This window comes from Melitaea cinxia, chromosome 13 (genome assembly GCF_905220565.1).
Source record: "Melitaea cinxia chromosome 13, ilMelCinx1.1, whole genome shotgun sequence".
NCBI lineage: Eukaryota > Metazoa > Arthropoda > Insecta > Lepidoptera > Nymphalidae > Melitaea > Melitaea cinxia.
The window spans coordinates 17,021,638-17,093,726 of record NC_059406.1 but is presented as its reverse complement, the minus strand read 5'-3'; the positions used below and the strand labels follow the sequence as shown (position 1 = coordinate 17,093,726).

Here is a 72,089-nt window from a genome sequence, read left to right as displayed (position 1 = left end):
AGACTTTGGACTCAGGCGAGCTTTTACGTGGCGTTTTGTTATAGCTGACGTCACTAAACCTATTATAGGCATAGACTTTTTATCGCATTATAATTTGCTTGTGGATGCTAGACATCATCGCTTAATAGACAATGTTACGTCGCTAAGTACTTTTGCTAAACCCGCATCGTATGCCTTGTGCCAAATAAAATCTTTTACAGGTACTTCACCATTCCATGACCTGCTATCACAGTTTCCGGATCTCACTCGTCCAGCTGGAGACCTTTCCTCACGGGTGATAAAGCACAACACCCTCCACTACATACGCACGACTTCAGGACCTCCTGTGCACTGTCGTCCTCGTCGGTTAGCACCAGATCGACTTCGCATCGCTATCAGGGAGTTTGAGGATATGGTAAGAGCAGGTATTGCTAGAAGGTCAAATAGCCCGTGGTCGTCCCCGTTACATCTAGTACCTAAGAAAAATAATGAGTGGCGGCCATGCGGCGACTACCGTGCACTTAACGCACGCACTATACCTGACCGATACCCGGTTCGCCATATCGGTGATTTTGCTCATAATTTATTTGGCTGTACAATTTTTAGTAAAATAGATTTGATCCGGGCGTATAATCAAATCCCGGTAAATCCAGATGATATACCTAAGACCGCAATTACGACTCCATTCGGAATGTTTGAGTTTCCATTCATGAGCTTCGGTCTTCGTAACGCCGCTCAAACATTCCAGCTCTTCATGGACGAGATACTCAGAGACTTAGAATTCTGCTATCCTTATATTGACGATATCCTTGTGGCTTCCCAGGACGAGACACAGCACCGAATACACCTAGAACAAATCTTTCAGCGCCTGCAGGACCACGGTGTTGTCATCAACGCGTCTAAGTGCGTATTTGGAGAGTCACAAGTGGAATTCCTGGGTTACGTCGTGTCAGCAGCAGGCACCAGACCACTTCCACACAAGGTTGAGGCTATACAGAACTTTCCTCAGCCGAAGACCATCAGGGAACTTCGAAGGTTCCTCGGTATAACTAATTTTTACCGTCGTTTCGTTCCGAACGCAGCAAAAATCCAGGCTCTATTGCATCAGCTCTTATCGGGTAAGGCTGTCAAATCTAGTACACCTGTTACCTGGTCGACCGAGCTTCAGAAGGCTTTCGACGTGTGCAAGACAAGTCTAGCTCAAGCCACTCTTTTAGCACATCCGCATCCAACAGCTGATTTAACGCTGTGGACGGACGCTTCGGATAACGCAATTGGTGCTGTATTACAACAGAGGATAGACTATAAGTGGCAGCCTCTTGCTTTCTTCTCTAAAAAACTTAATACCGCACAACGAAAATACAGCCCGTTTGACAGAGAGCTATTAGCAATCTACGAAGGTGTGAAACACTTCCGGCATATGGTTGAAGGTAAGGATTTCACCATATATACTGATCACAAGCCTATTGTTTCGGCTTTCAGAAAGGTCTCAGAAAATTGTTCACCACGTCAATTTCGGTATTTCGATTTCGTGTCACAGTTCACGACTAATATTAAGCACGTCGCAGGTGAAGACAATGTAGTCGCTGACGCTCTCTCACGTACCGATGAAATTTCTACCGCGATAGACTTAAACGCACTGGCTTTATCGCAGTTGACAGACGACGAGCTGCAGAAACTTTTATATCACAATAATTCTTCACTGGACCTCCAGAAGATAGATATCTCTGGCTCTGGTAAGAAACTTTACTGTGATTTTTCCTGCTCATCGCCGAGACCCTACCTGACTCCAGAGTTCCGTCGACAAGCGTTCGACTGCATTCACGGTTTGAGTCACCCCGGTGTCAAGGCAACAACAAGATTGGTTACACAAAGGTACGTGTGGCCTAATATAAAGAAGGATTGCGCTGCGTGGACTCGCACCTGTCTTTCATGCCAGCGTTCGAAAGTTTCACGACATACTCGATCCCCTGTACATACATTTGTTCCTCCGTCGAACAGATTCAGTCATGTGCACATAGACCTCATCGGACCTTTGCCCGTGTCACAGGACTATAGATATTGTCTTACAGCCGTAGACAGATTTACACGTTGGCCAGAGGTAATACCGCTCCAGGATATCAAAGCTGACACAATGGCGAATGCTTTTGTCACTGGCTGGATATCACGTTTTGGCTGTCCGGAGAAGATCACAACAGATCGTGGTAAGCAGTTCGAGGCATTTTTATTTAAGGAACTGTCACGTATAATAGGTGTAAACCACTTAAAGACCACAGCGTACCACCCAGCTGCAAACGGAATGGTGGAGAGATTCCACCGGCAGCTAAAGGCGGCGATCATGTGCCACGCCAAGGATGATTGGATCGAAGTGCTTCCATTAGTACTCCTAGGAATACGTTCGGCTTGGAAAGAAGACATAAGCTCATCATCAGCCGAGCTCGTCTACGGAGAGACCCTACGTTTACCTGGTGCATTTTTCGATCTCGACAGCTCTTCCGTAGAAGTGACGGACTACACCGATTTTCTTTCCCGGTTGAGACACAACATACGGAAGCTGAAGCCCACGCAAGTAGTTCACCATGGAACAGCACCTGTGTTCATCAGCAAAGACCTGAAATCTGCATCACAGGTTTTCTTACGGCAAGATTTCATTCGAAAACCCTTACAAGCACCGTACGCTGGACCTTTTGTCGTCGTTGAACGTGGAGAAAAATTCTTCACTATAGATATTCGAGGGAAACCTACCACCGTCTCAATTGACAGGCTGAAACCAGCATTTCTGCTGAGTGACCTAACTCCGTCTAAGGAGGAAGCCCCGAATGTAAAGGAAAGATACCCTAGTAATATCGAAGATCGTCGAACTCGATCAGGAAGACGAGTACGATTCCCAGATTTTTTTTCGACCTTAATGGTCTCCGGGGGGGCTGATGTGGCGCGCGAGTAAATACACTACCACCCATCATCAGCGTCGGTTAAAGCACCGTTAGGCGGCCGACGCTGCACTCGGGCGCGCCTCGCGATTCATCGTACGAGATCGGTTTTCCCTCGCCCGGCAGTCTATTACGGATCACCACGCCGGAAGGCTGCGCGCGCGCTCCACTTTAAGGTATCCCTGCGTAACTACATTACCAAACTAAAATTATAACGTGTTAATGACCTTCAAATAAAACGTAATCTTCGCCAACTTACGTACCAAAATATATTATAAATTATTTTTGTTTCTCAGTCAGAGTGATTTGTAAATCTTATGAGAAAATAAAAGTTCTTTAATTAATTTATCGTTTGAATTCGTGTAACAAAGTCTGGATATCTTTATAACATCGATAACTAATATACGGTGATGATTACCTGCTGGTATGTAAATGTATACAGCGCGCCGTTGTCTTGCTGCAGTTTTGCTAGCGCGACAGAATCGTTTTCGATAAAATTGAATGTTCTAGACAATCTCCACGAGTTCCGCGATAAGACGTTATTTGAGAACATAGTTTTTTTTTCGTAATACCTTTAAACGTACATTGAAACCTGCATGGACATATACTGAAACAGTTTTGAATTAAATTTGTACATGATATTCGTAGTAAGAATTGACAACATTTAGCTGATAAAGTAAGAAGATAACTCGGTATAGTAATCCTGTTCTAATATACTTTTCGATACCAATTAATTTAAAAACAATATATATATATATATATATATATATAATTATATAGCAATTCAAATGATTGTTTTAGTGAGAACAATAAAAATTACCATTTCAAGCGTTGTTTGGGCTTTTAAAACAAAAAGTTACAACTCACGATATTTCCGACAACAGTTCGAAGGACGAACCGTCGCAACCAGGCGCGCTCATTGCTCACATAACACAAATAGCAACATCGAACAAAGAACGAAAGCATGTGGAATTTTAAACGTTTCGTTTTAATTGAACTCAAAGCACTTTTACAATTCTTTTACAAGGGACTGCGAGCAGGATGGCGACAGGTCGTCAACTAAGTCGTTTGCATTCTTGACTTCAATAACAGTGCGATCGTGACGCTAATTGTTTTCTGTCGTGTGCGGTGCTCGGGCCGCGGGAAGTAATCTGATTGTTTCATTTACCTCGCTGTGTGGACTTTACACAACCTCTCAATCAAGTTTACACTTAAGGCTGTTGTGAATTTCAACAACAATGCAGTTTTATGCCTTTAATATCCCACTGCTGTATAGGCCTCTTTTACCGTGTAGGAGAAGGATCAGAGCTTAATTCACCATGCTTCCCCACTGCGCGTTGACGGGTATATTCCCTACGATTAGTAACGATCACTATCAGGTACATATAATAACAATCCGAATCTAACTTTCTTGTTTCATATCAAAATCGATTCTACAGTTTCAGGAACATTTAAGATTACAAGAAAATCATTCCTATATACGATATTAATGTAGACTTATATAACCTTTTTTTATTCATGTGAATACAGTAAAAAGAAAATTTCTTAACATTTTAAGTAAAAGAAAACACCACGATTTATTTTTCGATATGGCTCATATTGCTATTTTACTGTGACCCTTTCGGATCTTTGTATTCGCCCTTTTCCCTCGTCCCTTCCTAAATCCCTTCGAAAAGCTATTCCGGAAGATCAATGGTTTCAGATTTAAGGTGCCCCGGTCTCTTAATTCCGGATGTGCTGTTTCAAGGAGTTTTGTTTATCGTCGAGTTAGTTTGAGGGCTAAAAGTTTCGGTGACACTTTGATTTGGATCAATTTGACAACATTTGTTTACTTGTAAGGCTAATCGCATTGATTATATGAATTTAAAGATAATAGTGCTTTAAAACTTGTATCACGTTTGTTAAACCGAGTAGTTCTCGTCCTAATATCGAAGAGTCTAACAAAGAGGCGAACAAACTCTGCTCACTGCGGGCAAATATTGTTTCCTCGCATTACACGCTTCCCCTCGCAAGTGTAGCGAGCGACGCGATGCTTATTGTTAGTGTCATAACATTCTCGTAATATTCTATTCACATATATTCTTTATAAAATTGATAAAACGTCAACAAGCACCAAGGTTCTATTATTATTTTCATTAATGTAACGGAGAACTTGTTTTGTTTCTCCATCCTGTATTTATCTGAGGCGAAGTAAAACTGTTACAGCATAAAAGATGTTCATGGGAACAGGCTTACGAGAAAAGATCATGGAAAATAAACAAGAAGTTACTTGTACGAGCCTTAGTTAAGTTTAACACATTTATAGCTGTTCAGTCAACGTTTGGATTTGTTGGCGTTAGGACATTAGTTTTCCTCTACGAGTAGTAATCGCCTATTATTTGGATTTATTATATTATTCCAATAAAATCATTGATACAATTTTAAAAGTGAAACAAAGCTATTAAAACTAAAACAAACCTAAACCTTTGAACAAATTCTTTTAACACATACATCTTCAGACAGTTAAGACTGCAATAAGTCTCCGGGATGTAACAAATTTACGACATAATAACAATAATCCTCGCAACAAAATATGATACGCCTGAACAAAGAGACGAGAGTCGTAATATTTTTCGGCGCACATCACTTCTTATGAACCGCGTACAAATGCCCGGCATAAGTATTCTAAATAGCGTCGTCATGTCGGACAAGTCTCACATTATTCACGACTAACAGCGGCGATGTGTCGCTTAAGTTCGCGCGGGTCTCAGCACCTGCGGACTTGCCACCGTGAACAAAGCCAGGCGATTGGCAATTCCAGTTCACGCGGAAAATCAAAGCATCGATTGGATGACACGCAGTAAACAACACTCGCTCTACATTACACGTAGCTATGAACGTTCGCCGAGCGATTGAACGCGCGTCGCTCTTAATTTATTTCGTCGTCGGAGGTTAAGTGAAATATTCGAAGCGCTCGAGCGGCAGCGGTGATGTGACTCGCGCCGTCGGGACTAAGCGATGGTGTTCCTACTCTGTGATTTGTAGGATCGTAGCGAGAGAGGCCAGGTACAGCCACACTCGTATTTGAATTTAATTTAACGCACAGCTGACTACAATGTATGTTCATATCGATAGCTGTTGTGGCGGATAATGTTGAATGACGAGTCGACAACACGCTGGCGATTGGTTGATCGATTGTTGTGGTATGGCCGTGGCTTAGATCTCTAATGGTCAGTTTCAATATTCTATCAATCTCTGAACTTGCGTACTAAAAATACAATTTTGACGTAAGATCCAAACAAATTGTGTCGAAAATCTATCGATAGTAGGCAAAATATGTTTCCATTTTTTATCCTATATCTCCGTCTTTAAACTGATAAATCTTAAATAACAAAAATATTGACGCTTAACATATTCAGAGATATAAATTGTCAATCGCCATACGCTTATGTGCGTCATATAATTTCATACTTTACATTCAAAGATCTTGACATTTTGCGTATAATTTTGTATATGTACATGAATCAATAATCAACATCCATTTGTCTGCAAACGAATCAAATAAGTACTTTCATCACCATCATCATCATTTCAGTCTTGCTGTCCACTGCTGGACATAGGCCTCCACATGTTCGCGCCAAATATGGCGCAGACTCATGTGTGTTGCCCATAGTCACCACACTGGGCAGGCGGGTCGGTAACAGCAGGGTTGGCTTTGTCGCGTCTTCGGCCTGTGTGTTTCAAAGCCAGCAGTTAGTAAAAAATAAGTACTAAGTCTAATAAGTAGTAGTAGTTAAATAAGTACAAAATTGATGATATCAAAATATAATTGATTGGTGATGTGTATTAAGCATTAATAAAAGATATATTTTGTCATAAATATTAATTAGGCACTTTTTCGTCATGTCATATTGAAACATGGACTTCAGGAAACATATATACCATATGAATATGTATGTATGAATACATATTTAATACGGGTCTAATAAAATACAAAAAAATAACAAGCAAATATAACAGTAATAGGGAGTAACATGAAAAGGCAGATATTTCATTTCGTGAGGGAAACGCAACGGTTATATTAATTCTGCGCCCTCCGCGACCCGAGCTCTCTTTGATTGAAGGCAGTATCAATAAAGCTCCGCAGAAAATTGTTTTCAAAACACTAGCCGCTTCGCCGAGGAACAGGAATATTAAGAGAATGCGACACATACAAACATACACCAAATATCAATAATAGCTTATGACATACGGTCGTCTGTTCCTACAGCAAGCGACTTTTATTGCTTGTGTTATAGATAACAGCCGACTGATGTAGCTCAGTATTTAGTTCTTCGATAAATATAGAAATATTATGTATATAAATAAATGTATGCAATGCACACTGACTTAGGCAGGAATCCAACTCACAGGCCTCAGAGCAGAAAGCAGGGCCGCTGCAAGCGCAGTTTGGGCCAACGGGCTAGTCAAATGTCGCGGTAATTATATTAAAATTGTACATATGTACGTTAATAGATTAACAGACATTGCTTATACGAATGTTAAGTTACAGCGACTGTGTACAATAGAAAAATTTAGTTCATTTTTTAAGGCGTGATATAATATTTAGTTTCGGAAAGTATCAAAGTAATTTATAAATGAAAACACTTTCTTTGTTTCCGTAAATTGTACGAATTTACGCTTATTTTATTTGAACAATAATTGTTTTTTTATAAAAATACCCCAAGATGTTGATAGAGCGACCTTTGCTATTTTGAATCTAGTTGTTTTGTTGTATTAAGTCTGTGATGAACTTTTGAATTAAATTTGAAATAAAAGCCCGTTATTTCTTTTGATGTCAGCTTTGTGTTTTTTCCTATTTATTCAAATTTCGATAGCAATTATGTTTATTTTTTAATTTCTTTTTGATGAAAATTAAATTGTAAAAATTTAAAGGTTAATCTGACTATCGCGGGGTCACACTGAGCGCAAGCAGGCTTCGAGTTGTTGACATTTGTTTGTTACAGAACAATTATACAGATACTAGTTGTACCTTCGCGCGTTGCTACGCTTTTTTTTGTCGTACCAACAGAAACCTTTGTGGGCTCATGCACAACACTTTGTTTAAATATCATGACATGATCAAATGCATAGTTTACAATTCTATAAAGGACACACAGACAAACATTCATTTTTATATTTATATAGCTAGAAGACAAAGAGGTCATTATATTATATACGTATGTTGCGTATGCGTGCGTGCGTGCTTTAATACTGTGCACTGAATTGTTTATCAATTGTCGGTATTTCGACGGTCCTCGTCCGAGCAGCACGTGGTATACTTTAGTTAGGAGGGTACAGTCTATCAAATAGTTTTATACATATAATTGTGACATATATATCGTATTATTTTAAATAAAAATAGAAATGGTCGCAACGCGCCTGTAATTCTTCTTGGTTTCTATAAGCTATGGAGTCCGCTTAACATCAGCTGGACCATACTTTTATATATAAAAAATACGGAACACGTATTTCTAACAACTGCTTTGGTGTAGTCGTGCCGATGGTTTTCAGGTTCGATTCCCGCTCGGGATTGATATTTGTGTTTGTTGTTGTGTGGTTTGGATGTTAGTCCTTGTACGAGTATACCAAACCGTGCCTTGGAAAGTACGTGCCTTAGCAAGCGAGCCATCGGTCTCGGTTGCTATCATAAATACCTGATAGCAATCGTTACTCATAGTGGGGACCATATCTGCCAACCCGCAGTGGAGCAGCATGGTGGATTAAGCTTCAATCCTTTTCCTACACAGAGAAAGAGGCCCATGGCCAAAAGTGGGAAGTTACAAGCTTAATCGTATTTCTAAAAAATGCCAACTCGACTATCCTTTTGTCACTTGATCAACATTTAGATGCCTATATAATCAAAACGTAACTAACATTTGGAACTCGAAAAATTCGTTTTTGTCGTTCGTCGATATTAATGTCATCGAATGAAATAGTATCGAGTTGTTTAAATTGATTTATAATAACATTTGATTTCCGCTCATTCGAAGTACCGTCATTGTGTTCACACGAATATAATTGTCGTGGTGCCGTTGTTATTATAATACCATCATGTAACGTTAATATTTATGAGTGGGTGCTTTTACACAGACCGATCTCTGACATGTACATTAATATTTTTTTACGTATAATCAATCTTTATATTACCAACAACTTTTCATTTATTTCAATAATATAAGGTATAATTGTTTTTGATCGTAAACGAAAAAAAAAACTGACTTCAATTATATCGTCAAGTATTTATTACTTGACGATGTAATTGAAGAACGTAGGTAGACAAAAAAATAGTCAAGTAAATACGTGACATCAAAGTATACTCAAAAAGTAGTCTCCAGGTCATACAAAGACCACAAGACAAGCATCAACTTTCAATTAAAAAATAATCATTAAAAGCGGTACATTCAGTAAAAAGTTATAGGGAAGAATTAAAAAAAAGCAACCTCGAATTTAATATCGTTAAGAGACCTCGTTAAATAATTTCTACATGAGATCAAAGAACTTGATAAGTAACTCAATTACTAGACGAAATAATATAGTCCTAAATTAAAGAAGAATTTTATCTTCAACGCTGATCTATCTCGGATTGACAGACCATCTCGGAACACGTTCAATTTCTCATGAATACTAAATCAATTTCCTTTCATTTTAATATTGATCGCAAATCGTCTATACACGAGTTCATTATACGTTATTAATTGTATTGTCGACGGTAATTGTTTCGTTCAATAGCGTTATAGAGCCACGATTGATCTGTCGTATAATTGAACGACGCGTTGGCGCAACGGTCACAGCACTGGTTTGTGGCTGTTGCGGGTTCGATCCCCGCACATGACAAACATTTGTATCGGCCATACAGATGTTTGCCGTGATCTGGGTGTTTGTGCAGTCCTTGCGGGTCTCCCACCGTGCCTCAAAAAACAAGTTAAGCCGTCGGTCCCGGTTGTTATCATGTACACCTGATGGCGATCGTTAATCATAGTAGGAAATATATCCGTCAGGCGCCAACCCACATTTCAGGAGCGTGGTGGATTAAGCTTTGATTCTTCTCGTACATGGGGAAAGAGGCCATGCCCAACAGTGGGATATTACAAGCTGAAGCGTAGCGTATCTACTTTAAAGGACCTGCAACTCCCTTGGGTTATATTGCCCGCGGGCGACGGTACCCAATTAAAATCAGCAAGATACGTTTTTTATATAAAATACGTTATTAGCATTATTACGCCCCACCAGCTTAATGTGTCTGGTTATTATAATGTTAATGGGTGATACTTGACAATAATTTGGAGCCATCGTTTATGTGTTATCATAAAGAAAGTCCTTAACAAGAATATACCGCGTTCATAATCTGTGGTATTTTAAATGCTGCGTAATTAAATGAGCGAGTTAATCAAAGTTGGCCTTTTGTTTAAATATACGTACGATAATATTAAATGTCAAAACACGAACTATCTCTGGAAAAGACCTGAAGCAGTGTACCGCACGTGTGCTCTCGAGAAAGATAAACAATTTATTGTCCTATTTATCAACTAAACGGTAAATGCGCTAAACGTATTGTTGCAGAAAAACGTCGAGAGTTTTAAAACTAAGTAAACATTAGCAATGGCTAGTGGAGGTGTAATAAAAGTGTTCGGATCTCTCGCTCGCTCGCTCCTCGTCTCGCTCGCTCTCGGGGCTCGGTCGCACAATTACACTCGAGACGGACAGACGAATTGTTTGCTTAGCGCATTAGTTACGGCTCTCGTGTCTAATGACAATTACGAGGGACAAAGAAAATAGAGCGCGAAGCTCGCAGGAAATTGCCTTCTTTCACGCTCCGCGCTGGCTCATCTCGAGCGACCTCTAGATGTGGCCGAGTGTTATTGGGGCGTTATCGGAGCGAAGTGGCGGTTCTCTGGAAGCTTGAAACTTTGTCTTATTAAAGTTCAGACTTTTATCATAACGTTATTAATTTATACTTTTTTTTTTAAATAAAAATTACGTTTTATAGTTAGGAATTAGTTAGAAAATAGATATGTGCCTTGATTAGGTAAGAGTTTAAAGGTTTCACTACGACTTAATTTTGGATTTAAAGATTAAAATAGCACAAATTAGTAACGAAATTATATGTCAAATTTATTAGGATACAGATAGCATTACACAGGATATCGTAGATATATTCTTCAAATAAGGTACAAGAAAAAGTTGCAACAAAGAAATAAAAACGAGTTTCATTAGAGCCGAGGTGAGCACGCCCCTGTATATTCTTTAACACTTCAATAACGATGTCCAGAGCTGTCTTCAGTTGCAAAGATGTCACCGCTTTCGTGCAGCAGCGCACGGAGCAGCGTTATAGCGAGCGCGGGGAATTACTCGCCGGAGCTCTGACAACGGGCGAGAAGAAATAGAAACATCGACAATCATGTCGACAGCGGTAACGTCCGGCTAGTTCACGGAAATTAAGGTTGTGGCAATTTTGTTTGTAATTTATTGGCGCCTTTAACCGTGGCTGTAAATTTTTCGTTTTAAGAAAGATACGTTAAATGAAAGACTATTTCACGTGGTTTTCCCAGCTTAATTTTACTGGTCACAGGAAACTGAACTAGATCAAATCGTATAAGAATCTTTGCTGACCAAATATCTCTTTTCAAAACGCGTGGTCGTAGAAGATAATAATCTAAAAAACGTCATACTCAAATATGCGAAAAACTCGTGAAACATAACGAGAGATGTATAGTTGCATAACAAAATGAAATGAACAAGTTAGCAAAACAGCGCTTAAAGTCGGCAGTTAAATTTAAAACGGTGAATGACAAAGACGTAAATGTTTTTCAGTGAGAATGAATTGAATCTAAGAGTTAATCTCGCGGCGCTGTATCGAGTGCGGCAGTTTAATCTACTGATACGACCGCGGCGGGATTGGATCGAGAGCGCGGGCGTTACGCCGACACCTACGAGCACACGGGGCCGTTTGCGTTGTTACGAACCACCATTTTTGTAAATTGCTTATTAAGTTTATCGCGATCCGATCAAAATTCCATTCCAGTGTTTACGTTGCTTGACATTTTCATGCATGTGCATTGATTTTCTGAAGATTTTTGGATGACATATTTTTTTTACGAATCGGTTTTCGAAATAAGTTTTTAAATTTTTACGGTCACTATGAACACTTTTTATTCTACGGGAGTTACCTCACTTATGAGACTTGAGTCGTCCGCGACCATAGTGACTGCAACGTCTCAGAATTAACGGAAGTTTCAAAATAATAATCGCAGTAAGTCCCGTAGAATCAAGAAGTGTTTTTTTTTCGAATTTAAATACGAAACAAATTTAAATTTCAGCTTTGCTGGAACCATTTAAAAAAGAGAGTAAAAAGAATTTGCACTTATTTATCTTAAATTTCTCAAAAAAAAATATAAATAGAATGGAGTTAGCTTCTAACTATTATTTGATGAAACTAAAAAGATCCCGTGAAAATAGAGATTTCACAGCTTGTACGGTTATACAGATACTTAAAACCTTTGATATTTAACACTGGAAGAAAAATGTCGAGTTGTAAGAAACGCGTAAAAATCACAAAGATAAAGATGGAAAGAACAATACAGAGCTAGTTAGGAGCTAAAGGCGGTCGCCGGCGGCGTAGGAGTCACGCTCAGAATATGAGGTTCTAGTTAGTACGAGTATAAGTCCGGGTTTAATATCATTGTGAGGTGAAGATAAAAGTCAAAAAATGTACATGGCAGATTGTGAAGTCTGAAAATTAACGTTAAATTACAGAAGAGCAAATTTTGATCAAAATTCTTATTAGATACGTAGTAATAGCTGCAGAATTTAGTTGTAAGATTGTCTGAGATAATTTTATAAGTTAGTAAAAAGAAATAAGAAATAATATTGTTTACTCAGAATATCAAAAGTCTAAAGCAAAGGTAAAATTACAAAGAAAGGTGCACAAAGGCGGTTATCGTTGGAAGAGCGATCTCCTCCAGACAACCTCTGAGAAGGAGGTTTAAGTATTAAGAATAAATTTATCCTCGTCATATTTAATATGAAAAATTAGATATTCTGAAAAGTACTTAGATGAAATTAACACTAAGATGTCTGTCTGTTACTGTAAATTAACTGCCAGTGCTATTTATTGGATCAATTTAGTTGTAATTGCGTACAAATGTATCGTGTATGATGCCTTCTGACCCGCTGAACTGACGACGGTAGGATGAGGATTTCGGACAACCGGATGTTTGGCGAGAGCTTGAGAAGGCCTATGTCCAGCAATAGACTGCGACAGACTGAATTTGCAAAAAAAGCGTGTCAATTTAATATTCAGTTTACAAAATTTACGTACAGTATATTATTAATAAAAAGTAATTTTGTGTATCCATCATCAGAGGTCACGTTTTGTTTGTAAATTTCAAAAATAAAACAAAATTTCAAGCACTTTGTGATGTCGACACAAATCTTATAAGGTTGAGGTTTTCTTTTGTTTCAGCGCACTTACCTCGGGACCAAGTGTTCCAATTTGAGCAATTATTTTCTTTAAAAGCCTGACCGAGGAAAGTAGACTTTTTTAATTTCTGTGGGACCTTTATTATTGAATAATAATGTAAGGGTTTTAAGTATATCTTTATATTACTTTTTTATATAAATAATTTAGTAATCTAAAGTAATTTAAAACCTTTTTTAACACTGCCTACAAACAGTATTATTTTGCTGTGATCTTCTGTAAGGTCGACGTACTTCTTCCAGTCGGGCTCCCTATTTTGAAAAGGAAACTTTTTGCTGTGCCCTACCTCAGTTAAAATATATTAATAGTAACTTGGCCAAATTGTTTTAGAGCAAGTCAGATTAATCAAAAACAGATATAATTTAAACATATTCCTACATAACAACTATATATTTATGCTGTGTCTAAACAAATTTGACAAAGTTGTAATAAAAGCGAACATTACCCGTCAACTACTGTGGACGATTTGTCCTTAAATTTGTAAAAATAAATAAAATATAATTGTGTTTGCTCGCAAACGAAAAAAAACTGACTTCAATTACATCGACGAGTAATACAACGTAGATCGACGAAAAAATAGTCAAGTAACTACGCGTTATCAAAGATTACTCAAAAAGTAGTTATCAGATCTCAATAAAATTTATATGTGACCACATGACAAACATCAGCTTTCGATGAAATTAAAAATTATCAAAATCGATACACCCAGTAAAAAGTTATTGCGGATTTTCGAGAGTTTCTCTCGATTTCTCTGGGATTCCATCATCAGATCCTGGTTTCCTTATCATGGTACTAAACTAGGGATATCCCCTTTCTAACAAAACAAGAATTATCAAAATCGGTACATCCAGTAGAAAGTTATGCGGTATAATACAACGTAGGTGGACGAAAAAAGCGTCAAGTAAAAACGCATTATTAGATATAACTCGAAAAGTAGTTGTTAGATCTCAAATAAATTTAAATGGGACCAACTGACACACCACCTTTCGATTAAAAAAAAATTGTCGAAATCGGTCCATACGGTCAAAAGTTCTGATGTAACATACATAAAAAAAAATACAGTCGAATTGAGAACCTACTTCTTTTTTGGAAGTCGGTTAAAAATGACACAGACATTGTTTGATTAAAAATGCAATTTAAATTTTTTCGCTTTGCTTCCTCGTTGATTCAGCGCTGATTCTTTGTTTTAAATGTGTGTAACTAATAACTAATACAATTATTATAAATATTTTTAATGCTAAAAATAATGTTTTCCACCGTACAAATTGACAACAAGTAAATAAATATAAATAGCCTTGACATACACACACGGTCGTCTGTTCTCAAAATAAGCAACGTGTTATTATTGTAACGTTAATATGATACTCTCAAGTAGGACCAAGATACAGCGCCTTACTAACACACACAAGCAGTCTTCGATTTGCCATTACATTGAGCTGTGAGCGTCTGCTCTGTCTCCGCTCCGCCGGGAGCTTGGCACGTCGTAGATGTTCTCGATAGCGGGTCGGAGGTCTTAATTCACATCGGATGTTACTGTTATTGCTCCCGCTCTACCACCAACGTTCGGTCGACCATCTGATGCGGTACTTGAAAATTTAAATCATTAGATTTAGGTTGCTTATAGATAGATATTCATGTTGTGTTTGTTTTGCGAATTAATTCTATATTTAAAATGTACGTGTTGTTTATTTATTATTTATGTTACGTATATCGTAATTTTGTTCGCTTCGAGATTATTTGTTATCTAACTTCACAAATCGCTTTTGTCAAGCAAATAAATACGAGAAAATCAATTAAAAGTTTATGATATCGCTAATTTTTTTTAACTATATTTATATATTTTATTTTATTAAACGACTTCCAAAAAAGGAGGAGGTTCTCAATTCGACTGTATTTTTTTTATGTATGTTACTTCAGAACTTTTGACCGCGTGGGCCGATTTCGACAAAAAAATTTTTAATCGAACGGTGGTGTGTGCCAATTGGTCCCATTTAAATTTATTTGAGATCTAACAACTACTTTTCGAATTATATCTAATAATGCGTTTTTACTTGACGCTTTTTTCGTCGACTTACGTTGTATTATTATATTAAATTTCAACATTATAAAACTACAAGGTTATTTCGATACTTAACTTCAGTTAATAGGACCAAAACAACTACAAAAAAAAACGAGTGTGCTTTAGACCACACGATTGAATTAAAAGTTCTTTACCAATAGGCCTGCACAATAGGCCTGCACTGTGTCTTAGATATATGAAACGCAACTGGCTATGAGAGAAAGAGAGAAAGAAAATGTGTGTTCGCACCTCTCTCTTGCTTTGTTCGCCTCACCCGATCGCACTTTTCGTAACGCCACACATTCATCGGACACGTCACATATGGAACTTCAGCATCACACTATATTGTCATGTGCACTAGTCCTTACGTCTGCAGCATTGCTTTCAGCGCACCTCACCGCGAGCGTCGTCGTGTGGTTGTCATCAACTGTATGCATTCTTGAACTTCGGAACACAATATAAGACAATACACAATGCTTTCATTTCACTTGCTTTGTGACATACTTTAAAAAAATCTTTTCATCTCAGCGTTCTTGTAACATTTTTAATTAATATCTTTTTGTTGTAATGGATATTTTGACAGTTTTTTTTATACAAATTTCTTTTTCTTCGTATATCGTGATAGCACACCAGTTAAAAAATAATCTGTCTGTACACAGTGATAATCGTGAACTATGAGCTTTATTTATGAATTTGATCCGGGCGAAGTCGCGGTAAGTACGTAGTGATCAATATTATGCCCATTCATTCATGAATTACAGCCTATACAGTCCACTGCTGGATATAGGCCTCACGCCAAAAATAACGTGAATTCATGTGTTTTGCCCATAGTCACCACGCTGGGCAGGCGGGTTGGTGACTGTAGGGCTGGCTTTGTCGCACCTAAGACGCTGCTGCCCGTCTTCGGCCTGTGTATTTCAAAGCCAGCGGTTAGATAGTTATCCCGCCATCGGTCGGCTTCTTAAGTTCCAAGGTGGTAGTGGAACCTTGTTATCCCTTAATCGCCTCTTACGACACCCACGGGAAGAGAGGGGTGGCTATATTCTTTGGTGCCGTAGCCACACAGCACATGTAATGGTGATTCATGAAGTTCTTGCCGATTCTTCTCTGCAGAATCTAAATTTCAAATCGGTGGTAGCTTTACTTTTACAAAAATAATAATCATTTTTAAAGTTTTAATTTGTAAAATGACGATTCGAAAGTGCTCTTGGAGCCTATTTGAATACGGTCGTTTTTGATTTGATTTGATTTGATATTTCAATAGGTTTTTGATCTAGCAAACAATTATACCAATAACCTAATTCTCGAACTATTATTATCGTTAACAGATTTTAATTCATCTGTATCCATCATACTACCCAGTATATACATACATATGCACACATCTGTCAGACGAGGCCGCAACAAATCTCCATATCGTCGACAGCGTATCTATAAATCCAATAATGTAAAACGTACGTTATTTACCGGATTAAAGTTTGGAATGCCGGCGTGCATTGAGCACTGCGTCGTCAGAAGCACGCGCGCCGTGTTACCGCGCGTTACGTCCTTTTACTGAGCGCTACGACCGGTGCTGTACGTTACAATAACCACGTTACAAACTGTTACCGCTCCTTTTGTCCGCGCTTCGAATCATACCAAAACGACCACGTTACGCCTTGCTTAGTGCGGTACGTGTAATGCCATGTTCCCGCGTCCCCAGTCGTCGCTCGTAAAAGCCGCCATTACATCGAACGCGATCGCTGACCGATGTAACGCATTGCAATTCGTTCCCGCATTACATTTTTATTTCCCGCGGATGTCGTTCACCTGTGCACGCCGCTGTAAATTACACGAATAACACACGCGTCGATTCCGCGATTGGGCGCTAACTACGCCTACAATAAATCCGCGTTTATTGCATTCTGTAATTTATTTTATGGTTCAAACGCAACATTCTATGGCATCACTGTAAGAGTTATGGTAGATATTGTTGATCATCTCGTTGATATAATAATGTGGAGAAATAGTCTGTATAAATAATAACTGTATAAATAATAACTGTTAGCACAAACTGTTTACAGTAGTTTTCTTACTAGAAACATAAAAACTCCTAGATAATGTATTTCGTTTACAGTAAAACTTTAGTTATTTACGAGTCTTTTCCTTAAGCGTAAAATGAAAAATATGAAAGTAATAAAAGTGTAAAGTGGAAAAAATAATTACCAAGTCACCCACACGAGGCGGCTTTACGACGCGCGACGAGCCCCAGAAAGCTTTAAATAGACACTTGTGCGGCTCTTTATGACGGCCGCGATAGACTCCGGGTTGAGCGCGATGATGAAGCATTAAACAGGCAAACATAATGGGGCTGAAGAAAATTGATGTGTTACATAATTTTGGTTTACGACTCTGACGCGAGCCAAATTGCTTTTCCGACGGGACGGTGTCATGCAGCGGCGACGTCGCGGGCCCTTAACTAGATACCCGACATCAAAGGACCTGATTACGAGCGATTGCTCCATTTTCAATGCAGTAACTACCAAATTTGAAATTGAAGTGAACTAAATCTTTGATATTCGACATTTCGACCTCAGATTTAACACTGAGAACTTCGTCTAGCTCGAAGCTCAGACTTAAAACACTAACTTTGTTCAGTAAATGTAGTCAATTGATCTCGAAATAGTTTCTCGATATCTGTTAGTAACGAAAGTTATAACGAATACATTTTTGCACAAATGCAAACTACAGATAAATTTTAAGCATCATGATCGCTGTGTAATATTTTATACCACTTTATAAAATATAATAAAACATCTTAATACATTAATTCATATTGTTTTTTGTATAACTATAATGTTGAGCTAAAAAATAAACAAAACGTGATTCGATTAGTAAGCGTCTTGCTCAAATGAAGCTGGACTTTAGGAGCAAAACGTTGAAGAGACGCGCGGGGAAAAGAGACACAGCGCAGTTGTTGTATCGCTTATTGTCTGAAATTCGAAGCACGTACTCTCGCAGATTCATTTCGACGACCTTTTTATAATTTAATCTCATGCCTTGTTACAGTGAACCTGATAAAACAGCGGCGGGTATCAGCGAGCGCACGCGTGCCGCTACGAGCGCTTTTAATCCCACTCGAAGTGAGAGCGCTGTCACGAGTTTAAGTAACGAGAAAACAGACGTACGTTTAGCATAAAAATAATTAAACTTCGTATAATAAATGTTCATATTTTTTTTATTTAATTCGTGAAGTACGGTCGGAAACAAGATCCTCGTGTAAATCCACGAGTTTTATGAAATTCGAGTGAAATATTTGCGTCATTTACAATTTAATGAAAAAAATTAGAATAAATGTAGTGGTTAGAAAGTTGTGACGTTTTGATTGGGAGATCTTAAGTAGTCGTAAAACAAATACGCACCACAGAACAGTACACGTAACCTAAGTTCGCACGAAGGTAGAGGAGGTCAATCTAATTACTGTCTTCAGTAACGCAGCCGGGGGCGCTGCGGCCGCCTCGTGCACGATTGTGGAACTGTAACTACATTACATCTACTACGGTTAACTGGGGATTACGTGTGCGAGAAGTTAGCCTTGTTCGGGAATCTCGGCTCCAGGAGACCATCGTACAAATAATAAATAACTTAAGCACAGCGGAGTGATGTGAGGCGCTCGGTAAACTTCAGCATAATAGCACTGGGACAATGGGAAAATAAATTTTGATATTTAAAAGTTAAGCTTACTTAATTGTTCTCTTTGAGTGGGGTGTTTAAATAGGTAATAGGAGTATTAGTGTAGTTTCTTAGTTTATTTCAATTTTCATGTTATTATCTTCATAATCAAAGTCAGTCGACTGTATCGTTTTTTTAATAATGATTCGCCCACTCGACCGTGCGTTGGCGGACGTCACAGGATGAGCTCGTAAAACATATAACAGCAACAGGAAATGAACTGTTTTGTTATTTTCCTGTTATTAGATATATATTAAGCTCTTCAACTACACAATATTGTTTGAAAGTAATATTCAATATTTATGTGTAATTACAGTCGCTACAAAAATCCTATTAAGAGATGGATTATCGTGGCGTAATTTTATCATGATAGTAATAAAATGTATTCCATATTTGATTACAGCGCAGTCCTGAACATTAGTAATATCGTAAAACGATAATATATTAGAGTAATGCCGATTGAAAACGAAATAGGTCACGTTGCGGGAACATTACGTATGGAAAGGAACCTACACAGAAGGGTGGATCTTTAAACCGAAGCCATTAAAAATATTAAACGTAGCTTGTTTATAACTAATTATCCTAAGTAATTGGCAGCTATTGATGATTGGTTGGCAAGAGGAAGCGACCGGTAAGGATGGTAATTGATTAGTGTAACGCAGTTATTGAAATAAAAGATCGAAATTGCGTGCTAGCGTTTACCCAACGTACATTAATCGCGGAATAATGAGACGCTTTGTGCGGACGAGGGGTAACGACGAGCGAATTATTTTTTGTTTACCTTCACAATCGTTTACCTGTACAGTTGTTGTTGATTTGAAATGACTTCATTTTGCTATTGGAGTATTTTTGATTTGTTTAGTTCATTGCGTTTTAATATAACAGTTTTTTAAACAGTGACTATGGAGTTTCTTTGACGATTATTCTCTGCAGAATCTATATTCCGAATCGGTAGCTTCACTTTTAACTATTATTATACGTTACGTTTCAGCCTGTAATATCCCACAGCTGGGCCTATATCGTTTCTCATGTAGGATAAGGATTAAAGCTTAATCCACCACGCTGCTTCAATGTGGGTAACGATCACTAATCAGGTGTACATGATAATAACCGGGACTGACGGCTTAATGTGCTCTCCGAGGCACGGTGGGGAGACCTACAAGGACTGCACAAACACCCGGACAACGGCAAATATCTGAATGGCCAATACAAATGTTAGTCATGTGTGGGGATCGAACCCGCCAGCGCAACAGCCACAAACCAGTGCTGTGACCGTTGCGCCAACGCGTCGTCCTACTATTGATTAATTACAAAAAATTACAATTTTAATTTGTAAAATGACGATTGAAAAGTGCTTTTGAAGTCTACTTGATTAAAGTAATTTTTAATTTAGATTTTTATTTTAATCAATAAATTTTAATATCATCATAATATATCTCGATATTTCAATACATACATAGGTATATAAATAAATAAATGAAAAGGGTTCAAGTAAATTAATAACACTAAGTTTTATATAAATTATTTAGATTTGAAGCCATGATAACTAGCTTATATAACGAAATGAAAATGTATACCCCAATATAAAAGAGCTTCTATAAACATATCCGAAATTAAGGCAGATGAAAAATTCAAGGGATCCTTTTTAAAGTATTAAGGGATCTCAGCCCGAGGCAGGAGCTAACAAAGGGCTTTAACAAGGGAACAGATTTCATTATCTAATTGGCAGCCTTAATGAGATATAAATAATACAAAAATGCGTTATCGTTGCCGAGCGCGACGTGTGATGACTACGAAATATTAAACTTAACAAATAAAAATGAACCAGAGAAATATTTGTACGCGCAAAGTTTCAGAGCGGCTGCACTTAATTGAATAATTATTTTATTGTTTTTGGGCTCGTTATTGTCAAGGTTTGTATAAAGAATATAAAACGAGTGTGCTTTAGACCACACGACTGAAGTAAAACTTAACATAACTCTGTCTCTTTCAATCTTCACTAACTTATATCTCCCTCCCAACTTCCGTTCGCCTCACCCAATCACACTTTTCGTAACGCTCTTTTCACGCATTTTACATTCACCAGCTCACTTCCGAAGTCGAGCGTGCGTGAAGAAGTTTTACTTCAAAATATATAAAAAATATCATGATTATAATTGTATGTTAAGACGAAGTTCGCCTGGTCAGTTACTTCAAAAGTATATATTACCAGGTGGGAACCACTTGTAATGTGACAGTCTAGTCACATTACAAGTGGTTCCACACGGTTCCACAGTCCCTTCCACACGGGTACGCAATTATTTAGATGTGATCTTCTGTAAGGTAGAGGTAGGTCCCGCGTCGGGCATGATCAAGTATTGTGACCACTACGCCATCTCATCATCAAGTTACACCTACGTGTATAGAACCCCGGTTCTCTCTTGTTAGCTCTGCCAGTTTATTTTAAAGGTAGTAAATATATAAACAAATACAATGGAAAATTTTATTTCTTATCTCACTCGCTGCCAGCTCTGAGATTCGCCAACTTTTACCGAACAATCAGCGAGCGTCACCGTCTCCGTAATAACTTTCTTGGAAAACATTCATAAAAGTTCAACTATTTTTATAAAAAAAATATACATACTCTTCCGAGTAATTGGGTTGTAAATATATTCATTTCTGTATCTGTGTCACATTAATATAAACTTTTTAATATGAGTTAGAGACGCATTCACAACGATAGCTTGCAATGTTTTTACAAGAGAAAATATCAAAAGTGTATTCAGGGTGTAGTTTTGATTTCATTTTTATTTGGTCTCTATTGTAATAAACTTAGAAGACTCATAAAAATAACGACTACGACTACTATGTGAATGTTGTAAGAGACAAAAATACGAATATAAATAAATAAATAAATATAAATAAATATAACAGACACACACGGTCGTCTGTTCCTATGATAAGCAACTTAATGCTTGTGTTACGGGTAACAGCTGACTGTTAGAACTATTTTTTTAAATATACACACAAATAATACATATATAAATATATAAATACAAATATTACACCCAGACTTAAGAGGGAATCGAACCCGCAACCCGCGGAACAGAAAGCAAGGTCACTACAAACTGCGCCAACGGGCTAGTCAAAAAATATAAACGCTTCACACTCGACGGTTCTAAGTAGGATTTGTCGTCTGTGTCGGGAACACACAATACACAAGCACAACACCCGGACCACGGCTGGGCAATAAGACCGTGACCGCTAGCGCAACAGCCAGTGCTGCGACCATTGCGCCAACGCGTCGCCTGACAAAAACAATTTGATTTGATTTGGTACAAAATACTATGGACATAAATTACAACAAAAGGCTAAAATTATCAACATTTGGTTATGATTTTAGATAACTGTGATTTCAATTTACTTTGACACGACATATACGCGATACTCGTAAAATCGCGTTCAGTTCTAAAAATATGAAGTAACACATCAAGCGTGTGTGTACTTAGCCTTTTTTAGAAAATTTTACTATAGTTACCTAGTTCATAAGTTCATGTTATTTATTTTTATTTTCTTAATTTTCTGTTTTTTATCTATTAACACCATTTTTGTATTTTTGAATTCTTTGAATTTTTTGATTTTTGATTTTACTTTTACTTTATTTGTTTTTATTTTTACTTATTGATTTATTAATTTAATTTTGTTTTATTTTATTTTATTATTATTATTATTATTAAAAGCAGTCGAATTAAAAACCGCTTTTTTTAAAGTCAATTAAAAACTAGACTAGTCAATTTAGACGAAATCAATTTAGATCTTCTGTAACACCGTACAATAGAACATTGCAGATAAACGTGAAAATGAAAGCCCCCTCCAAACTGGAGCACGCAGTCTTAGTAATACGTTTCCGATGGCTCACTTCGGATACCGAATTCTAAAAATATATCCGTCGAATAGAAAACCATTTCCTCACTCGTCGGCAACAAATGTATTCACATCGCTTCCGTTCTTGAGAGATTAATTTCGAATTTACATCAAACGTAATGACTTGAAGTGGATTTTTGAACATTTTTAGTTCGATTGAATCGATAAACATTTTTACTGTGTATAAGTTTTTAATTTTATTGAAAATTTGCTACCTCACTGGTACTTGACTTTGACCGCACCGAGTTTAAAAGATAGAATTAAGATTTTAGACATTCTTTGGTATTAGTATGAGAACTCGAAACTTATTTTTCAGTGATTTTATTGAATACATGGAACATACATACTCTCTCTCTTACACACACACAAATATACATTTTCATGAAAGTTCATTACCAAGAAACCATTTTTACACAAAATAATCCCTGTGAATATAATTACAATGAAATCCAGCTCAGATGAAAGCCTCGTAAGATTTCGTTGACGCAAGCGTCGATAATCGGCGATTTGATCTTTTATTGAAGGGCGGCCGGTCTTGATGTAAACGTCTCTGTGTCCATATTGAACTGCGGTGATATTACTTTTATTACCATACTCATAGTACTTTTCATGTAGGAAATTTGTCTGTATGATCCAAAGATATACTTGTATAATGATGATAAGAATGAAGAGTTTCCAATTTCACAAGGAAATAAGGTAGAATAGACGTGTAGACTCCACCTGCTGTGCAAGTATTCAAACAAAACAAAAAAATGGTTTTCGCGTTCTCGTCATCTATTGTTTGACTTTTTAAGGTTTTAATTTGTATGAAAATTGGATGTAGCCAATAGTTAGAAATATATTTCATCATATTCTGCAAAGGTTGTATATACTCGTTGCACACAGTATTGACGTGAATTAGATAGGGTTTTATCTATATCTACACATCTATAATATAAAAATGAGTCGCTGAATGTGTTGCTAAGCGCAAAACTCGAGAACGGTTGGACCGATTTCGCTAATTCTTTTTTTAAAATATTCCTTGAAGTACGAGGATGGTTCTTACGGAGAGAAAAATTCTAAAAAAAAAAAATTTAAATTTCCTGAAAAAGTCTAAAAACAACACGTTTCTATACTCCCATACAAAAGATTTGTGATAATACTTAAAAGTCAATTTGAACTTTAATACCATACGATAAAGTTTGTGTTAGGCGATACGAAGTTCGCCGGGTCAGCTTGTACGTCTATACAAATAAACAAAGTTGGAGTGTCTGTTTGCAATGTTAAAATAACCGCTTTTTACTCACAATAAACGCACATGAATGTTTACAGGGTACATATACCCAAATAACATTTTTTACAATTTTTGTCTGTCTGTCTGTCTGGCTCTTTGTTCCGGCCAATCCCTGAAATAGCTGGGCCGATTTTGACGGGACTTTCACTGGCACATAGCTGATATAATAAGGAGTAAATAAGGCTATTTTTATTTAAGATTTATTTTGTAACTGCGAACCGAACAATATTTTTTTTTAAATCCACAGCTAGTTTTATATATGTTTAAAGACACATTGACATGAAGATGAAACTAGTAGATCAAAGTAAGAGTGAACTTTTCTAGAATAGAAAACATTTTAATGAATAAAAGTCTCTTACATGTAACGTTGATGTTAACCGTTTTGTTGTACGCTTTTTTCTGAATCAAATATATTTGAAACGATGCACAGCGAGAGCGTTCTGTGAAAACAAATATAAAACAGTTAAAACATGGCGAAACATGGTGTTTATTGCGACTGTTTCGAATTTATGACGTGTGTCCTTCCACTGTAACCGCGTGGAATTAAATAGAATATTTAAAATATAGTTTTTATTCAGAACTTTATTCCAATATAATTTTACACCTTCTTACGTAGTCAGGCAACGTCGCAAAAGTCAAATTTTTGTTCCAGCTGGAATTATAACACTATTTGATGTATCAGCAACAAATTGGTATTTCCAATTTGAGTTAGTATCGTAAGAGACCTGTCAATCATCTTTGTACTTCTAGTTACTTCTCAAACAGTTCATGAAATTGAACTTTTACAGCAGCAAAACAAGATCTTTGGGCGACTTCAAAAAAGGAGGCGGTTATCAATTCTACTGTATCTTTATTTCGTGTGTTACCTCATAACTTTTAACCGGGTGGACCGAATCCGATTTTTTTTACATTCAAAAAGTGGTACTTGTTGGTTCCATTTAAATCCGATCAAGATCTGATGATTGGTTTTGAATAATCTTTGATGACGCGTATTTACTTGACTATTTTTTCGTCTACCTACGTTGCATTAATTGAAGAATTACCTACGTTGCATTAATTGAAGAATTAATCGTCGATGTAATTGAAGTCGGTTTTTTTTTCGTTTGCGAGCAATTGTTTACTAAAAAAAATTAATATTGCTAGTGGGATCGCTACAAGATTTAGTGCACCTTGCTGCAAGTCGTTGAAACTAAGGGACAAAAACTGTCCCTAGAAGCACATTTTATCAACGTCCCCTAGTTAAAGCGAATGAATGTCGCCCTCAATTAATAACGCTTACCCGAGCTGTGAGTACTCGCCCCATGATGGTAATATGGTAGCAATTGATCAAAGCGTGTAATCTTCTATCGCTTTCTATTTTCTTATTTATCACAAGGTTGCCCCATTAATCCTTGCTCGGACCTCGTGAGAATGTCCTCAGTGGGGTCGTATCTTCTCTGATTTACACTTCGTCCTTAAAGGATTGTGCAGCAAATCTACTTCAAGTAACAGAACTTACTAGTAGCTTACTACACGAGTATAAACGTAACTTAGTGACATTCTTTACTGTAAATCAAAACGACGCGTTGGCGCAACGGTCACAGCACTGGCTGATGCGATGGTGGCCACGGGTCCGATCCCCGCTTACGACGGATATTTGTATTGGCCATATAGATGTTTGTCATGGCCTGGGCGTTTGTGCTTGTGTATTTTGTGTGTTTTCAGACCCCCGATACAGGAGAAAATCCTACTGGGGGCCGTTGAGTGTAAAGCGTTTATTATTATTATATAATCAAGGTAATATATGGGGAAACACCCAAAATGAACATCATCGTCTTTTGACTAACCCAGTACTGTGATCCGAAAAAATGTGGTTGGAATGATTTTCAAAGAATTATCCTTGGAAAGGATACATACCATACGTTTTTGGGAACCCGTACAATCTTAACAACTTCCACGCAGAAAAAATATATGAGAAATTAAGGAGTGATTATGGAAAAATATCCAATTAAATTTTAAAAATCAAGAGTTTGATCAGACGACGACGCAGTCAGCAGAATCAGCCATGAATTTGACATTTCAAATACTTCTCCTAAGATCGTTTCCAGTAATTATATTCCAGACGAGAGCTCTCCAGATTTGTTAATCTGTAGTGATCAAGGAAACATTTTATTTAGCGTGTTATCTTTTGCCGCTCTCTGTGTGCGGGCAAGAGGCGGAAAATATTCGGTAACCGGATTGAGCTCACAGTTGTGAGACGCGTTTTCTCAAAACGTTTAAAAAATCCTAACTGACTTGAGATACTTTCAAACTTTCCTTGACTCCTCACTATTTATTTTTATTAAATCTGTTGAAATAAATTTGTACTTTTGATACTTCAGATATTTATAGCATTAATTTTGGGTCGATATGTTACGAGTATTGAGATAATTTGAATACGAGATATTTTCGTAATACTCGAATAATAATGATAATGAAAAATCAAAAAACAATGGTAGTGTTTTTTTTGCCTAAAAATTTACTTTTTAGTTTCTTTTAAAGTATTATCACATTTATAACTTTAGATTTTTAAAAGCTTACAAGTGCAGAAAAAAACTCTTCAAAAAACAATAAACGCGTCCAATAAACGAAGATTTAGTTATAGTCAGCGTAACACGCTGAAGAAGTGGCGCACATAAGCATAAGTTTCGGTTCATGTTCGATAACGAGCGAGCATATTTCATGACAAACACGTATTGTGATTTAGCGCTTTAAAGCGCTGCGCCGCACGCCATTAAAGCGGTAGTATCGCTATCGCCGCTCGGTCGCGCGTCGTATCGCTGTATCGCGGCTATCCAATTTTTCTTGTGAGTTAATCGTTGGCCTCGGTCCAGGCGGTAAATCGTGCTGCCTCGGCGCGCGATATTAAATGCGGCCGTCCGATGCATTGCGTTGCCTTCACCATTGTTGTAGTGTACGAATGAAAGCGATCGTACAGAGCTCGACCTAACGTGCTTGTGATTTATCGACGGCGCATGATATTCAAGAAGGTTAGCTATTGAAACTTTAAAATAGTTTCACGTTTGATCAAAAATACTTTTAAATTTATGTACTCGTATACCTTTATAAATATTATAAAGCTTGAGTTTGTATGTTTGAACGCACCGATTTCAGGTAATCACTGGTTCGAATAAAAAAAAAATGTTGAATAGTCCATTTACCGAGAAAGCCTATAAAATATTTAAATACGTTTTTCTCTAAAATTAACCCGAGTGAAGCCGCGGGGTACAGCTAGTCTACCAATAAAGTAATATACATATATTTTCAACATTTGTTTCAATTGCTCGTGAATCGCTCTCCACTGCTCACAACAGCACTACTTAACTCGTGTCACGAACAACTTGTTCATTTTTTGGGTCGGTCTCGTAAATCTCTTTAATGGTAGTAATATTATCAAACCGTTTTTGTTTAAAATAATCTATTCTTGTCTAACTGTCCAGTGTCTATAAGCCGTGACAACGCTCTTTGTAAATGTAAATGTATTACTCTGAATACTATAAGAAGTAACTTTCCGACATAGCTTAGCTTAAAAACATATGGATATTAAGTAAAATTTTAAAGTGTCCAAATTTAGTTGAATTTGTTCATGTCAAAATTTGCAAACAAAAATCAAAACGATAGTCCAAAATAAAAAGTTAGAAATATAAAAATACTAAAGCACATGCAGTTAAAAAATTTAAAAAAGAAAAATACAAATTAAACATTTCAATTAAAAAGAAAAATATATAAATAGAAACTTAAAATACTTTAAAGCAATGTACAATCTAAACACGGAGCTCATTATACAGCTTATTTTTAGCTGTAGGTATACTATCACAGAAGATATCTATAACTTCTCTCTTTCCATTTGCGAAAAACTGCATTCCGTACAATGGACTTTGTCCACCAAGATTACTTTTTACTCTGGGCAAACTAAATGTCTTACGGGTATGTAAGCGGCAACCCTTACGAGCAATTTAAGGCTTTCAAGCGATTCAGGTGCATCGATTAACCGCTTCAGAAGTTTACACAGGAGAACGATATCCGCGATGCGCCTACGGTCCTTTAGCCATTTTATGGTAAGAAAGATGAGCTTCATATGTAAACAATATAATGATTCTTGAATGTTTCCTTCATATGTAAGAATGTAAGAATAAGTGAAACTTCTGAAAAGTCGTAGGAAGGTAGGCCGATTTGTTCTATCGACGACGGTCTCGTCAAAAAGATCGTAAGTGCCTATACGTTTAGAGCAGAAATGTATTCTATCTCATTCACTCCTATACACTTTGTGTTTCTTTATCGTGACGCATTTTCGTATCATCGAGTTTCAAATCACAACTATACTAAAGAAGTAACTTCTAAACAACTATACTAAAGAAGTAACTTCAATTAATAAAGCTTAAAGTTACAAAGAACGCAGTAACACGTGAGATCGACGTTGTAAATACAGATAAAATATAATTCAAGTAAAGGAATAAGCTGTAATTAGCTTTCTTGGAGACTTCGAAATAATTAAGTTTCGTAATATGTAGCGAGGCGGGGCGTGTGAGTGGCGCGGCTAACTAGCAAAGTTCGTCTCGTAAAAGACTATTACTCCGAGGAAGTTGGGAAAAACTAGATGTCAAAAGACTATTCGGAGCGAGCTTAGCTCCGAGCATTAAGCAGTTAAGACAACTACTTACCTTTGAAGCTGCAATTCAGTTCGACAAAACGTCATGCCTTATAATATTGTTATTAACTGAGACAGATGCTACACTACCTCAAAAATCAGCCAGACAGAAAAGACGCACAGACAGACAGAAGTCTCGCCACGAAGGGAGATAACACGTTTTATTGTTCACGTAACTTTGTTTCGAACTCAATGGGGGGCTAATGACGATTGCGTGCAAGCGATTGAAGCACATAAACGCAGCGATTACCGTTTATGGAATATTGTATTTGGTTTATTTGTTCTTTTATTCTATTTATAGTGTATGGATGGCTTTGAATGTAGAACTTAGAAGTAGTGACGCCATCACAGATGTACTAGTAATACTATTTTATCACTTTGATGTTAATATATTTCTGAATATCTCAAAATCTTTGTCTCTTCTGAAATGTAAATTTGTTTTGGAAATGTATTAGTGTAGCCAACAAGCCAGGTCTTACTTGCTCTCTTGAGACACTGTTCTGAATAGACGATTGCTAACATCAAGAACTTACCTTCCCTTCCTTACTCTTAGACGTTGCCTTCGTCTGATATTTTGATGAGTCATGACTAAGTTACCTTAGATTACATAATAATGGGGTGAAATTGTTGAATTATTTCGGAGAGCGTTAGGCGGAAGGCAGAACCTGGCAAAATATAGTCCAGAGTAATAGTATTATGAAGAGAAAGAAGGTAATAGTGTAAAATAAAGAATGTTCCAAGACTCAATAGAAGTTAATAGGTTTACAGGTCTCTACTGAAATTGACTGCTACACTGACGAAGGTCGATGGACAATTTCCCTACTTTGAGTAACGACCGGTATCAAGTGCTTGTGATAACAACAGGGAAGGACAGTTTATATGAGACCCAGAAGACCAAACAACTTAGATCGCAAACAAACATTAACTAGGTAATACAAATAGCGGAACCCATGATAGTCATTAACAGAACTTTTAGCTTCATTAAACGAAATTAAAATCAAAAATTACTTAATTCAAGAAGGCTTCTGAAGCACTTTTGACATATCATTTTACAAATTAACGTCATATTAGTTTTAACGAATTATTTAAAATGAAATCGTCACTGATCCGGAATTTAGATTCTTTAGAGAATAATCGGTAAGCAACTGTCCAGTTATTCCTTGAAAAACTATGGTTTAGTACAAATGAAGTCGTGCCTTGCATGAAATACAGCGCCGCTACACCTGCACGTCTGTATTGTTAACTAGCTGTGCCCGCAACTTCATCCGCGGGGAATTTAACAAAAAAGTTATTGTTCAGATCGCAGAGTAATAAAATAAATTTTTTTTTTTAAATAAAACTAGCTTAAATTACTCCTTATTAATTCTGTAATATCTGCCAGTGAAATTCTCGTCAAAATCGGTCCAGCCGCTTCAGAGATTAGCCGGAACAAACAGACAGACAGACAAACTAAAATTGTAAAAAATGTTATTTTGGTATATGTACCATATTAGCATACATATGAATTTAGTAAAAAGCTGTCATTTTAATATTACAAACAGACACTCCAATTTTATTTATTTGTATAGATATAAACTTGAACCGAATAATATGCTTTACCTGTTATACTCTTTACACAAGAACAAAAAATTAGTGTATGAAGAATAGCTGTAGGTACATATTATGTGTTTTAAAATAAACGAACTTCAAAAGCTGAAGGCGTGTGGCTGAGAAAGCATGTTATTAATACGCAAGATAAAATTATAATAAAATACTGAATGTATTGTGGCTAAGTGCTTAAATATAGTTCGTGAAATTTATTCGGTTATTTTGTTGATGTCCATTATAATAATGATGATTGTTCGGTGACACGGAAGCGCCACGTGTTGCCTCGGTCTTTACTGCTATTTTATTTTGAACTGCACTCGATTCTCGATCAAATACCGTTTATTTAGTACGGTGTTTACATGAGAACTAGTACATAAATATTCTATTGTACCAGGACTAACGTAGGTCAATATGCTCCTTTGAACAGATTAATGGAAACATACAATGTGTACGTAATTTTATGTCCAAAAGCGACATCGAAGCCTTCTTTTCTAATAATTATCTCGAATTAGTTTAGCTATTTACACTTAATTTATTGTATTTATATTGTTTTGCTTACTTAGTTGTACGAGTCAACAAAAAAAAAAAAATATATATATATATATATGTATGTGTGATATATATATATATATACATATATATATATATATATATATATCACACGAAAACTTGTTAACTCTATTAGCACAAAAACTGTTATATAGTACATGTCGTATACGCATGCAAAGACAAATCACACTTTATATTTGTAACTGTATTTCTTATACTCACAATGTTCTGTCATGATGTGTCGATGGCGTGTCTGTGTAATAAATAAAAAGAAAACAAAAAAATAAATAAATAACGCCGAATCAAATGAGTCCGCAAAGCAGACTTACAATACTATATTAGCTATTCATATCTACAAATCTATTTTTTTTGAGTTATATCTCAAAAAGTACGTCGCAAATCTCGATCAAAGTTAAATTGGGCTACATGACAAGAACCAGCTTTCAATTGCAAAAAAAAAAACAAACAAAAATATAAAAGATTAAAAAGAGTTGCTAACTAAGAACTTGTGATAAATTTAAAGTCAATTTATGTTGAATTACACGTACAAAGTCAGCAACACGATAAGAACAAAACGATATTTTTAGCTGTAGTCTGTAGTGTATGGACTACGCTATGAAAAATAGGTCGAAAACTTCATATTGCTGCTAACCTTTGATATTGCAATGGAACTGTCAAACTCAATGCTAGTTTCAGCGACGCAAAACTTTCTTCGTGCGGTCAGGGGTGACAGCGTGCGGACAGTTTTCTGAATTTTCTTATACGGTTTCATTGTTTATTTTTATTATTTAACTGGGTCGGCAAACAAGCGTACGGCTCACCTGATGGTAAGCAATTATTGTAGCTTATGGACGTCTGCAACACCAGAAGCATCACAAGCGCGTTGCCGACCCTATCCCCGATTCCCCCCAGGAGCTCTGGTCACCTTACTACAACAGGAACACAACACTGCTTGAGAACAGCATTATTTAGCTGTGATCATCTGTAAGGTCAAGATACTATTCCACTCGGGCTGCTCCATATTTGAGCAGGAAATTTCCTGCTGTGCCCCACCTCAGTTAGAGTCATACCTCAGTAGAACATGTGACACTTTGGTTTATGGATTATTCAATTAAGGTTTTAATTTTAATTACGTAGAGGTAAATAAAAAAAAAACATTTCCTTTCTTTAAGGTCTTATTATAAGATAAATGCTATAACTAAAAAAAAAGATTAAAAGACGTGTTCACAGAGCATGCTCTGAATACCCTGGAATTGTATATTTATTTTGGTTTCTTAAAATAATGACCAAACAGTCACAGTGGGTTACACAGATATACATTGAAAAAATTTATTAGATCTGGACTTGATACTAATATAATTAGAACATCAAGCTTAAGATATATGTCAAAAATAAAAATTATAAAATAAAAGTTAGAATCAAAAATATCTTTATTCCATTGGCTTCAAAAGCAATTAAAATTTTATTTATTTTTAAAATTGAAGCTATCACCGATTCGAAATTCAAATTCCGCTGAGAAGAACCAGTAAGGAACGTCGCAGTTACTCTTTTGAAAAAGAAACGATAAACTGTGTTTTCATACAAATTTGGTAATATCTTGCATGAAATACAGAGTCACTATAACTAAATAAACAAATAAACGGATGAGAAATTAATATTGAAAGTCTGGAAAAAACACAAACATCTGTATGGCCTATGCCAAGGTGATGAGTGGGCATCGAACCCGCGACCTAATGCATCGGCCACTTGCTGCGACCACTGCGTCAACGTTCTAAAATAATATATAAAAGTTTCCTATGAAAACTTTAGACATGCCATGTCAACATGCAGCCTGCAGTCCGCGAGTGCTCTCAGACGGCAAATAGAAGTAATTGCTTGGGTTTAATGACGACCGAGCCTCGTAACGAGATCTTGTGAAGATAAGCAGACATTATTAAAAATTGAAAAAACATAACTTTTACCTCGCATTACTTTTTTATGTACTCCATTAAAATATCCCTTCCTGTTAATCTTACGTTCGCTTTTTTTTTAAATTAAAACTTTGCACGTTTCGAAAGTATACAGTATAGGTTGTTGGGTAAATTAGGTCACGTGGAATTGTTCTCGAAGTTTCTCGAACAACTATTAGACTAACAATTACTTGTATCGGTAAAGCGGTTCTATTATTTAATTACTTTTAGTTGAAACCTTTTCAACGTTCAATATACTTTATTATAACTATATTTCCTCGCGGTCGAATCGGTTTACTTATTTCTTTAGTGTTCTATTACTAGAAAGGTACGTTGTGTCGTTGCATCTTACATTTTTTTTTTGTTATCGCAGAAGAACCCATTTACGGGTGATATCCAGGATGCCCGGGTAGTCAGTCCTACACCATATGCTGGGTTAGTACTTGGGGGTACAATACCGACCAAAACCCCTGCGGGAGCCTTCAGCCGCTTCAATTGGAGGGTCCCGGATCTGCAGGCAACGCGATCCCTCCAGCGACAGGCTGGCCTCGGCTAAAAGACAAGAATTCTCCTCCATGGGGACTGTCCGGCTCACCTTGCATCTTACATCCTGAGACCTTTCTTAATAATAATATTTTAATTCTAGTTATATCTGCAATAATGAGCATTTTTTTTTATTTCACTAGGTCGGCAAACAAGCGTACGGCTAACCTGATGGTAAGCGATTACCGTAGCTTATAGACGCCTGCAACACCAGAAGCATCGCAAGCGCGTTGCCGACCCAATCCTCAATCCCCCCAGGAGCTCTGGTCCCCTTACTCACCAACAGGAACACAATACTTCTTGAAAACAGTATTATTTAGCTGTGGTGAAAGCAGTATTATTTGCTTTCAAATCACATTATATCGGCAAGTTCAATTCACAGAGGGCTCGTGGCCGTAACTCATTTTATTGCGTCGACCCGCAGCTGCTTTTGAGAATAGATTTGATTCTAATTTCCTATCAATGTCCAGTGCGGACGGCCTGTCTATACTTAATACTAAGGAAAGTGCTTTAGTAGAAGTTTAATGAAATATCCATAAACATTTGTTGACTTTTCCGTTTAAAATCCATCAATTTTAAAGTTCGAATAATACTATATATAGCCTCTTTGGAATAACGCAACTTACTTCGCACCTACGCAAGCCTAGGTGCTTAAAATAGCCACTGTAAATGTGTAGTTAGAACCTCAAAGTAAGAACTGAGGTCGATATCAAATCAGAACATCTCCCACTCGAGATTAATGCTTATTATGATGGAAACATCAGAACGTAGATTTTATATTTTTATATCAAATTATAAAAAGAAATATTAAAACATTTATTTTATATATTAACAGAGTAAAAATTTTCTTCATTTAAATAAAACAAAACTATCTATAAATGATTGATCTATTCCTCAGAAGCTATGCAAATTATTTTCAGGAACACTCTTGACAGCAGTATTATTTATCTGTGATCTTCTGTAAGGTCGAGGTACTTCCCCGGTCCGGCTGCTCCAGATTATAAGCAAGATATTCAAGAGATTCTTACTGTGCCCCACCTCAATGAAAGCCAATTCAAGGGTGACATGGCAAACTGATTTTTTTAAAATTCAAAATTCCCATATGAAGTTTTCTCTGGCATTGCTAAAGTAACTCCTACTTAGATGTTGTTGATAATTGGAAACCCCTGGATGTACCGATCGGTGCTCATCAGTGTCTAGATATTCCTGCGGCGTTCGTTCCTCCATCTCGTTTATATGAATATTTGATGACTACATTCACGCATCATTACCCGGTAATATCTGACACTAGAGCTAAATATGGATGTAATTAATAATGTATGTGAAGTCGCTTACGAGACATCACTTACAGTGGTTACAGCTTTACCAATACATCAGGTTATTAAATTATTGTAAACTGTACGGTTTAAGACGTTTTAGTCAAAATATTCAAAAGATAATTTTGTTTGTTCACAAACATAATTGCGTTTGCTCGCTAACGAAATAAAAAACCGCCTGTAATTTAATTACATCTACAAGTGACACGACGTAGGTAGACGAAAAAATAGTCAAGTAAATAGGCGTTATTCAGGATTATTCAAAAAGTGCTAATCAAATATTTTTTAAATTTAAACGGTACTATAAAAGAAGCATCAGCTTCCGATTAAAATAAGAATTATCAAAATCAGTATACCCAGTGAAAAGTTATGGGTTATAATATAACGTAGCAGCGAAAAAATAGTCGAGTAAATACACATCATTATACTCGTATATCATTCAAATAATTGTGTTTGCTCGCAAACGAAAAAAAAAACCGACTTCAATTACATCGAAGAGTAATACAACGTAGATCGACGAAAAAATAGTAATACTTTGTTCGTATTCCACATAACGCGACATTATAAAATTGTAGAATTATATAATGTTCTACTGTTATTTCTAACATTTTGTTAGCGATTGTAGGCAGAAACTTCATAAAAGGCCCGTCGTCGATTCGCGCGAAGCGCTGACATCGCTTATTACGTCGGGTTTTTTAGTTGAAGCGGATTTATATTGAATTACGGTTTATGTCTTTTTTATTAAAAATATGTAATGTTCATGTTTTCACACAGCTCCGATGCACGACTGGAGTTTACCCCTTCAGATCAACTGTCTAAATAGGCACAAAAAGGCTTACTAGTCTAAGAAATATATTATTACTATATCAAATTGTAAATAAATGAATGCAATAACGCCATCTATCGGAACCTAATTGCGTTATTAGAAAACGTCTGAACGCCATCTCTAACAAGGTCATTCGTTCAGTAGATTTTACTGTTCAATTTTTTCATTCCGGGGCCTTAAATGAAAATCGATTCTTAAGGAGAAAACTCCAAAAACAGTCAAGTAAATACGCCATATCAGATATAGCTCAAAAAGTTCGAGTCAAATCTCAATTATATTTAAATGGGACCACATGACAAGCACCACCTATCGATTGAAAAAAGAATCATCGATATCGGTCCACCCAGTAAAATAGTAATGAGGTTAATATAACGTTGGTCGACGTAAAATAGCCAAGTAAATACCCAGTTTTAGCGATAACTCAAAAATTAAAAGTTCAAATATATTTATAACGAATAAACTGCTACTCTCTACTCTAGTGGAATATTGTAATTTGATCGATAGTGAACGAAGTAATTTCATTAAATTTTCATAGATGGCGTTGTGGCAAAGTATTGAACATGACCACAGTCGTCTTAACATCGTCATGTAAATACGTGTCATCAAAGATTACTCAAAAATTGCTCATTATATCTCAATCATATTTAAAACGGACGACATGACAAGTATTAGCTTTTGATTTATACAAAAAAGATCAAAATCAGTGCACCCAGTAAAAAGATATAACGTATAATACAACGTAGGGTGGCGAAAAAACCGTCAAGTAAATACGCAATATTAGATATAACTCACAAATTACTAATCAAATCTCAATTAAATTTGAATGGGACCACGTGACGAATAGTAGCTTTTAATTTATATAAGAAACGTCAAAATCGGTGCACCCAGTAAAAAGTTATGAGGTATAATACAACGTAAGGTGACGAAAATAATGTCAAGTAAATACGCGTTATCAAAGATTAATCAAAAAGTAGTTATCAGATCTCAATAAAATTTATATGTGACCACATTACAAACATCAGCTTTCGATTAAAGTAAAAATTATCAAAATCGATACACCCAGTAAAAAGTTGTTGCGGATTTTCAAGAGTTTCCCTCGATTTCTCTGGGATCCCATCATCAGATCCTGGTTTCCTTATCATGGTACTAAACTAGGGATATCCTCTTTCCAACAAAAAAAGAATTATCAAAATCGGTACACCCAGTAGAAAGTTATGTGGTATAATACAACGTAGGTCGACGAAAAAAGCGTCAAGTAAAAACACATTATTAGATATAATTCGAAAAGTAGTTGTTAGATCTCAAATAAATTTAAATGGGACCAATCGGCACACACCACCTTTCGATTAAAACAAAATTTGTCGAAATCGGTCTACCTGGTCAAAAGTTCTGATGTAACATACATAAAAAAAAAAAAAAAAAAAAATACAGTCGAATTGAGAACCTCCTCCTTTTTTGGAAGTCGGTTAAAAAAAAAATACAGTCGAATTGAGAACCTCCTCCTTTTTTGGAAGTCGGTTAAAAATACTTGTTAGATCGCACACCACCTTTCGATAAACAAAAATTATCGAAATTTTTTCACCCAGTCAAAAGTTCTGATATAAAAAACCAAAAAAATTTAACTGCTCCTTTTTGGGAAGTCCGTTAAAAAGACTTCAATTTACATGACAAATAATAATAAATAATCTAATGATACGCATTATAAGAGATAACTGAATAATTACTTCTTAGATTTCGCTCAATCTGTAACGAGACCACACAACAAACACCAGCTTTTGAAAAAACAGAAGAATAATTAAAACCGGAACACCCAGTTAAAAGTTTTTTTTTAAAATCTTTATTATTTATGGAGGGTTTTGTCATTCGGACGATGCCACCCTCATAGGTCTTACAAAAATATTTAATACTTATACGCTTAAGAACTACTTTTACAATTTTATACAGCATTCTGGCTTCTTCAGATAGCGGGTAAGACAATACAGTTACACTAGCCAACCTCATACAAATCCACTTGCAAAACTGATCTTTCGTAATAAGTTATATCCTCCTTCTATTTAAGTCGGTTAAAATAAATTCCTTTCATTACGCCGGTGATTAAGATAAGCATTTAAAAGTTGTTCACAAAGCTTCAATTTTACACAATTCCCCAAGGTAAATACTAATTTAGAATTTCAGGGAAAGATAAACATTACGTTTCAAATTCTTTTGTTCCTCGGACGTTCCGTTGAAAGTTAAATAATCAATGCGGCTCGTAATGAGAGATTAAATGTTCCACAGAGTGGTGTGTCGTCTCTGTTGTGAGGTGGGTGTAAAAGATACTAGGCGTCACATACAGTTTCACTTGACACATGTGTCAGATATCAGCAAGACAATATAGACGATAATAAAGAGAATATGGCTAAATCTTTGCCAACTTCAACTAAAAGTGGAATCCTGTAACAAATAGTCAAAAGTCTATCAGTGTTTTAAACCGTTAGAGCTTAAACAAGCAATGAAAATTTATTTACTAAAACCACTATAACTAATAAGATTTAAAATTAAAATTACTTAAAGCCAGAAAAACATATTATATATGTCGTTTTAGATTGGTCTTTAAACGAAGTAATTTTAAATATTGAATTGCGTTACCTCGTTGTGTAATTAACTTTCATTTGACTTGGTTCTACAAACCAACATCTTTAAAAGTTAAATTTAATATTATGTATAATAAAGCTTTACAAATATTTCGTTCTACCACAGACTCTGAACAATCACCGCTGCAATGAAATTAAGAACTCATCTCGTCCCCCGCAGCTCGTCTGTTCATGTCAGCTGTCACAACTATACAACGGTCTTCTAGGAATTTAGACAACACTAAACATTCTTTGTGTATCGCAAGTACAAATGAAATTACATTTTTAATTTTAAGCTGTTTTGTACTAAACCAACGTCCCACCATTTCGTGTAAAAATCGGTGATTATTGCGCTTCGTGTTACAGCACTTTTTCTCATTATTGTACACGAATTTGAAAATTCAAACAACCCAAGTTTTGATTCACTTTCTCTCAGTAGACCATGCATGCTACTAGGGCAACCAAAACCTAATAATCTAAGATATAAATTTAAATTATATGAATATTACATTATGATGATAAGTACGATTTGATTTGTTCTTCCTTTGGTAAATATTCATAAAATATATAATTATGTAGATTAAAAACTAATTACCATACAGTACAACGTACTGTTACGCGGCACCTCCCGGTAGTCTTTTAGAATAGACACACAACTGGTTAAATATTGATAAAGTTTATTTAATAGTCCAAACACTTACAGTAACTGTCCCTAGAAACACCTCACTTTCCTTTTCTGTATAAAAATATATATTGTGACGCGCTGGATGGTAAACGGCAACTGACTCGACCGTATGGAAAATGAAATATTTAAAGTAATTAAAATAGCGGCGTCAGCACTATCCGCGAATTAAACCTAGGCATAACATCTCCCCCCTTTTGATGGAGCTTTATCTTTAAAGATGAAGCGGAATTGAGACGCGACTAAAATCGAAAAGGTCAGAAAGGAAAATGAGCGTTTTACAATTTTTACCAAAATATTAATTAATTGGAATTAAAAAAAATAAAATTTATCATTAAACAATAAGAGAGCTGCTTAGCTAAAATTTTAACAATGTTAATATTATCATCAATAATTAAGAATTTGACATTTTATTATAAAATTATGATAATAAGATAATTATAATAATAAGTTTGTTTTAGAAAATTCATCCATATGTGTTAGTAATATTATAACTTATATAATTAATGTTAGTCTATTTTACACACAAACAATTCTCAAAGAAAATATAAATTTAATAAAATTCACAAAAATTATAAAATTTATAAAATTGTCAAAAATTGCCAAAATTCATAAATAAAAACACATAACAAACTCTTATAAGTATCTAAGTGTGTTTATCTTAGAGTTAAGATTATTATTTATTATAAGAATTAGTATAACAGTATAATGAATAGTGTAAAAGATAGTACATTAATAATCTTAAGACATTAGTTTTATATTTAGAATTAGTATAAAAAAAACATTTATTTAGAAATTGGATACATTACGATTTGAGAGTTTCATTACATTTAACAGTTAATTTACATGGTTTAGATTGAACAAAGATCCACTTATTATTACTAAGCGTTTGCCAAATATCGACATTACTATACAAAAGTTTATGATTACATTCAGGTGACATTGATAGGACTACTTCTGTTAACAATTTACTTTCACAACAGGGATTATTTATACTCGAATAAATGCTGAGCATAGGGCATATAGAATACTCATCGTTTATCAACTTACAATTGTTTAAGCTATCTAACAAGACGTAACTGAGCTTATCATCTGTTACTGCAATATAAGCTTTAGTCGGTTGCATTAAAGAAAACGTGTTAGCATTTTTATCATGTGGAGTCGGTAAAGGAATATTTTTGTAAACAATGTATTTTTCTGGGTATATTAATGGTATTTTTAATATGAAAATAATCTTTTGTTGTAGTAGAAACATGTTAGCTAAAATATTTGCTTTTAAAATAAAATAGAATTAAGGATTATGTCTAAGAAATTAGAAATTGTTATCAGGGAACTTTCAATTAGATTGATAAAACTATTTATTCGCGTTACGTAGTATAAGTTATCATTTTGCTTTGTAACTTGAGAAAGAATATCATTTAGTAGGTATAGTTATATGGGAATTTAATTTAATTTCGTTTTGGTTTAGTCTTCGAATAGTAGAATTAAAAGTATTTAAGCTTGATTTTATGATTGTGCTGGCTTTATTTCATTTGTATGATATTTTATATGTTTACGGCCAATTAGTAAGGTCACGTTGTTTTTATTATGGACTTTTATTATTTTATAAGGGCCTTTCCATATTGGTGAGAGAGATTTTTTTTATGAGATTTAAGAGACTTATTATTATAAGATTCAGTGAGACTCAGCGGCTGGGACTGAGATGCATTTAATTTATAAGATTCAGTGAGACTCAGCGGCTAGGACTGAGATGCATTTAATTTATGAGATTCAGTGAGACTCAGCGGCTAGGACTGAGATGCATTTAATTTATGAGATTCAGTGAGACTCAGCGGCTGGGACTGAGATGCATTTAATTTATGAGATTCAGTGAGACTCAGCGGCTAGGACTGAGATGCATTTAATTTATGAGATTCAGTGAGACTCAGCGGCTGGGACTGAGATGCATTTAATTTATGAGATTCAGTGAGACTCAGCGGCTAGGACTGAGATGCATTTAATTTATGAGATTCAGTGAGACTCAGCGGCTGGGACTGAGATGCATTTAATTTATGAGATTCAGTGAGACTCAGCGGCTAGGACTGAGATGCATTTAATTTATAAGATTCAGTGAGACTCAGCGGCTAGGACTGAGATGCATTTAATTTATAAGAATTAGGAATAGTATTCATAATGATATGACTCAGGCCTACCTCGCGGGGAGGCTGAGATGATAGAGAATCGAAAATGGAGTTTGTGCTGTTTATAGCCGACGATTTCGACTGGCACGAGGCCGAAATCGGATTTAGTTTAAATCGTTTTCGTTAAAAGAAGTATTACATCGATCAATATTATCACAATGGTGCACGAGTGAATCGTTATTCGGTGCACGCGAACCCGTGGCGTTGCTTTGTGCAATCTGAGAAGAATCGGGTTGCAGTATGCGGCGGCTATTGTTATATTCGCGTTTGCGACATTCGTTTATAACATGACCCTTGTTTTTACAATAAACACAATATTTATTATTATAATTAGAATTAAGTTTATAAGGTCGACTTAAAATAAGAGGATTTTGTAGATGAAATGTTTTTTGAAAATTGTTAGATTTAGTAAAATTAGGTTTTTGGTTTTTAAAACATACAGAGGTGTTATGACCTGATCTGTGGCAAATTGAACAATATTTAGAAGGTTGTTGAGAAATTTTGGTTAGGTTTAAAAGCTTTTCCTCCTCAATAGCAAGTGTGATAGCCTCAGATAGCGTCTTGGGATTGCGACAGCGTACAATTTGCGATAAATTTGAATTAATCCCTAATAAAAAAGTATTCAATGCCAAATCCTCCATAGCAGCTAACCTTCCTATTAACTCATTTGAGTTTTCGCAGCTGTAATGTATATCAGATAGTAATCGTGTTATACAAGACTCAATTCTTAATGAATATTGCGTGACATCTTCTGTTGAATTTTGCTTACAATTCTGTAGATCAATTAAAAGATGCGTAGAATGCTTTTTCTCACCAAACGTGACTTTTAAAAATGATTTTATTTCGGACCATTTGTTAAATGTTTTAAGACAGCAAGCTATTTGAGCCTTGCCTTCAAGCTGGGATATAATGTATTTACAAAGCACATTCTGCTGGTCAGCGGTTGCGAGAGAAATAGCATTTTCGCAGTTTGTGAGAAAAGCTGGCAAAGATTCGCGATCACCATTATAAGGTTTTATAAATTTGGTAAGAACAGATAGAGTTATCTTCTCAGCCATTTTCGGTTTTGAGAACTTTAAAGATGGATCTGAATAATTGCTGTCGGAATCAGAGCGAGCTTCTTCAATTACAGTCTTTTCCTTTTTAGGAGGCATTCAATTAAAAATAACAGTAATTTTAGTGAAAATGTAAATAGATTTTTGTAGAAGTTGTATATACGTAACTCTATAAATATACTAAGCTTGTTACTGAATTTAAGGTTTATTAAAAAAAAAGGTTAAGATATATTAATCTTCTGGGAAAGAATCACTGATCACTAGCACTTATTCACTTTTAGGCTTTTAGTAAAATAGAAAACTCACAATGAAACAGCAAGCGCGATCATATCTGCTGGGAAGCGTGACACGTGTTGATGACGTTGCGGGGCCGGAACTCGGACACGTGGTGGCTCTGTGAGTCGTATTGCAGCTAACGCGTCACGTTGCAATATAGCGACGTGTATATGAAATGTAGATGATGGTGTGGTTGCCTGGTGAGGGTTCTTCTGCTGGGACGCAGTCTCAGCAGCGTGGGGCTGTAGATCTGCTAGAAGTTCCGTGTGTTTGGTGGACCTGCCTCGGCTCGTGGGGCCTGAGACGTATATCTGATGTAGGCACGGCAACGTGGGGCCTGTGACCTTGTGTAATGTCTAATGACGTACCTGGGTGCCAGGGTTCGGATGTCAGGGTTTTACACAGAAAACCACTTACGACATCCCACTTCTGACACCAATTGTTACGCGGCACCTCCCGGTAGTCTTTTAGAATAGACACACAACTGGTTAAATATTGATAAAGTTTATTTAATAGTCCAAACACTTACAGTAACTGTCCCTAGAAACACCTCACTTTCCTTTTCTGTATAAAAATATATATTGTGACGCGCTGGATGGTAAACGGCAACTGACTCGACCGTATGGAAAATGAAATATTTAAAGTAATTAAAATAGCGGCGTCAGCACTATCCGCGAATTAAACCTAGGCATAACAGTACGTAGATACAACAAAGAACAAAATATAGAGTCCCATTCGAACAGCCACACAACACTCGTACACGGTAATACGTAAAGCTAATTAGTTTAATTCTTACGTGGTACGGTGGGCAGGAGCCTGACAGACAGCGTTTGGTCATTTCAATTCGCATCCCATCACGATGTGCTCTGTTTATTTTGAATGAGTTAATTTTGAAATTCCGACATTTTGTAAGTTTATTCGCTGGTTTTATTACATTACACGCTAGTTGAGTTTAATCTGTTATAACCGGTCGGGTTTTATCCAGATGATGAAAATTTAGTATTTCTAGTGACTGAAGTGCGCCTCTATTACGAGTTCTATGACTGGTTTTATATCTTCGTGATAATAATGTATTCTCTGATATTAAACTTTATGATATAGCGGTATAATCTTTCATATATATTTTTTTTAATTTGAAAAGAAGGTTTCAGTAATTCAGTTTCATTTACAAATAGTTTAATAGTAGGGTTGAAATCGGCTTACATTGTGAGCTGAGTTCTATTTCTGAAGGCGACCTTTAAAATGTCTTATTCAGTATACTGGGTGGTCTTTTAATTATTTTAAAACTACTGCAGGGCGTATAGGTTACGGTAACCACAATAAGGTTAGCCTCGTGTGTTCGTATATATATAATATATACTTGTATTACAATAAATATACAAGTTAAGGTAACCAATATTAAAATAAATCTTTCTTAAGTGGACTTACTAATTTGTTTTACATAAAATCTTCCACCGACATATTAGGTGCCATGTTAACATAAATAATAATTTGATTTTACTTCTTTTCTTTCTCTTTCTTGTATTTCATTTCGAATTGTCAGCGATAAATTAATTATAATCAGAATCTAAATTTTAAATTCCGCCTTCTTTGCATATCGTATAATCGAGAGTCACTCGAGAGAGTTAGGGGCACATTAGACGGTGGAGTCGCAATGATACATTCTATATTATATGCCTTACTAGCAGACCCAGCAAACGTTGTTTTGCCCTATATATTATGAAAATTTACGGTTGTATGTATTTTTTGATGTTAAATCATAATAAAATAAAAATAAAATAAATTAACAAAATATATAAAAAAAATTAGGGTTGGACTACCCTTAGCATTTAGGGGGATGAAAAATAGATGTTGTTCGACTCTCAGACCTATCCAATATGAACACAAAATTTCATGAGAATCGGTCATCGGTCAAGCCGTTTCGGAGAAGTTTAACTACAAACACCGCGACACAAGAATTTTATATATTAGATTTACATTTAAAATGTCATTATTGACTGCGACGTCATATTTTTTTAAGTCATTGCTTGCTTTTACTTCTAAGTATACCAGTGGTCGCCCAGAGGTTGAAATTCGATCATAATTAAAAAAATAATTATTAAAGAAAACCAAAAAATAATTAAAACAAAGAACCTTTTTTTAATTTTTTAATTTAGTCAGCTTTGACAATCAACAAAATAGTCTAATACGCGTGTGCGTGTCAAATACATGGTAGTGTGTGTAATGATTTTTTAATTGATTTAATGTATTTTTATGCATAATTAAAAAAAAAACTAGCATTCTGCACTCTTTCTCTATATAAACTATAAGTGTGCGAAATTTCATACTCCTCCGTCTGCGCAATTTTCGTAAGAAGGGGTACAAAGTTTTTGCTTCACGTATTAACATATAGATAATTATGTAACTGGATATTTGAATTATGGATATCAAAATATAAGGTCCTATAAAATACTTTGAAAGGCACCTTTACAATTTTATAATTTGTGTATACAAAGTTAATTATTGAGTTTAACTCCGAACATGTTGCTTAAAACGTACAGCAAAAATTTATTTATTCTCATGTTACTGGTGTTTTGTAGAAGTAATTTTATCGGTCTTGACTTTGTTTAGTATCTGGGAATTTTTATTAATCTAGTGCGTTGTTTTAGTCAATGAATAACATTTTTTTTTCAGAATAATTAATAAATATTTTGAATTTAGAATGTTGTTTTAAAATTCAAGTGACGGGAACGTAAATAGTTCCAAAAATACGTACGAAAATAATCTGTCCGGTCTTTTGACTGGTAGAGTTAGATTTGCTTAAAAAATCAAACAATTTAATATTTCAGCCGTCGCATATGAAAATATAACGAAATAAAATGACAGTGCATGCATAAATAAAGCGATGTTTGGACATGTTTCGACGTAATTCGATCTCTGACGCCGCCCGCCCGCCCTCGGCGCTATAACTCGCTTAGACGCACTTCTCGCAAAACTAGTTTTGTTAGCAAAAAATATTTTTGTGCAATATTTTGCTCGTCCACAGCGATGTGTGATTCAATCACAAATATTTGCTTTTCGCGTAAAGGCTAAACTAAAACTGAAATTACATTTGAATACTGTCAAAATTTAAAACAAATTCGTAGCGTTTGTTCGATTTTCCGTTGTTTTCATACATTACTATTGATATTTAAAGTCACGTTGTTAGCGTCCTCCTCTATTACGAGTTCTTTGGAAAAAATGTTAGTGTTAAACACATCAGTAAATATTGGATTTAAAGTTATAAACAGATGGGGGAAGCACCTCGACCTTAGAGAAGAGCACAGCTAAACACTCTTGCTCCCGAGTAGTGTTATTTGTCATAAGACGTAGTAAAATTAAGTTAAACTTAAAAATGGGGGATTGGGGATTCCTGGGGGGATCCTGGGGGGATTGGGGATTGGGTCGGCAACGCGCTTGCGATGCTTCTGGTGTTGCAGGCGTCTATAAGCTACGGTAATCGCTTACCATCAGGTGAGCCGTACGCTTGTTTGCTGACCTAGTGAAATGTATAAAAAAAAAAAAACTTAAAAATATGGAGTAGGTATCGAGGTCGGTAATTTCAGATAAATAACTTAAACGTAATTCAGTCATTAATTAAACATAATTGACATTAAAATGGAGATTAATAAATGTTTTTTAAATTACATTTCATGGCCGCCGTCGACTGACACATTAAAAATCTAGGAACCAACGGAGATGGAATTCACAGAACTTTATAATTAAGAAGGAACTTTATCGAAAATATTAATGCCCTCATTTCACATAATATTCGTAGAATTACACAAAATTAATGGTTTGTAGAAAACATTTTAATTTAACATCTTTGTCTGACTTTGACTTCGTTTCTCTGTGTGGTATCGTGATGAGGTCACAATATAGTATTACTTAGCTGTTTGTTTATCAAGTGATGGGGGGCTTCTTGTGATGTTGTAAATTGTATTAAATTATTTATTTATTTATTTATTTTATACTTTATTGTACACCACAAATATATTACAAACAAAGCATAAAGATAGTTACAGACAGTGAAGTACAATGGGCGGACTTATGGCTAATTAGCCATTTCTTCCAGACAACCCATACATAGAAGGAAACTTATTATCTAAATTGAGTAGGTGGTGTAGATGTATAATAAACTTACATACAAATGTCTACATTCAAATACTTATAATAAAATAAAGAATTAAATTACTTAATGAAACATTTTTTTAATTATAATCATACGGGAATGCTCAACATAGTTTGAGAACTGACAAATAATTAGCACTTTTAATTTACTTTTTATACACATACGATGGAGTTATACTTTTAAGATCGCTAATTCTTATATATATTTGATGACTGTTTATTTTAATTGGTTTTAAATATGTTTTTTATTTTATTTTGGAATGTAACACTTTTTTTTGGATGTAGTGTTCAACTTAAGAAATTGTAACACTTAGCCGTATAGTATTTATTAAGATTAAGTTTATTGTATAATTATTATTAACAACGGTGGTCCTAAATAAATAAATAAAATAAATAAGCTATATTTTTGCTTTTTGTTAAATTTTTATTGTTTATATCTCACTGTTTCAGCATTCAATTTTATTTAATTATCGAGAACAATGTACATAAAGTATAAAACAATGATTTCTACAACTGTATAAATCTCCATGCGACGTTAAAGTATCGCTAGCAACATTGTTCTAGTCGCATCCTCATCTCAATTACGCAGCTGCGTACAATAACGCCTCATCATAGAAGGGCCCGCGGTCCTTTGTGTTGACCGTGTTGTGGAGTCACACGGGCGTCACGATCAATTGACGCAGTGCGCTCGGGGAGCTCACGGCCAAGAGCAGAATAATGTTTAGATATATTTATTTAAGGAAATATGTAGCTGTGAAAGATAAGAAACTATAGGGATTGATGATGGAATGAAAAAAAAAAAACCAACCTGTTACAAACAACCAAAAATTCAAACGTATTCTTCTGAAACGGTAATCATTCTGGTTACCTATTAACTAGCTAAGTAATGCCTCCTGCCTGGCGGTCCTCTGAAGCGATATATCGCGCAATTAGAAGGTAGAAACATAACAAAATTCTATTTCTCATACACTTTACGCACTCAATATTATTTGTATTTATTCCCTTTTATCTAGTTTTATTTTTTGTCTTCATTGGTTTGTCGATCGTACTTAGATGATTACTGAACTAACGAAAATTGGAACTTGTCTGTCCTTGAGGGTCCATTGGCGCTTCATTTAATGGGATAAATGGGCTTTGGCCACTTATGAGGTATTTAGCGGCTTAGGTTTAATACAGCCAAAAGCTTATAATACTTAAGGAACAAAATCACTCAAATTAAATATACAAAAAGTGTTTGTAACCGCACTGCCTACCTCGTCACTCCTTTCGAACTGATTGGTGAAAAAGAAATAGTAAGAAAACGTATATAATAATTTTTAATCCCTTTGGTTTACTTCTTCATAGCTCATGTATTATGCAAACTGTTACAAATTACCAGTTCCCATCATATTAAACAACATTACCTATAGATATAGCTAAATAATAATAAATAAGACCTCACATTATCGTTATACAGGCTCACAAGCGAAGCGGCCTCAGTGTTCGCATAAAGAAACGTTGGCGTGTGATAGTTCACTTAGAACGCCTCGCGTAGATATTTACAGCGATTTAACACAATTTCCATCGAATTAGACCCGCCCTCGTATTAACGCATCGCAAAATAATGTCTGTGGGCTTTCAAACGGATTACTGCGTAACTTATTACAAGCACAAGTGATTACTTTATTCGAGTTTGTTATAACCATAAATGAGCGGGTTTATTGCTGCAGATATATTGTACCGCGTAGCGGCAATTATGTGTATTAAAGTAACTAGTTTGGCGAATACATATAAAAAGATTACATTTGAATACAGCGGTTTGAGGCTTGGTTGAACTGCAAAGCAATAACTCAGACTAATATAGTAATCGATTTGATTTTATCGTATGTAAACTTAGAAAAGCTAGGATTATAGATAGGATTTAGTTGTAGCGAGATAGTCATGAGCACAAGATATTCATGAATTTTGTTGTGATTAAAAATTTGTGCTGCCAAACAGATCCATAGCAGATTTGCAGATAGTACAAGCGACAAATAAAACTAAAAAACATGACATATTATAAATTATAGGTAGAGACTCTACGAGCATCACGTCGAACATCTTCACCGCCTACTAACAGACAAAAGCAAGCACTCACTTAAGTCTCGACTATAAAATATACACACACCATCAAACCCTCGTTACAACGCGATACATCGCCTATCATTACAAGGGCTACATTTACATAATTAAATACCTCGAACTAATTACACCGCCCGCGTAGGCAGAGCTATCAGAGCTGGCAATTTCGATATTACCGATTCGCGGTTAATAACTGATAATTATTTACGGTGTAATCACGGATGCATGAGATACGGACTCGCTTATATCGCTTCAATATTAATAGATTAGTCAAGTTGTAAAAGCTATCTGAAATTATTGGATGTTCGAGCCTGTGGCCGCTGCGGTGGCGTGAGTTATTTGTTTTATGGTGATTGTTTTATGAATGTTTCTATTATACAGTTTGAAATTGTATTTCTACAGAGGTTGTGCGTATTATTAAAGTATTTTTGTCCTCATAAAAGGAAATGCTTTGTCCAGTGATGAAATTAAGCATATGCAATTTGGTGAAATATTTTATTTGCGTATAGATTTTATGTGTTAATCACTACATAGTATTAAACAAAGTCGCTTTCTCTGTCCCTGCACATGTATGTACGCTTAAATCTTTAAAACTACGCAACGGATTTTGATGCGGTTTTTTTAATAGATAGAATGATTCAAGAGGAAGGTTTATATGTATAATAACATCCATTACAACACACAACACACAAACACAAATAGAACAAAACCGTGTCCAACAAGTAACTCAGCAGGACAACATCACGGCTCCGCGGATGTCTCCTGGCCGCACCCTTCTGGGCCAAATAACTAGGACCATGTCTTCCTCACTGCAGAACCTGTTCAGGAATAGAGCCAACCAAAACGCACCTCCGCAACCGACTCAGAGCAGGATGACACAATCCTCGCCCAGTGAAGTGAACGGAAGTGGAGAAGTTGGTATTAGGACCAGATGCGTGGCTCTATTCATGGACAGCGAAACGGAGAGGATGGGGATAAGCTTCTGTCGCTCTGAAGAACGCAATCAGCTGGCGATTTCGCCGGGGCTCGCCTTACTGATAAACGGTAGCACCCAAAAGACAAGCATAAAGCGCACAAAAATCACAGCGCTAGCGCAAGAGCAGGAGGGCGACCCGACCTATCGTTTATTGCGGTTGAAAAACAAAGAGATCGCACTTTTCGAATGGGGAGAGACGTCCGCCTTCGCGCAGTCCAGCTTGTGGCTACAGCGCTTGGGCGAGATCCCCGGGGGAATCCCCGGAAGAATCAGTGTCGATTCGATGAGAGTCGGTTATGATAGAGGCAACGTATCGGATAGGTACGGTTGCCTAATGGCTTCTAAGAACAGTGAGGTCATTGTTTACGAAGACAGGGGGGAGGATCTTGGTTACTTAAGACCGAAATCCAAAACACCTTCATCCCCTGCATTGCCGACTGTCAGCGAACCCGCACCTAGTGGCTCGGAGCGCCTACAACAAAAGATCGAGAACCAGAAGGTTGAACAACGCAAAGCAAGGGCCGCACCTGAGTCTAAGCCGAGCTCGATGTCATTGGCGACCTTTATCCAGGCAACCATCTCCCCGAAACAAGGTAAGCTCCCGCATCACCCCTCTCCCAAAAAGGCTGGACAGGGAGAGCGACTATCGGGGACGCTGAGCGGGTTCACCAAAGACGACAGTCCGAGGCACCCGGAGGCGTCACTCGCCGCTCGAACTGGGGCCGATATGGGACAAGTAGAACCACCAAGACTTCAACCTGCGTCCACACCGTTTCAACATGCAGAGAACGCCCTAATCGAGTTCCTGGCCATAATAAAGGCAAACCGCGAGGTAAGCCTGGCCACCTGCAAAAAGATCATGCAGGCCTACCAGTACGATCACCAAAGGCTACTGGAGGTGGAACTCGAGGAAGCCGAAGCAGCCATATACAACAGCAAAACCCGACAAATACTCAAGGGCAAGATGTCGGGTAGGTATATGGCTGCATATAACACCACAGCAGGTTTTGTGAGCGCGGTCGAGTCTGAGGGGAGTGACGAGGAGTCTCAAACCTTCGACACACCTGAAGGGGACCCGGTGGTGGTAGTGGCCAGATGCACGAAAGTAATGCTGGGCGACCGGATGCTGCGGATGGCGAAAACCATCTCGGGCGACCGGGAAGCCGGTTTACCGTCCGTGACCTGGGGGCTACCATCGCTGGAGTGGATAAACGGTGTACCGGGATGCGGTAAGACAACTCGCATAGTCAGGGACTTCGATGAGGACACGGAGGTCGTGATTACGACCACAGTCGAGGCGGCCAAAGACCTAAAGGAAAAACTGGCGCACCGCTATGGCAACAAGGCCAAGCAAAAGGTGCGCACTATGGCATCCGTGCTGGTAAATGGTTTCCGTGAGGGCTCAAAAATCAAACGCCTAACGGTGGACGAAGCCCTCATGAACCATTTCGGAGCCATAGTAATGGCCGCCCGACTATCGGGAGCAGAGAAGGTAGTCCTCATTGGAGATATAAATCAGCTGCCGTACATCGACAGGGACAACCTGTTCGAAATGCGGTACCGCAGACCAAACCTGTTAACAACCATCTCATGTGAGTTGTCATGCACGCATCGTAACCCCAAAGACGTCGCCTTTGCCATCAGTGAGGTTTACAAGACCGTGTACAGCTCAAGCACAAAGATCCGATCTTTGCGAGTGGAGAGCTTCACGGGCGCGCGCATTCCTGTAGGAAGGGACCGGACCTTGTACCTGGTCTTTACGCAAGAGGAGAAGAGATTGCTGACTGACCAGGGATACGGGTCTGGTGAGGGATCGCGCGTCTTAACCATCCATGAGGCGCAGGGCCAGACCTATGAGGACGTCGTTGTCCTCCAGACGAAGACAAGGAGGCTCAAGATTCACGACAGCGTCTCGCACGCTGTAGTCGCGGTGACTAGGCATACCAACACCTGTGTCTATTACACCGACGACCGTGACGACGCAATTGGTCGCTTTGTGACGAAGGCAGCGGAAACTTCTGAAAAAGACATCCTCGAGCACAGCCTCAGGATGGCGATTCACCACAGGGATGCCGCCGTCATTGAGGGTGTGCTCGAAATGTTAAAATTGTAGCACACCTTACTTGTAGGAATAAATTGTATAAGGAAAAACTTAGGAGTAAGAAAAAAAAAAAAAAAAAAAAAAAAAAAAAAAAATACTAATAATAACATAGGTTAAGTGTATATTGTAAGTAGGCCAAGTAGGCCATAAGTGTACATATACGTTAGCTAGACAATAAGTGTACATATATTATAGATAGCAAGTAAGTGTATATATAAACATAGATAATAATAATTATTATAATAGTGACAACAATAATTAAAGTAAGGCGTAATATAATTCTATGTCTTAAGTATGTCTAAAATGTAATGTTAATGTATGTCTAAAATTGATTAAGTTTAGCATAATTTTGGTCGGTGGACTCACGTCTGCATTAGGGATACTAAGATAGAATAATTAGGTCTCTTAGTGTAAGCTGCAGTAGTGTAACAAGTAAACGATCAGTAATAAAACTAAAAATCGGAATAACAAAAGCATGGGCACTTTAAGCCTGTGGACATAACTTTATTTAAAAAAAAAAAAAAAAAAAAAAAAAAAAAAAAAAAACATCCATTAAATAGTGGAGAAATACTGTTAATTTTGAGTTTTCTAATGTTATGTCGTAAATAATTATTTATTTTTTTTCGCTTAAATTGCAAACGCAGGCTGAACCCTACGAGATTTATCAGAATAATGTACTAAGTATTGTACACATTAAAAAGGTCTACAGAAAACTCCGCTATGGTGTATGTCTATCTCTTATGGATATCCCACAATAACATTTTTTTGTCATTTACTTTTTACGACAAATAATTGCTAATTTTCAAAACGATTTTAACCAATACAGCATTAATCTTTATCTAATTAAATACCTTAAGTACATTGTTGATTTAATATAGATCTATATGTCCCTTTACAGCATATGATTTAAATGAATATTTTCGAAGATATTACAGATTTAAAAATCGCGGTACGTAGCGTTTGCGGCGGTTCCGGTCGGCTATTACTCTAAAGTTAACGCGAGCGGGCCACGGGCAGTAATGAATAAATCAAAATTACTGGATCGATTTTAATCATTTTTTCAGTGAATGATATAGGCTATAATTATATTTTATACCCGTGCGAAGCCGGAGCGGGTCGCTAGTAAAGAAATAAAAGGAGAGTTTGATATCCAATGTTGGAGATATATTAACTGTTTCAATCGCTGCTGTATAGCGATGAGAAAATTAATAATTATTAATATTGTGTATTGTGCACATAAATGAGATTTTAGACTAAATAATGAAATTATTTTGATTTATAAAAAAGTGTCAAAATAGTTTCTTTTTCTTTTTATATTCTTCCTTTTCTCATTATTCTTTTAATTTCTTTTTCTTCTTTCTTTTTATATTATAATATAAAGAGCTAATAGAGTTGAAAAAAAAATTCCTTCGAAAATTTTGCGAAATAAAATGTAATTTATATTTATAGAACTGAAAAATATATGGAGAAAGACAGAATTACGAGAATTTAAATTTAAAAATAAAATAATAATTAAAAACAAAAAACAAAAAACCCGTCTACGTGAAGAACAATTCATAGAAAATCAACTGAGAAGGCTGGATACTTGATATTTTATAAAAATTGTTCAATGTATATAAACTTGTAAGTTTTAGTCGTAATTATTAAAAAAGTAATCACGTTTATAATAGAAATAAACTTTTAGTATGTATGTATGTATGTATATGTTTAATTATTTGAATATTTATAATAAATTTGTTGTAACTTGTACACCTATGCTGACGCTAGACCATTTCCTTTGCCCTACGGTTGCCTGGAAGAGATCGCTTTTTAGCGATAAGGCTGCCCTTTGTACCTTATGAATATATTGTTAATATTTTTCTTTCTTTGCTATGTATTATTTCTGTTTTTGGTGTACAATAAAGTTTATTATTATTAATATTGCTGTTAAATGGTCCGCCAACCCGCATTGGAGCAGCGTGGTGGATTAAGCTCTGATCCTTCCCATACATGGGGAAAGAGGCCTATGCCCAGTAGTGGGATATTGCAGGCTGAAGCGTATTAAATGGTCAGTGTACAATATCTCATAACATTGATGAAATCGTCAGACTTTGAATGTAGGGTTACAGTTACTACATACTCATTAAACAGTTTTCAATACGTCATTAAATTATTACATAAGTTAAAAGTTACAAATACACACACTTTTATTTTTGATGTGACCCTGTACTGAATAATATGATTAAAAAAAATGTACACTGCGACAAAGTACAAGTACCTTGTATCTGAACAAGTGACCAGAAGGAGGTCACGGCACTTGAACGTGTTGATATTAAAACATCCCAGTTGTACAGAAAAGAACAACTTATCTGATTCAGTTAAAAGGCACCGAAAACGGCCTAGTTCCGCTCCGCAGGGCTGCCGTGTCGTGGAATATTTCGTCGGCGTGTGTGGAAACAAAAAATATTGCTCAAGATAAACTAGAGCAAGCTTTAGCAATCAACTGAGTCCGTGTTAACGGGTGAGTTGCTACAATATATGTATTGTATGTATATTGTATACTAGCTGTGTCCTCTGGTTTCATCTGCGTTAATAGGAAGAAAAAACGTTCTAAAATATTTTTAAACTATTAAAATCCATCATGGTTATCCTCCGGCGCCAGCGGGTTATGTCAGACTCCTACTGACTAAAACCCACCACGTATGAGCAGTCGTCCGCCTAGGTGGGGCGAGATGGGGTCACGCTAGCATTCGCCACCTCATTCGGCGACTTACACAAGCGGCACGACGTTCATCTATTATCTCATAAATTAAGCATAAAAACGTTATCAAACGTTTCGTATTGTAAGGTTATTTTATTTAAACTAGTGAAGTCAAATCAGTACCTTTTACAATTTTGGTATATTTCCATGAAAGCGATAATCTAAAAGTACAATCTGATTTGTATTACAATTAATACTATAATTTATTAATTTAGTTGTATGTTCGAGTAAAACCTTCACGGTACAAATGACTAGGCGTTATAACAAATCAATGGGGATAAAACTGCGACGATCTGTAATTCTAATAAAATAATATGTTTTAATTAGTTTTAATCTCTTATTATTCGTTATAATAGAAGAATAAGATAATTAGCTTATAAACTTAAGCAGGAGACTTTGCCTTTAAGAATGTTTATATCTTACAAGTAATTTGTCTACGTTGGAATTATTTCACAATGTTTTTATATTAAAAATACTTAACAGCTCATAAAACATTACGTTTTTGTCAATAAAAGCAGAATTTAATTAAAAAATACATGGCGTAATGGATTTCTCACTGAATTGTTTTGATGTCAGATTTTTTTTTACTAAACCTGTTTTTTGAGATTAGACCAATTTACCTATCATATTCTAATTAAGGGCTGTCAAAATTTTAATGACATTCTTAATTTGATTTGTTTTATCAGCCTTCGTCTTATGGTTTATTTGGATGATTTTCTATTTAATATTGAAGAATAGAGATCGCGTTGTTCTAAATTTCTGAGTATCGGCATATCAAGTCTTATTACAATCAGTTAAGCATTTTTTTTGAACAAACAGACATTAACTTACCAAACTATGATAATAATTTTTTTTATCGTAAGAATATACACAACAGATTCAATAAAACTATTTTTGCCTGTCATACTACAATTACATCGCTTCAATTTAAAATACATTGAACAACATAGTTATTCACCAATCAATCAGTCAGTTCAGCCTATCGCAGTTCACTGCTGGACATATGCCTCCTCAAAACGCCAGACGTCCCGGTTTTCTACAACCCTTAACCAGCCTACACCAGCAAGCTTACGTAGATCGTCAGTCCAGTGGGCCGAAGGACGTCCCACACTTACCAACACGTGGTCTCCACTCCAGGACACGTCTGCTTCAACGCTCATTAGTCCGATTCAACATACTAATTCTGTAGGCTATGTTGATTACTTTTGTTCTTTCATGGGTCTCATTTCTGATCTTATCTTTGAGAGTAACCCAAGCAAGCCCGTTACATTGCACGTTGAGCGGCTTTAAACTTGTGGACCAGTGCCTTCGTCAGTGTTCACGTCACGAATTATTCAAATTAAAACAATATATTTAGAAGCGGCAATAATTTAAAGTCTCAAGCAGCCCTGGTAGGTCGTCGCGAAGAACGCGCCGTCTGACCCTTGACCAAGTTTCCACAATATTAGTTCGACGTCATCGTAGACGGGCCGAATTGAGAAATACAAGAGATTGGAAACTCAGTCTATTCGATATTTCCTTTAGCTTCTAAGCTTTTATTATACTTGTCTATAACATATGTTTGAACTTTTCTTTGTTTGAAAATTATGTCCTTGGCTGTTAATTTTTTTAATACGCTAAACGTTTGCACTGCACATCACCAGTAATGTTTTGACTCTATTGAAAGCCATGAATACAAATGAAACAAATATTAGCAATTTTTTGCTAATATTCAGTAATACCTTGCCTTGACATGCCCAATCTGGCAGTTAGTTAGCAAGTTAGGTTAGCAGCAATAAGCAAGTTTGAAACCTACGAATTCTACCTAATGATATCATTGACCACTCACAAGGAGAGGGAAAAGATGGCAAACAGACTTTGAGATAAGACTTTGTGTAAATAATATACATTAGGATTCTTCCATATATTTTCGTCTCGTAACCAGCAATTTTTAAGAAAAAGTCCTTCATATTTCATTTCTCCTTTGTTAAATTCTTTGTTAAAAAATTTGACCCTGACGTCAACAGAAAAACTAAAAGAGTAACTGCGGAGCTCCTTGCCGATTCTTCTCTGTAGAATATACATACCAAATCGGTGGTAGCTTCACTTTTAAAAATAATAATCACTATTGAAATTTTAATTTATAAAATGACGATTCGAAAGTGCTTTTGAAGCCTATTTGCATAAAGTTGATTTGGACTTTGTTTTCCATTTCGCACCTTTAAAGTGAAACCGTTACTAAACGAAAATTTTCATGAATTGAGTTATCAATGCCATCTATCTAAAATAGACTTAAACTACAAGATAAGCTTGTCTTTTCTTAAAAATGTCGTATTTTACGTCATCTAGCTGTAAATTAAAGCGTTACTAAACCGAGCTATGATCGGCTCACTAAATACAATATTGTGTCTTTACCAGTAAAAACACGATCGTAGACGAGTGACGACGAAATTTTAAAACAACAGTGCTATTATTTGTATAAACACGGCTGCAAGTCACAAAAAAGGTAAGTTGTGGATTTTTTTAAAATAGGTATAGTGTTTTTATTTGTTTAGACACAGTTTTCGTGTTATAAAAGTACGCAATTCATAATTCAATTTTATTGATAATATGTTACAGTTTGTAAAATCACAGTTTACCTTTATTTTTAAGCAATTCATCCAATACTCGATCCGATACTCGAGAAGAAAATCTTATTGTACAAGGTCCTAGCAGTAGAACAAGATCCCATTCAACTAGCTCAGAATCATCTTCGAGTTCATCATCAATAAGTTCAAGTTCATCATCTTCATCTAGTTCATTTGAATCGGGTAAGGACTTCTCCCCTGATGAAGCAGATTGCGATCCTGATTACGTACCGGCAACCCCACCTAGGCATATATCATTTAGCCCAACACCTCAAAGTAGTATTTCTATGCAACTATTAGTTGAAAAAAAAGGATAATTTGGGTTCTCCAAAAGATAACAGAACTCCGAAAAAACGAAGTCGCAAAGGGTTTAAAAAACTATCAGTGATGCAAGATGCTAAAAAACTTCGTAATAGTGGTCAGCAATATACTTCAGTTTCCAAGTGTAAAAAAAGTCATGCCAAAGAAGCAGATAGGACCGCCATGTAGGGAAAAATGTAGATTAAAGTGCAGCGAAATAATCAAACAGGAAGACCGAGAAATAATTTTTGACAATTTTTAAAAATTGGGAGACCTATCTAGACAAAGAAATTATATTGCAAAATGTATTGAGGTTATTAAACCCAGATATCAGTATAAAGTTCATTACAGTAATAGAGGACCTAAACATTCATTTTCATTCCAGATCAATAATTGTAAGCGCCGTGTATGTAAAACTTTCTTTAAAAACACATTGGCTATTAGTAATCGACCTATCGCAACTGTTATATCAAAAAAAAAACCAATCGGGAACGGTTGACGAAGAACTAAGGGGTAAACATGGGAAACACAACAAAGTCAGCTTAGATATCATTAAAAGCATAAAAAAGCATATAGACTCAATCCCAAGGATATATCCCAAGGATATGTACTGATTGATATTATTATTCCAAGTGATTGTCAGGATCTCTCTTTATTTTGTAATAAAACATTATTAATTAAATGTTAGTTTTTATTTAAATTTATTTAGTAATATTATAACACCCCATTAATGCCAACAGCTTGTACAAATCGAACCCGCACACCATCGGTGTTTTAGGCGACTACACGCATCACTACACCAGAGTGGTTGCTATATAATATTATACCATAATGAACAAATAAAATTAATTGTAAAGTGTTACTATAATAATATAAATCAAAATAAATAATGCTGTAAATAAAAAAAAAATACTTTTTTAAATCACATGTCATAATATAAACAGAGATCTATCATAGGATCTCATTAAATATCTTAAAGAATCCCGAACTCAGACTCTATTGAGAAAAAACAGTGACTTTTTTCTAATATTCGCTCTCCTGTAAAATTTCATAATTTCGTTTAGTAACGGTTTCACTTTAAAGGTGCGATTTGATCTTGCTTGACAATTTAAAACTCGTGTCCTCTACTTATCATTCAAATAAAACGAAACATCTCAAATATAATCGCCTTAAATCAACCGCATCGCAAGTAAACAGTTTTTAATTACAAACGATCGGAAGGCGCGAGGATCTGCCATAGCGTGCCTGGCGCACTCGCGGCGTCCGCCGGAACCGCTCAAGTCGTATTTGCGTCACACCGCCTTAAAGTGCAGCCTTGCAAACTAAACGTCGTAAACCATACAACCGACACCCATCCTTAACCTGCAAGTCATAAGAGCCATTCTCCCATTACCAGAAGTGTGCGGCACTGGCCTCGGTTCGTAGGGAACATTTTGACATGTTCTAGCCTCAGCGAGCGATCGTTGCAAATTGAAAGTCTTAAACCGACTAGACAGCAACAGATAATAGTCCTAAGTGTTATTTAAATAAGGGCCATTTCGTCGTGACCTTTTCTAGTCACAAGCTACAGTCTTGTTAAATTCTAATGTCAGTATAAAGTGTGGGAATTCGAATCTTACCTTTGTCTAAATAAGAAGCATTTCGCTGTAAGCCGACGTAATACAGCCTTGGAGTCTCTTTAGGTAGATAGTAGCAGTTGTAAGCCACAATTTGAATAGCTGTCCTAAATACTCAAGGTACGAGACGTTCTGCCGACTGGATCTTCGAGTTCTAATTATATGAAGTGTCGTAAACGTTAAAATAAAATGATGCTTCTTTCTTAAGAAACAAAGTTCCTTTAATTACGCCTTCAAGTAAATCTTCGATCGGTCGCGAGTGTCGGAGCGAATCAGCAAATATTTTGTACTTGAACGATATCGAATGTATTGAAATCATTATAAAAGTACTTCGGAACGTGCTTCAGAATGTATTCCATCAGCGTTATCTCGGCGATCGGATCAGATACGGCGAGAGGAGATTTTTCAATTTGTTCATTTCTTAACTGATTCTGTTATTCTATTCAACACGTGAAATAAAATTTCTATTAACTTTTGATGTAAAACAATACAATACAATACAACGAGTCTATGTTTTCCTATTAACTATAATGTGTTTTACTGATAATAATATAGTTTAAGGAAATTTATACCGATACATACACAATTATATAACATAGTCATGAGACCTGATTATGGTTCACACTCGCGGGTCAGTTGTTTCATGTTTTTGTATGGAGGTTTAAATATATTCTAAAACATTTCTCGAAATATCTTCCTTACCCCCTGAATAAAAATAATGAAGTTTGAAAATTTTACATTTTTAAACAGCAAAATAAAAAAATGCCACAGAAATGTACAATTACAAAAGATAATATAAATATAATGAACTAATTAGCACGGAGCGCAGAGACAGCTGCCCGGCAGACACGCTCGCATTCCACACTAATTAGTATAAATATATTATATCTACACAGCATATATATGTATACATATGTATATAACTAACATATATAAATTTTACTGTATCACCATCATCATCACTTTACTTAAGCCTATCGCAATCCACTGCTGGACATAAGCCAGTTCGTGCCGAAAATGGCGGGAACTCATGTGTGTTGCCCATAGTCACCACGCTGGGCTGACGGGTTGGTGACCGGAATTTTACTGTATACATGATGAAATTATGATTTGAAGTTTTGGGTGATAGGTATTTGAGAAAATTGAATCATGGGCATTGAATGAGAGCAAAAAAAGCAAAAAAATAATTATAATATATATAGGTTTACTTTGTATTTGTAGACACATTTTTTTTAATCCATAGATTTTATGGAATGAAATCGCGGTACTTAGGAAAGGTTTTCACGAGAAAATAATCACGAATAAAAGCCAGTTTAAAATTATTTTTGCCCATATATGCAAAGTAAAATTATATTTTGTAGTTTGCCATTTTTTTATTTTAAGTAAAAATATCATTAAAAAGATCAATTCATTAAAATATGAGAGTAAGTCATCATGATGTATTCTCGGAATCTACATGTTACACATGTTACACATGTGCACCTCGCTGTATTATGTATGTAACCTTTGTTTGTATAATATCGTACTAAATATATAAAATTTGTTTAAAATAATTGTGTTTGCTCGCAAACGAAAAAAAAACCGACTTCATTCACATCGACGAGTAATACAACGTAGATCGACGAAAAACTAGTCAAGTAACGACGCGTTATCAAAGATTACTCAAAAAGTAGTTATCAGATCTTGATAAAATTTATATGTGACCACATGACAAACATCAGCTTTCGATTAAATTAAAAATTATTAAAATCGGTACACCCAGTAAAAAGTTATTGCGGATTTTCAAGAAGTTCCCTTGATTTCTCTGGGATCCCATCATCAGATCCTGGTTTCCTTATCATGATACTAAACTAAGGATATCTCCTTTCCAACAAAAAAAGAATTATCAAAATCGATACATTCAGTAGAAAGTTATGCGGTATAATACAACGTAGGTCGACGAAAAAAGCGTCAAGTAAAAACGCGTTATTAGATATAGCTCGAAAAGTAGTTGTTAGATCTCAAATAAATTTAAATGGGACCAATTGGCACACACCACCTTTCGATTAAAAGAAAATTTGTCGAAATCGCTCCACCCAGTCAAAAGTTCTGATGTAACATACATAAAAAAAAAATACAGTCGAATTGAGAACCTCCTCCTTTTTTGGAAGTCGGTTAAAAATATCTAAAAAAGTGGGGCTTAAACATAACTCCACATACCATACCAGCAGAGTATGATTCAGCCTGCAACACCCCACTACTGGGCATATGCGTCTTTCTCCACGTAGGAGAAAGATATAAGATGGGAAAGTAGCCTTTAATGGTAGACTATTCGACACCCTACATCTAAATCTATTAAAATAATATATTAAATTACATTCCATTTAAGGTCTGCCATGGTTATTCAAGATTTACATAATTAATTATTGATGTTATATTTTTTAATAATTCTATATTATTGTTTCCTAACATTTTACCCGAATTTGACCCATTATAATGAAACAAATTTTTCGAATTTTATCGCGGTTTATTAAGTTTTTTAGATGCCCGGCTTTTCGGAAACTTCACAGCAACCATGGTCAAGGGACGGTTTAAAAAATTTAATATGCCGCGATAAAATCCGAAAAAGTTATTTCGTTATGATTCTACCATATGTTACGAATAATTACAGATTAGAAAATATTCAAAGTTTAAGAACCGTTGCTTGTGTGACATACATTTCACTATTTTTTTTGTGTGTGTGACAAACTTAGTACAGTATATACGTAGAAGCTAAAAATCGATAAATATGATTGAAAGTAAAACAGTGATTAGTACCGATTTCAGCGAGCGGTCGTTACGCGACGAACTTTCAAAGTTAGAATGTCAATAATATACGATTTTATTTGAAGGCAATTATTTGACTCGACTGAGCGTAAAAAATTCTTTAATGGCGGGCGTTTTAGTAGAAGAAGTCGTTTTAACTGCATTTTCGTTCGACTTTATTTTCGCACATTTTACGTATTTGAATCATTTTTTTTATGTCACTAGGTCGGCAAACAAGCGTACGGCTCACCTGATGGTAAGCGATTACCATAGCTTATAGACACCTGCAACACCAGAAGCATCGCAAGCGCGTTGCCGACCCGATCCCCAATCCCCCCAGGAGCTCTGGTCACCTTACTCACCAACAGGAACACAATACTGCTTGAAAACAGTATTATTTAGCTGTGATGTTCTGTAAGGTCGAGGTACTACCCCAGTCGGGCTGCTCCATATTTTGAGCAGGAAATTTCTGCTGTGCCCTACCTCAGTCAGTCCAAATTATTTCGAAAACTATTATTTTAATGATGTAAAATTACGCTCAATTTTGGTAATAAGCTTAGTTTGTTTATTAGTATACTCGTTTTGAACACATTTTGAGAGGAAGTACCCTCGTTGGTAGAGTGTGTGCTCCGAGCTCGCGATAGCTTCACGTAGCACAGTTACAGTAATATTACAAATCAAAGTACTTGTACAAGTACTTGAATGAAGTGTATTTGAGTTTGAGTTTATCCAATTTGGCCACGCACGCGTGCCCAGCGCTTAACACAAGCGAACTTTGTAATACTGAACATTTTCAGCGCTAAAACTTTATTCATCAAACTCGTCACGCTTTGAACGAATTCAAAAAGTCGACTACAGGTTAACATTTACGATTCGTTTCGTTTCTGTGTCGCGTGTGAGTGGCGCGGATACGTTACAAATAGCATTTATAAAAATCCAAAAATTTTTCGTCTATAATTTGACAAAAGTAAGGAAAAAAGGTCTTATAACATTTTAACGATCAGTTCTTAGACTGAATAAATAATACTTTATTTTTATTGTACTAATTATAGTAAAATGTTAATTTACAATGAATATACCATAGCAACATAACTGTGTTCATACAAAACTGCCCCGCAGAAGATGCAGAAAGCTATCCGAGAAATGTGAGATTCACCAAAGCATACAAATTTGTACCTTACAGTAAAACATACACTAGTAAGTATAGATACTACAATATTCATCTTGTTAAGTAAAGCACCGACAGCAATAAGAATGTAAATATAAATGAAAGTTTATCTGAATAATGTACAAAACGTACTTTGAAGGAAGTAAAATTCCAAGCATAGGTTAATCAAACGTCTGAAATTTGTCACGCCGAGTCCATCGATAAGCGTATTTACAGAAACGTCAATACATCACTAACGGCCCTTCGGCATCGTGCCGCGAATACATAACAGCCAATAAAAGAGGACTGACGAGGGACCAGGACCTGCCAGCCACACGCGCTCTTAGAAAAATGGAGAGCTCCTCAGATGACAACAGCACACTTTACAAAATACAGTTATAAAACAATATACTTTAAATACGTTACAACGTTTAAAAAATTGCTCAAATTCCATTTAATTTTTTTTAATCAAAATTTTACTAAGTTAAGGTTTAATACTTAAAGTTTTTTTTTGTTTTTATATCAGATATTTCAACTTCATAATATTAATAATCAATAATAAATAAATAAATATCCACACAATACACACTCGGTCGTCTGTTCCTAAAGTAAGCAACTTAATGCTTGTGTTATAGGTAATAGCCGACTGGTATGCCTACAATTTTTTTTTCGATAAACATATTTATAAATCTATACATATAATAAAATGGTAGGAAAGTCAAAAGCGTACATTGAATATTTTTTTAAAATAATATTTGAGGTGTGATTTACAATCGATACCGAAGCCAAAAATATAGATTTAGAATTTTTGTCTGTTTGTCTGTATGTATGTCCGGGATAAACTCAAAAAGTACTCCATGGATTTATTTCAAATTTGGTACGAATATTATTAAGAAGTCGGGCCAACATATAGGCTACATATTATCACGTTATCACCTACGGGGAACGAGCAGTGAACCTTTATTTCCTCAACGCATTCTGTAACAACGTGTAATCTAACGACGCATATTTGAATGTTGTTGTTATTATGTTAATAACCATGCTATAAGCTAACTTCATACTATAAATAAAGACATTCTGTAGTATATTTTGTATCAGCATTGCACCCGTGCGAAGCCGGGGCGGGTCGCTAGTAATACATAAATAAATAAATAAATAAATATATTACACCTTTAGTGAGAGAATTCTTAAAATCGGTGTACTTTTCAGATTTATCCATCACACATCTATACCAACTAGCGGTCGCTCAGTGGTCGAAATTCGACCATAATTAATTTAAATTATAAGTTTAAACATTAAATATAAGAGTACATATATATGCGTGTGTGTCAAATACATGGTAGTGTGTGTTTTGTTTTTTGTTTAATTTAATGTTTTTTTATGCATAATTTTAAAAAACATTATCATTCACTTGCACTCCTTCTCTATATAAACTATAAGTGTATGATATTTCAAAGTCGTCCGTGTAATTTTCGTAAAAAGGGGTACAAAGTTTATGCTTCACGTATTAGTAAATATGTATAAATAAATAAAATTGGAGTGTCTGTTTGTAATATTAAAATAACCGCTTTTTACTAAATGCATATGGATGTATACACGGTTCATATACCAAAATAACATTTTTTTAGAATTTTTACCTGTCTGTCTGTCTGTCTATTTGTTCCGGCTAATCTCTGAAACGGCTGGACCAATTTTGACGGGACTTTCACTGGCAGATAACTGATGTAATAACTTAGGCTACATTTATTTTAGAATTTTTTTATTTTATGACTCTGCAAACTGAACAATAACTTCTTTGTTAACCTTTAAGTATGGACGTCATTTTTTCTTAACACTACTGTGGACGTGTAGTCTCACAGGCTCCTATATACACACAATTTTTTTTTGGAGAGTTTGATATAAGATCGCTTTAAAACTAATTACGTTTTAAAGTTATGTAGTTTAGCAATTAAACAACGTGCTTATATAATCAAATTTTATTTTAAAAAATTATAGAAATATTAAAAATCCAAAATTATGGCTCTTTTCAATCGAAATCTACTTAGGTTACATTTTTAGGTAATAAAAGCAGCCAAACTTATTCCTATAACAAAATAAGTCTATTTTTTTCAAAATATAATGTATAAAAAACCAAAAACACAAAAGAACTACTTCATATAACAAATATAAAAAAAATTGACAACAGTCAAATAACGTAAATTTATTGGCAGTCAGTGCACAAAGGTCTAGAACATTGGAGACACACAGGTTTGTTGCACCCAATAGAAACATGGATAATCATCGTATGTTTTTTCGTGGAACAGATTTTATATGCTCTTCTGGTTTCTTGACTGGTTTCTTGATCCTAGACATCTTTTGTAACCATATAAATACCTAAAACTAGAGTCATGGTCAACCTCAGCTCTCCTGACAGTCGTGTATTTATAAAACGTCTTTGCACACAAGGCACCACGCACATGTACTAATTTTTTAAATCTCTTTCCGCAGCTTTTGTTTGGTGCATCTTATATAAGATGTATGCATTCATGGTACTCAAGTCTAGGACACGATAGGAGGAGGACACGATATAGCAACACCATAGGCTATCTCTATAACTACAAGATTCTTCTCCTATGTCTTGGTCTTGGTCCTGGTCATCATCACTGTCACTGTCATGATTTTGTATCAGTTTGGACTCCAATATAAAAAAAAAATCTTCAGTACTCTCTTCATTGTCAGACTGATCCGAAGCTAATAACAACTAACTCACTTCACCACAAAAGTGGATGTCCTGCACAAAAATCTTTCTCACAGGGTCCTGAACAGTACTCGTAGATGGTCGTTTTGATTTAGAACTACCGGCTTTATTGTTTTTTGACATTTTGTACTTCAAAATCTGATACAAACGTAATCGCTCTTGTAAATTATATCATAGGGCAAAAATGGACGTGTAGCCTGACAGGCTCCGGTCAATATTTTGATGGTCATAACTTAGGTGATATTCATTGGAAGACGCAAACTCCTCTCTCGTTGGTAGTTTTACAACTAAAACAAAAGCTACTGAGCCGCTCAACCGCTAGGAGTTAGGGCAAATAGGTGAAACTAGGAAAACGAAAACATCGAGTAGCCTGTGAGACTCCACGTCCATACTTAAAGGTTAAATTCCATGTGGATGAAGTCGCGGGCACAGCTAGTTAAAAATAAAAATCTTCTTCTTTACGATATCAAAATATAGATTTTATTTTTTGTTATAAGAAAGAAACAATCATATTATTCGACGAAATATTTACATCCATGGGTAAATAATAAACGAATATAATAGGTATGAGTGATATTTTAGTTAAAGCGCTTTGCTCCAACTTAACCACTAAAGACAGTCATTTGTTAATGTGAGTTAGGAATATTTAAGCGACGGAGCTAAATATGAAATGTGAAATATTACATTCTGTAACCGAATACTCGTGTCTCATTAAAGTCACAGTTTGAAATAGTTCAAAATTATTTGAAAACCGTAAGAGTCTTGACAGAATTCAAAATTCTATTTTTCGAGAATTTCTGATTAAAATAGTTATTATTAATCTATATACTAATTTAATCGCAATCAAGTAGAGTAGTAAGTTCATAATTGAATATTTTTTCAATATCGAAGTTCTATAAAGATGAAAGTCAATAATATTGTTTTTATGAATATTTGTGTATTTTGTGTTTATTAAAAATTCATTATAACATGATATTGAATTATGTAGTTTATTTTACGTATAAGATCACAATACAAATCAAAAAGGTATAGCTCAAATCCACAGTCAACTTGTAAATATTTAAGTAGCTACAACATTGTCATAATTACCTTATACTTTAAACGAGCAATTCTTGTATATATATAATCTGAATCTCGGAAACGGCTCCAAAATTTTTCATGTAATTTTGTATGCAGGGGATTTCGGGGGCGATAAATCGACATAGCTAGATTTTTAGAAAATGTCGTTTATCCTTGTTTTTAGGCAATATAAAAATGGCTACAATATCGTTAGAATACGAAGGTAAATTTTGCATTTGTTAGTAAAATTATAATAGCTCAGGTGGGAAATCAGCCGCTCAGGATCGACCGAGAAGACCGCGGTTCGAATCCCTATGTCTCCAGATTGATTATTTTTTCCTTCTTTTATCTAATTGAACTTATGATTTTTTTTTTGAAAATAGCCAGTTTATATTTTTTATTATTATGTCGGTAAAATCGGAAAATATTATTCACATTTTATCAATATGTAATTCGTATTTAAATATGATTTCCAAAAAACACAATTTGCTAAAAATACCGAGCTCGGTCACCCAGGTACTAATCACTTAAATGTCATCTACAAAGTGATCTTATATAAAGGATAGCTGTTACTAAGCTGTTACTTCTCTTCATTTGAAAAACAGCTTTACGACTTGGTTACTTTAAATTAGTTCAATTTGAATGTTATATCCTTTAACCTTTCTAAAGTGAGACATTCGCGTGGAGCAAAAAACTAGCTGAAAGTGTCAGCATTTCTGCAAAGCAGCTTATTTTCTTAAAAAAGAATGTTAACTAAGTTTTTAAAACTAACATTATAAATTCCCTAAAGCACCCAGTTACGTAATTTAACTCGGTTGCTTCGTAGCGCTGATGCTACGAGCTACGACAGCTACGGCGCTACGACGTTACGAGCTACGAGCTACGTAAATATCATTAGGTTGAGTGGATTTATTATAATCAGAAATGTTAAATATATTTTAATATATGCGCCCGTGTTGATGTTTAAATTATTACAGCCGCTAGTTACTAAGTTTAGTACTTAGGGGCTTCGACCGTAATAGTTTACTGACAATTTGCATCGCAACCTTTGAATAATTAATATAATTTAATTTACATGAATTCGTCTTTGAAAAGTTACTTATGTATTAGAAACTAATTTAATTACAATATCTTTTATTAGTTATTATAATTGAGGGCAATAAATAGTCTGGTACAAAGTCATACTGCATCTTATTTGGGCGTCGTGGACGGGTCCATAACATTTACGTTTGATGCTATTATTATTTCATTTGTAGTGCTATAAATTTTATTTATTTGAAAAATAGCTGAGTGAGAGAGTTAATTTGGATACATTAACACATAAATTTTATTTTAACGATCAAATAATATGAATGTAAAGACTGACCTTTGACGTGATGTGCGGCTAGCAAGAGCGCGGCGGTGATCATGTGCAGCCGCCACACGCTCGTGCGCATAGTGCACGCACCACCTGGACACACAAACACATTGTATTAGAACCTGGGGCACACAAACACACTGTATTAGAACCTGGGGCACACAAACACATTGTATTAGAACCTGGGGCACACAAACACATTGTATTAGAACCTGGGGCACACACACAGTCGCATTAGTACCTGGATCATATATATTACTTTAACTGAGGTAGGGTACATCATATATTGCTCAAAATCGGCTCAGGTTGCTCCATATTTTGAGTTAGATATTTCCTGCTGTGCACTACCTCAGTTAACTTCATAAATAACTTTCTTCTAATTCTTTATTGCTGTTCACTAATTGCTGTGTGACTACGGCAATAAGAATATAACCACCCCCTCTTTTCCTGTGGGTGTCGTAAGAGGCGACTAAGGGATAACACAGTTTCACTGCCACCTTGGAACTTAAAAAGTCGACCGATGGTGGGGTAACTATCCAACTGCTGGCTTTGAAATACACAGGCCAAAGAGGCTTGCCCAGCGTGGTGACTATGGGCAAAACACATGAGTTCATGACATTTTTGGTACGAACTTATGGAAGCCTATGTCCAGCAATGGACTGCGACAGAAATGATGATGTCCACTAATTATGTCACACGAGTGCTTGTAACCTCATCTGCACATATCACTGCCATTTTAAATCAGTTTTAAACACAAAATAATTCCATAATCATTTAGTGTCAAAATAGTAATTATTGAGGTTTCCCCAATTTTGTGTCTTAATGCAGTATACTACGGAATTTTTTTTTAACTTCCTACCCTAAGCCTCTGACGCAATTTGTAAATATTACCTGTGACGTAATTAGGGAATTTACTTTTTTTATTTTTAATTGTAGTTTGATTTTATTTTTATTTTATTGAATTTAAGTCAGACTTGGTAGAGTAATTTTTTTAAAGCAATTTATTATTATTTTTTATGTCACTACGTCGACAAACAAGCGTACGGCTCACCTGATGGTAAGCGATTACCGTAGCTTATAGACGCCTGCAACACCAGAAGCATCGCAAGCGCGTTGCCGACCCAATCCCCAATCCCCCCAGGAGCTCTGGTCACCTTACTCACCAACAGGAACACAATACTGCTTGAAAACAGTATTATTTAGCTGTGATCATCTGTAAGGTCGAGGTACTACCCCAGTCGGGCTGCTCCATATTTTGAGTAGGAAATTCCTGCTGTGCCCTACCTCAGTTAAGTAATATAGAAATAACAACCTTGATTGTCTTCATGAAAGTTATCTTTAACTACAGTAGTTATATAAAATTACAGAGTATTTTGATTAAGAATAATAATGCTGTGACGCGGGCGACACAGTTCTCCGCAACGTAGTTCAAGAGAAAATTTTATGTCTTTATGCTTTTATAGTGACGTTAGTTGACTAATACGCTGCAACAGGTTTTATGATTGTAACGATACACAGTCAAATATTTATTTTAGAGATTTAATATTTACTAATTAAAAAAAACTGCCAAATATTATGGTTGTAAGAATATTTTTTAAAATATAATATTAAAAACAAAATTAATTTGAAATGGGTAAATGAAATATAGTTTTATTGCACACAAAAATTATTAGTGGATAAAAAAAAATGAAAGCATTATGCCCTAATAGAGCGATCTCGTCTAAATTTCTGCGTGGCATGTTACAATATAATACATAGTTACTAATTTTAATACAATTATTTAACCGACTTCAAAAAAGGAGGAGATTACTCAATTCGACCATATATATTATATATATATATATATATATATATATATATATATATTTATTTTTTCTTAATGTATGTACCGGGATAACTTCGATTTTGATAATTATTTTTTTTTGTTGGAAAGGAGATATCCCAACTTACGTGTTTTTTTTTTAGTTTGCGAGAAAACACAATTATCATACTTCTAGTACATCATACATTAATAACAGTACCTGGATTACCGATCTTAGCTCGTTTTTTTTGGTAAACGTGTTTTTTGAAAAAAAAATAATAACATACTGATGAAATATGAATAATATTTTTCGATCTTACCGACATTATAATAATAAAATATAAACTGGTTATTTTAATAAAAAATCACGAAAGTAATTAGAAAAAAAAAGGAAAAAATAATCGGACTGGAGACAATACCCGATTTCCCACCTGACCTATTATAACTTTATAAATCGTCCCGAAATTTACCTTCGTATTCTAATGACATTGTAGCAGTTTTTAATTTTCTGAAAACACGGATAAAACGATATTTTCTAAAAATGAATTCCTAGCTAGATCGATTTTTCGCCCTCGAAACCCCCCTGCATAATAAATTTCATGAAAATCGTTGGAAGTATTTCCAAGATTCAGATTATATACAAACAAGAATTGCTCGTTCGAAGGTGATAGATTATAATGCTTATAATTTGCACGGTAATGGCGGCAACCGCACCACAACGGGCTTATTTTAGTTTCAGTTGATAACTGTTAATCTATCAAAGGCTCTCGACCCTCCAACTTAGTTGTACCTAAATTAGGGTCTCGCAGAGGCGGTGAGCGGGAGTTATCGAGGGTTCATTAGCGTCGGATATTGGTTCTAATGAAGTAACCCTCACGACCGATACACCCTTCCGCAACTGGTACTACACGTCGCTCCGGCTGGGTGAATATCGGTCAAGATGATTTTAATTGATATTTGGTATGAGACTGAATATGTGAATCAGGTAAGTTTGTGAACATATGCTTGAACGTTAAAATTATTTTTAGTATTTTCTTCGCTTGATCAGTTTTATTTGAGATATGAAGAGTTAATACTCCTTTTTTGACATAGGTTAGGAAGACCGTGAAAGGAATAGAAAACAAAAATTATTGGGTTTTCCCAAATTAAATTAGCTGACTTCAATTACATCGACAAATAATAGAACGTTGGTAGTAAAACACTTAATTAAATGAAACCACATGAAAAACAAAAGTGATCAAAATCGGTCTACCAATTAAAACGTTATGACTTAGCACACATATAAAATACAGACGAAATGTGAACTGTCTCCTTTTTTAGAAGTCGATAAATGAACACAAACTGAGACCAAGGAGAACTAAAACGGGTCTATATAACATAAATAATACTACAAATTTTATGAATCGCCTCTATTTTATGAAAAAAATGCCAAGTATTTTTAAAAATTGACCAAATTTAAATCTTAACTTGGCTATTGAAGTTTAATATCTCAGAAATTAAAATTAATTTAACACAAAATTACTAACACAACGAATAATTTCTAAACACAAACAGGAAGGAACTGAATATTTTATGTGTATATTTATGTGTGTATATTTTTATCGAAACTAAAAAGAACCCAAGGTCATGCCGTGACTGGAGCCCATCAGCCCACGCGGGTTTCCCTAAGTAGCAGTTGTGTCACTAATCTCAATCGACAATACGACATCTGTATTGAAATAAAGACTTCGTTAAATGTATTTTCGTGTCGAAATGTTCTTTTTAATAATGTTTTGTCTCGGACGATATATAAGATCTTGTGTTTGCGGAAATCAAGAGAAATTTCGAATATTATTTATTATTACCGAGAAGTAATTGATACATCTGTTGGGAAAATATAGAGTTTCACTTAATGAAATGTTTAGAATAATATACTAAGCAGTCAATATGAAGAGCGTAGTAAGTTCGTAAGCGTTGGGGTGTACGCGTCGAAACCATACTTCACTTAACCACAATATATATTTTTTTTCAACTAGATCGGCA

At 35.5% G+C, this 72,089-nt stretch overlaps 1 long non-coding RNA gene across 1 annotated transcript; it reads left to right on the top strand.

Moving 5' to 3' along the window:
• The first annotated feature begins 42,165 nt into the window (after nt 1–42,165).
• On the top strand, nt 42,166–42,578 carry LOC123659178. The gene is made up of 2 exons (XR_006743992.1): nt 42,166–42,235; nt 42,504–42,578. It is a non-coding gene; the product is annotated as an uncharacterized LOC123659178 (long non-coding RNA).
• The last annotated feature ends 29,511 nt before the right edge of the window (nt 42,579–72,089 follow it).